The sequence below is a fragment of the Anomaloglossus baeobatrachus genome, chromosome 6 (genome assembly GCF_048569485.1).
Source record: "Anomaloglossus baeobatrachus isolate aAnoBae1 chromosome 6, aAnoBae1.hap1, whole genome shotgun sequence".
NCBI classification, from domain to species: Eukaryota; Metazoa; Chordata; class Amphibia; order Anura; family Aromobatidae; genus Anomaloglossus; species Anomaloglossus baeobatrachus.
The window spans coordinates 12,500,047-12,572,135 of NC_134358.1; the positions used below are offsets into that span (position 1 = coordinate 12,500,047).

The 72,089-nt window shown below is 49.4% G+C and overlaps 1 protein-coding gene across 2 annotated transcripts; it reads right to left on the reverse strand.

The window, feature by feature from the left end:
- Positions 1-3,723: 3,723 nt before the first annotated feature.
- EPPK1 (epiplakin 1) lies at positions 3,724-57,703 on the reverse strand. Of its 2 annotated transcripts, XM_075352762.1 has the most exons (3): positions 57,683-57,703; positions 39,255-39,334; positions 3,724-20,779 (listed from the first exon to the last, which is right to left on the reverse strand). In XM_075352762.1, the coding sequence occupies exon 3, from the start codon at positions 20,738-20,740 to the stop codon at positions 4,328-4,330; it is 16,413 nt and encodes a 5,470-aa protein (XP_075208877.1). In that variant the 5' UTR covers positions 20,741-20,779; positions 39,255-39,334; positions 57,683-57,703; the 3' UTR covers positions 3,724-4,327. The 2 variants fall into 2 exon arrangements, with proteins under 2 accessions (XP_075208877.1, XP_075208878.1); XM_075352763.1 differs by lacking the exon at positions 39,255-39,334 and having other exon boundaries at positions 57,683-57,702.
- Positions 57,704-72,089: the final 14,386 nt, after the last annotated feature.

Sequence of the window (72,089 nt, forward strand, 5' to 3'; positions counted from 1 at the left end):
GGAGCATCTCTGTGACCAGGCCGTGCACATATCGTCCAGTCCTGCTGGGAGCACCTCTGTGACCAGGCCGTGCACATATCCTCCAGTCCTGCTGGGAGTATCTCTGTGACCAGGCCGTGCACATATCCTCCAGTCCTGCTGGGAGTATCTCTGTGACCAGGCCGTGCACATATCCTCCAGTCCTGCTGGGAGCACCTCTGTGACCAGGCCGTGCACATATCGTCCAGTCCTGCTGGGAGTATCTCCGTGACCAGGCCGTGCACATATCGTCCAGTTCTGCTGGGAGCATCTCTGTGACCAGGCCGTGCACATATCCTCCAGTCCTGCTGGGAGCATCTCTGTGACCAGGCCATGCACATATCGTCCAGTCCTGCTGGGAGCATCTCTGTGACCAGGCCGTGCACATATCGTCCAGTCCTGCTGGGAGCATCTCTGTGACCAGGCCATGCACATATCGTCCAGTCCTGCTGGGAGCATCTCTGTGACCAGGCCGTGCACATATCCTCCAGTCCTGCTGGGAGCACCTGTGACCAGGCCGTGCACATATTGTCCAGTCCTGCTGGGAGCATCTCTGTGACCAGGCCGTGCACATATCGTCCAGTCCTGCTGGGAGCATCTCTGTGACCAGGCCGTGCACATATCCTCCAGTCCTGCTGGGAGCATCTCCGTGACCAGGCCGTGCACATATCGTCCAGTCCTGCTGGGAGCATCTCCGTGACCAGGACGTGCACATATCGTCCAGTCCTGCTGGGAGCATCTCTGTGACCAGGCCGTGCACATATCCTCCAGTCCTGCTGGGAGCATCTCTGTGACCAGGCCGTGCACATATCGTCCAGTCCTGCTGGGAGCATCTCCGTGACCAGGCCGTGCACATATCATCCAGTCCTGCTGGGAGCATCTCTGTGACCAGGCCGTGCACATATCATCCAGTCCTGCTGGGAGCATCTCCGTGACCAGGCCGTGCACATATCCTCCAGTCCTGCTGGGAGCATCTCTGTGACCAGGCCGTGCACATATCGTCCAGTCCTGCTGGGAGCACCTCTGTGACCATGCCGTGCACATATCGTCCAGTCCTGCTGGGAGCATCTCTGTGACCAGGCCGTGCACATATCATCCAGTCCTGCTGGGAGCATCTCCGTGACCAGGCCGTGCACATATCATCCAGTCCTGCTGGGAGCATCTCTGTGACCAGGCCGTGCACATATCGTCCAGTCCTGCTGGGAGCATCTCTGTGACCAGGCCGTGCACATATCGTCCAGTGCTGCTGGGAGCATCTCTGTGACCAGGCCGTGCACATATCGTCCAGTCCTGCTGGGAGCATCTCTGTGACCAGGCCGTGCACATATCGTCCAGTCCTGCTGGGAGCATCTCTGTGACCAGGCCGTGCACATATCCTCCAGTCCTGCTGGGAGTATCTCTGTGACCAGGCCGTGCACATATCCTCCAGTCCTGCTGGGAGCACCTCTGTGACCAGGCCGTGCACATATCATCCAGTCCTGCTGGGAGCATCTCCGTGACCAGGCCGTGCACATATCATCCAGTCCTGCTGGGAGCATCTCTGTGACCAGGCCGTGCACATATCGTCCAGTCCTGCTGGGAGCATCTCTGTGACCAGGCCGTGCACATATCGTCCAGTCCTGCTGGGAGCATCTCTGTGACCAGGCCGTGCACATATCGTCCAGTGCTGCTGGGAGCATCTCTGTGACCAGGCCGTGCACATATCGTCCAGTCCTGCTGGGAGCATCTCTGTGACCAGGCCGTGCACATATCGTCCAGTCCTGCTGGGAGCACCTCTGTGACCAGGCCGTGCACATATCGTCCAGTCCTGCTGGGAGCACCTCTGTGACCAGGCCGTGCACATATCGTCCAGTCCTGCTGGGAGCACCTCTGTGACCAGGCCGTGCACATATCGTCCAGTCCTGCTGGGAGCACCTCTGTGACCAGGCCGTGCACATATCGTCCGCGGGGCTGAATATTCTGTGGTTTCTCATGAATTGTGGGGATAGTTTTACAGTGAATAGTCTCATCATCAGCTATGACACCGCGCCATCTACTGGTGAAGATAGCATGCTACTGAATCCCCAGATTCCACATATTCCCTTCTAGATCGGATCTCCTTCCTTGTCTAGTTCTGCCCATGTGGACAACATAGAGCTGGCCTCGCAGCCGCCCATCCCGCCATTAATCCTCAGGAGCATACTCCTCCAAACAGAAAGATCAGGGAGCACAGCGAAACGCACCAGGTCTCATTCCAGTCTCTCGCCATTGATTGTAGAGGTGGAGTGGTGCTGACAATGGACAGAAAGCCCTGGGTCATGGTTACCGTGATGCCCTGGATCCTCACTGCTGCTCGTGGCACTTGCCGACTTTGCCCAATCGCTGTAGACCCTCATCCGGCTCAGCCGTTGCCCTCAGTTTCAGACTTGGTCTCAACCATCACTGAAGCCTTGGCTGTGACTACACGTGTAACTTTGCTCCAGTGACTATTTTTTTGACTCTCCATTTCTAGAGTATGGTGGTATTACTATTTCTTAATATATGGCATATACCAAAAAATGAATAGTAGATGAGGTTCCCACCAATGAGACAAGAAGTGGTCACAATTCCCACCACACATCCACCAACACATGAAAGCCCCTTTCTCGGGAAAGATGAAGGTTTCTTCGGTTGGATCCACATTTACCACAAATTCATGGCAAATCTTGTGAAAATGTCATAAGTGTTTGAGATGGGAATATTTCTATAAACCTTACTGGGACCAGTAATCACCAAGGTCACGAGATGAAGGGTCACCAGAACAACCTGCACACTGAGACAGAGTGACATAGAGACGGACGCTGCCCGAAGGCTTGACTGTAAAGAAGAAGTGATGAAGACTATGGATGCGAGGAGGAGTGGGACCAGAAGGGTTTGTGCACAGTTGTTTGGAGCAGGTCCGCTTACGAAAAAGCCTGAAAAATCTCAAGGAGCTTGACAAACCCTTCCTGTTCATTGCTATTGTAAAACCACATTTCTGTTCATACGCTCAGTGTTTTGTGCAGTTTCTCTGCCCCCTGCCCGCTCTCCGAAGGGGATCCTGATGTAAAGCGCTTTATCAATGGCTGTGAAAAGAAGAAACTCCAGGAAGAAACCTCCTCCAATAACTCCTTATCTGAGAGTTTGTCTTTTTGAAGCAATTTACACTAAAAATATGTTGTTTTTCAATGCTAAACCCCCACTGTGTGTATAGCCCTAAAAAGAGACTGCAGGAGTCCGTACGCCTGACTATCCTTTATATTTCTGTGGTCATTTCCAGCTGTAGATTTCGTTCCGCTCTGGAGTCCTCCACACACATCAGCCTCTAGTTTTCCAAAAACCTTCGGGGCTGTTCACATCATGATCTCAAAATCCAGAGTCATCCAAGGCGCTCGGCACAGCTGTAGGCCCCAGCGGTGTGCGCAGTTTAACCAGTTTTTATCGTGGAGGGATGCACTTTTTCCTCTCACTTTTAGAACTATAGAAATTTCAGCCGCCGCTCCTAAACACTGCCTAAAGATGGATGACACAAGCATAGCCGAACAGTGCAAGAAGCCCATGTGCTGAGCGAACGGCGAGATCTTGACGTGAACAGCCCCTTAACTATTCCATCCCCTATTCATGGACCTCGGCCTAAAAACAGAAAACATTAGAATATTAATCTGTAGAAAAATAAAAAAAATCGGAAATGTGAAAAAGGTGACAGGATAAAATGAAGTTACAAGTTTATTCAAAATTTCAGGAACAAGCAGTGTAAAGCATGGGGGACATGGCTCTTCGTTTCATCTTGCTTTCAATTCAAGAACATAATAAAGAGTAAAAGAAACGGATTCATCTTTGAATTGAAATCGTCCAATTCTTTGACACAAGAACCTGGAACCTCGTTTACAGGAATGTCCAGACCTAATCACTTAGGAGAAGACCGGTGGCTCGAATGTTGGGTCTTCAGAAGGAGCTCACATTGGCCAACACGGACTACGCTTTTCTTTTACTTTTTCGAGCCAAGTGTGTTACTTAAAAGGCAGATGAGTTAAGACGAGTGGACATCAAACATTCATTTCTTTAAGAAGCAAAATTGTTAGATTCTCGCATCAAGGTATAAAAGTAAATAATACTTAAGTTCTGATATAGCCATAAACCACAGCCAAAAAAAGCCCAAACACCAGTTTTACCCCTCAAAGAAAGTTCTAGATGTGACAGAAACACATGCAATGTAGAATGGTTTCTTTTGTTAGTAAAACCCTAAGTGACACAAGAAACTTTATGGCTGGAAATGTAAAACATTTTATAAGGAGAACTTGTGCAGGTGAAGTTATTTGTTGGCCACCTCTAACATGAGCAGTCCGGAGTCAGAGTCTTGGACGGCCCTCTGGAGCAGCTGCAGGTAGGTGAGATTCTCATGAGTGTTTGGGTCGAAGAAACCTTTGGTGTCATCAGAGGGATCAGAAAGAATCTGGTTCATCGCCTCATCAAAGTAACCTCGCTTATAGGCCACATCCACGGGGATACGATGACTCTGCACTGGGTCAATAATGCCACCGGTCGCAATCTGAGCTTCCAGCAGGCGAATACCGTGATCCTTGACGATGAGCTCTTTCTGCATTGCCTGGAACAAGGAGATTTTCTGGTTTGTAGTGGGGTCATTGTAGCCAGTCACGGCCCTCTCAGCAGACAGGAGTTTTGAGTGAAGCTCTTGGCCAAATACACGACCTGCCACAGCTTCATCTACGGTGAGTTTGGCATTTTTTATTGGGTCAATAATGAATCCAGTGGCTGCTTGGGCCTCGAGTAAAACCAGAGCGGTTCCTGGTCTTAATATACGCTTCAGCATAGCGTCATAGATGCTCATTTTCTCCTTAATGCTTGGGTCAGCTTTAGACGGGACAAGAACACCAGCAATGCTTTTGCTTCCCTCCAGATATCTCTTCACAGTATTCATCTGAGTCACTTCTTGTAAAGTTTTGGTTCCATGAGCCAACTGAAGGAGCGTGTCTTGGTCAATAATTTCAGATTTCAACAGTTCAGAGGCGGACACTTGCTTCCGTAAACCGGTAAACTTGATATTTCTGCTCCTCTCCTCGGTTTCTTTTATGACTGTAGTAATGTTTTTGAACATTTCTTCCCATCTTATAGATTTGGATTCGTATTTCTCGACAAGCTCTCTTCTTTTGTCTACTGTGAGATACTTTGAGTGAAGAAGATCCCAAAGAGAATGAGTTTTGCCTTCTAACTTGAATTCGCCAATGCTGACCTGTACTTTGACTGATTTCAGGAATGTCTCGGTGTCTGGTTTGATTATGAAGGTTTTCTTATGGACTGTGTTGACCAGTATGGTAACAATGGTTTTGACCGTGGTATAGTACTTTCTTAGCAGTTGACTGCGTATGCTTTGGGTAATGGCTCCAGAGTGTAGTAAATCCCACAGGGAAGTACTCTGTCCAGTATATTCAGCACTATAATTATCAAGAGAAAATGCTTGCAGTGACTTCTGGATCGCCTCTGGATACTCGAGATCGGTCTTCTCAGATGAGACTGTGACTGTTTGATGACTTGACACTTGTAAGGAGGATTCCTCAGCTTTCATAATGATTTCCATGATACATTTCATAAGCTCTGTAAGAGAAAGCCTGCCACTTTCATAGCCTTCAATGAGTTCATTCTTCTTCTCAGGTGTAATATATGAGGAATGTAGTACTTCCCATACAGAACTTTTGTGATCCTTTAGTTGACCTACGCTCATTGTGAGGTCCACAGTCTTAAGAAAGTCCTGTGTCGGAACCTTCTTTGCATCACCAGCTTCACTTCCATGAACTGATGAGCTGGTAGTGACAGTCTGACCTACGGAGACCAAGGACGTGGAGGACTGGAATGTTGTTTGCTGTTCTCCACCTATAGTGATAACTTCAGAAATTTTGAAAGAAGGGTCTTTAAGGATGCTGCTACAGGTGCTGATGACCTCTCTGACAGAAGATGTAAATGTTTGGAGAAGCTCACTCTTCTTCTCCTTTGGCAACTGTTCGCTGTTCAGAAGGTCCCAGGTTGAAACACTTTCCTGCTGCGATTGTTTTTCTGACAAGACACTGGGAATTAGCTGTAGAGCATTTTGGATTTGTTGCTCTGAAGGCCAATGGTCGACCTGGATGGGAGCAGATGTTACGCTCACCTGTTCCTTTACAATCACTTCAGTTTTTGAGGAATGCTGGGTTTTTTGAATCATAGATAAGACGATGGTGATGATTTCTTGAATGGTCAATGTTCCTGACTTGTACTTTTCGATCAATTCTTCCTTCTTGTCCTCTGGGATGTATTTAGAATGTAGAAGGTCCCAGAGGGACATGGATTCTTCTTGAAGATCTCCTGCAGAAATTTTTACAGTAACAGACTGAAAAGACTGTTTAATTGAGCTTCTTTCAGTGGAGGACACAGATATGTTATACGTTTCAGTGATAATGGTTATAAGGATGGTTATCAGCTCTTCAATGGTCAGTTTGCTGGTACGATACTTCTTCAGTAGTTCTTCTCGTTTTTCCACTGAAATATACTGAGAGTATAGAAGATCCCACACAGAAGTTTCTTTTCCTTTAAAAGCACCAACCTCGACTTGTACGCTTCTAGACTGTAGAACTGATTGTACTTTTTGTTCTTCCTGTGTAGCCAGCTTGCTGTCACTTACATCTAACAAATACAAACCGGTGTCTGGGTCCGTCACACACCTCTGGAGGAGCTGAAGGTAGGTGAGGTTCTCATGAGTGTTTGGATCAAAGAATCCCTTTGTATCATCACTGGGATCGGACAGAATCTGGTTCATCTCTTCATCAAAGTAACCTCGTTTGTAGGCAACCTCCACGGGGACTCTGTGACTGTGTATTGGGTCGATGATGCCTCCTGTGGCTATCTGGGCTTCTAGAAGGCGGATTCCGTGATCTTTCACAATAAGTTCTTTTTTCATGGCTTGGAATAATGAGATTTTCTCATCTGTGTAGGGATCTTTGTAGCCAGTGACTCCTCTTTCTGCTGACAAGAGTTTATCATAAATCTCCCGCCCAATCAGTCCTGCAGCTAACGCTTCATCTACAGAAAGCTTTTTGCTCTCAATAGGATCAATCACAAATCCAGTAGCTGCCTGAGCTTCAAGAAGGATCAAAGCCGTTCCAGGTCTTAGTATCCCATTCAACATGGCGTTATAGATGGTCAACTTTTCTTTTTGTGAGGGACCTTGTTTTGAGGTCACAAATACGCCAGCGATAGAGCTACTTCCTTCAAGATATCTCTTCACATTGTCCATCTTCGTGACCTCCTCGACAGTCTTACTGCCCTCAGTCAGCTCATTCAGGGTAGTCTGATCGATGATTTCAGATTGCAGCAGTTCGGTGGCGGTGACCTGTCTCCTGAAGCCCTTAAATTTCAAGCTGCGAATTCTTTCTGTCTCTTCAATAATTATTAGGATAGCTTTCAAAAGTTCCTCCAAGGTTAATGTCCCTGACCTGTACTTCTGAATGAATTCTTGCCTCTTTTCTTCTGTAATATACTTGGAATAGAGAAGGAACCATACAGAGACATTCTGTCCCTTAAATTCTCCAGTGCTTACTTCAGTGAATTTAAGCTCCAGTTCATTTTGGATTTTTTGGTCACTACGCAGTTCAGAATCATCTATAAATTGTAAAATGGTTTGCTTCACTTTCTGTACAATGGCCTGGTGTTTACTCAGCTGTTCCTTCCTCTTACCTTCTGAGAGATACTTGGAGTGGAGAACTTTCCAGAGGGATGGTCTTTGGTTTTCAAATTCACGAGTTGTGATGTTTACAGAGATCGCATTCAGAGCTTTGTGAAGTTCACGGTTAATATGTCTTATATTCTCATCAGAAACGGTATTCTCAATAGTAATTGTGATAATTCTTACAATCTCCTCCAAATTCCAGACCCCAGAAGAATAATTCTGTAAGATCTCATTCTTTTTACTTTCTGTGATGAATTCAGAGTGCAAAAGTTCCCACACAGAGACCTTTTGTCCATGGAGTACGCCTTTGGAGGCCTCCACCAATTCAGACTTTAGTAGGTCTTCCTGCTTTTGTTCTAGCACTACCTGTGTTGTGATGGATCCACTTCCGTCTGCACTTGGATTGCCTTCTGCTTCAAAGGTTGACTTGATATTTTGCTCAAACTCTTCAATAGACTGTGCAACTATCTGCATTATGTCTTCAACAGTTAACTTGTAGTTGCCTAGAAGTTCTTGCCTTTTAGTCTCCGATATGTATTTGGAGTGAATGAGATCCCACACAGACATCTGCTGTGCAGCGTACTGTCCTTTGGTGACTTCGATGTGGATGCTTTGTAGAGCCTTCTGGATTCCCTCCTCCTGTATGGTGGGATCAGCCTTTATTAGCTGCTCTGCTGCCACATCTTGCTGAGTAGTCAGAGTTTTCTGTACCTTAGTCTCAGTGATGACTGTATGTTCGGTAGATGAGATTACCTCAGTTTCTTGAATGATTTTTAAGATTACGGTGATGAGTTCCTCAATTTTTAAAGTCCCAGATTTGTACTTTCTTATCAGTTCTTCTCTTTTCTCTGCTGTAATGTGTTCAGAATTCAGAATTTCCCAGATGGACACATCTTTTCCTTTAAAGCGGCCTTGTGTGACTGTAATAGTTCTTGACTTCAATATATTTTCTTCACCTATCTGGGTGGACGAAAACTTGTTCCCAGAGATATCTAACAAGCTTAGGCCAGTGTCTGGGTCCGTCACACACCTCTGGAGGAGCTGAAGGTAGGTGAGATTTTCTTGAGTGTTCGGATCAAAGAATCCCTTTGTATCGTCACTGGGATCGGACAGAATCTGGTTCATCTCTTCATCAAAGTAACCTCGTTTGTAGGCGACCTCCACAGGGACTCTGTGACTGTGTATTGGGTCAATGATGCCTCCTGTGGCTATCTGGGCTTCCAGAAGGCGTATTCCATGATCTTTCACAATAAGGTCTTTTTTCATGGCTTGGAATAATGAGATTTTCTCATCTGTGTAGGGATCTTTGTAGCCAGTAACTCCTCTTTCTGCTGACAAGAGTTTTTCATAAATGTCATACCCAATCAGTCCTGCAGCTAAAGCTTCATCTACAGAAAGCTTCTTGTTCCCAATAGGATCAATCACAAATCCAGTAGCTGCCTGAGCTTCAAGAAGAATCAAAGCCGTTCCAGGTCTTAGTATCCCATTCAACATGGCGTTATAGATGGTCAACTTTTCTTTTTGTGAAGGATCTTGTTTTGAGGTCACAAATACGCCAGCGATGGAGCTACTTCCTTCAAGATATCTCTTAACATTGTCCATCTTCGTGACCTCATCGACGGTCTTACTGCCCTCAGTCAGCTCATTCAGGGTATTCTGATCGATGATTTCAGATTGCAGCAGTTCAGTGGCGGTGACCTGTCTCCTGAAGCCCTTAAATTTCAAATTACGACTTCTTTCTGTCTCTTCAATAATTATTGTAATAGTTTTCACAAGTTCCTCGAAGGTTATTGCCCTCGATCTGTACTTCTCTAGCAGTTCTTTTCTCTTCTCCTCATTGAAGTATTTTGACTGAAGTAGAAACCAGACAGAAACGTTTTGCTCTTTAAATTTTCCGACCGGGACCACGGTGAACCTACTTTCTAATTCCTGTTGTATATTTCTACCACATTTTGTTTCAGGACCTTCAACTAATTTTTTAATGGTTTGTTTCACTTTTTCTAAGGAGATCTGGTATTTGTTTAGCTGGGTATTTCTCTGTTCTTCGGAGATGTATTTGGAGTGAAGGATATCCCAAAGAGACACTCTTTTGTTGTGGAATTCTTCTTTTTGGATATGGACGGTAAATATATTTAACGTTTTATGGAGGTCTCCATTGATAGCGGTTTTTACTGCTTTTTCTGACACAGATGAGACACCAGTAGTTTTTTCAGAAGTAATCTTCTCTTCGGTCACCGAGACTCCTTGCTCCTGGACCTTCTGTATTTCAGACTTCACCACTGTATCTGGAAAAGACAAGAGAGCATCAACCTCTTCAGTAGTGAGTACCTTCTCTTCGGTCACAGAGACCTTTTGTTCCTGGATCTTTCCCTTTGTGACCTGCACTAGCTCAGACTTTAATTGACCTTCCCTCTTTTCTTGCTGCTCTGGATGTGTTGTGCTGGATCCATTCACAATCTGCCTGATTCTTTTCTGTTCTCCTTGCTCAATGGTCGTTACAACAGTTTTGGTAAGTTCTTCTACTGTTATAGTTTTCGATTTGTATTTTTTCAGGAGTTCTTGTTTTTTTTCTTCTGTAAAATGTTCAGACTGAAGGAGTTCCTGAATGGATGTAGTCTGGCCTATGAATTGGCCACTTTTAACTTCAACATTTTTTGTTGTTAGGGCAGCTTCCAAGGTCTTTTCACTTGCCAGGGTGGCTTTGTCTTTCATCTCCAGCATGTAGAGTCCAGTATCTGGATCTTGAATGCATCGACTAAGCAGTTGAAGATAGGTAAGGTTTTCATTAGTATTTGGGTCAAAGAAACCTTTAGTATCATCTGTAGGATCTGAGAGGATCTGATTCATCTCTTCATCGAAGTAGCCACGTTTAGAAGCCACTTCCACAGGAACACGATGACTATGCACTGGGTCAATGATACCTCCTGTGGCTATCTGGGCCTCAAGTAGGCGGATGCCATGGTCTTTTACAATCAGTTCTTTTTGCATGGCTTGGAAGAGGGAAATTTTATCTCCCGTGTAAGGGTCATTGTACCCAGTTACAGCTTTTTCTGCAGATAAGAGCTTTTTGTGAAGTTCTGGCCCAATTACACCAGTGGCAGCAGCTTCATCCACAGAAAGCTTCTTATTATTCACTGGGTCGATAACAAATCCAGTAGCTGCCTGAGCTTCTAGTAAAATAAGTGCGGTCCCTGGTCTAAGAATGTTCTTTATCATGGCATTATATATAGTCATCTTCTCTTTTGTGGAGGGATTTTTTAGCGATGGTACCAGCACTCCTGCAATACTGCTTGTTCCTTCCAGGTATCTCTTTACGCTGTCCATTTGGGTCACTTCTTCTAAAGTCTTTCTTCCTTGAGCCAGCTCTGTCAGGACAGCCTGATCAATGATTTCCGAGGTCACAAGTTCAGTTGCTGTGATTTGTCTTCTGAGGCCCTTAAACTTCAATTTTCTGGTACGTTCTTCTGTCTCAGAAATAACTGTGATGATTATTTTGATCAGTTTGTCTACAGTAATCGTGCCAGAATTAAATTGGCTGAGAATATCCCGCTTCTTCTCCTCAGAAAAGTACTTGCTCATCAACAGATCCCACAGAATATGGGTCTGGCCCTTAAACTCGCCTTCGATTACTTCAATCTTGACAGTCTGCAAAATCTTATAAACTTCCTCTTTCAAATTATATTGGAGCCTGAATGCTTCATCGGCCTCCTTAACTAACTGTACGACCATCTTCATGATGTCTTGGACGGTTGCCTTATAATCTTCTAAGAGTCCATGTTGTGTCTCATTGGGGATGTGTTTGGAGTGAAGAAGATCCCACACAGAAACCTCCTGTCCTGCGTACTGCCCTTTCTCAACGTGCATGCTTATGCTTTGAAGGGCTTTCTGAATTTCATTCTCTTGTCGAGATGTCTCCACTTCCTTCGATGCTTCTACAGTCACTGCTACACTTTCTTGCAGTGCATCAGTCTTGATCGTCTCGGCCTCAGTGATGACTTTAATGACGTATGTAATAATTTCCTGAATACTTAGTGTCCCATATTTCAGCCTCTGGAGGATTTCTATTCTTTTATGTTCTGTAAAGTAACGTGAATTTAGAAGTGTCCACAATGATATGCTCTGTCCTTGGAAGTCACCCACAGATACATCCACTACTTCTGCCTTGAGGTTCTCTTGAAGTTGGACTTCTTGATTAGCAGAGTCTGTTGTATCGGTGGCTTGGGACACATTCACCGTCAATTCTGTATTGATTTTGATGACGAACGTTATAATCTCTTGAATAGTCAATGTTCCAGATTCATATTTCTTCAGGAGCTCCTCTCTCTTCTCTTTCGTAATGTGTTCAGAGTTAAGGAACTCCCAAATGGAAATGCTCTTTCCTTTGAATTCACCGGTATTGACCTGAATCATCTTTGTGTTTAATGTCGTTTGGATTTGGGATATGGAGAATCTGTTGGGTTTTAATTCCAGCATGTATAATCCGGTATCTGGGTCTTGAGTGCATCTCTGGAGGAGCTGAAGGTAGGTTAGGTTCTCATGAGTGTTTGGATCAAAGAATCCCTTTGTGTCATCAGTAGGGTCAGATAGAATCTGGTTCATTTCTTCATTAAAGTATCCCCGTTTGTATGCGACCTCCACTGGGACGCGATGACTGTGAACCGGGTCAATAATGCCACCAGTAGCAATCTGGGCTTCCAGTAAGCGGATGCCATGTTCCTTTACAATTAAATCTTTCTGCATGGCTTGAAACAAGGAGATGTTGTCACCTGTGTAGGGGTCTGTGTAGCCAGTCACTCCCTTTTCTGCAGTCAGAAGCTTTTCATAGATCTCATGACCAATTATTCCAGCAGGTAAAGCTTCATCAACTGAAAGCTTCCGGTTTTGTACACAGTCAATTACAAAGCCAGTAGCTGCCTGCGCTTCCAGCAAGACCAGGGCAGTTCCAGGTCTAAGTAAGCGTCTCAGCATGGCATCATGGATGTTCAACTTATCATTTTTGGTGGGATCATGTTTTGATGGAATAAGTACACCAGAAATGCAGCTGGTCCCCTCGAGATATCTCTTAATTGAGTCTGTCTTTGCTACATCAACCACCGTCTTTGGCTCCTGCTGTAATCCATCAAGAGTCTCTTTGCTGATGATACCTGCATCAAACAGTTCTGCAGCGGTGACCTGTTTCCTCAATCCCTGGAACCAGATGTCATTCTGACCTTTTTCTTTCTCTTCGATAATAGAAAGAATGATTTTTCCTACCTCATTAATTGCAGTTGAGGTTTTCAACTTGTATTTTTTTATTAGGTCTTTTCGATTTTCTTCCGAAATGTAAGTTGAGCTTAAAAGATCCCACAGTGAAATATCCTGACCCTTGAACTTGCCTTCATTCATCTTCACCGCAGTGGATATGAGAATGTTTTTAGTTGGTTCATCAATGTAGAAGTAGTCATCACGTTTTTCTGCGACTTGTAAAAGGTACAATCCTGTATTTGCATCTTTGACAGATCGATCCAATAAGTCTTTGTATGTAATTCTTTCATGGGTGTTGGGGTCAACAAATCTTCCCTTTCCATTAACAGAATCGAAACTCATAATGTAAAAGTCTTCATCCAGATATCCCTTTCTGTAGGCCACGTGTAACGGAAGCCTGTAATTGTGAATGGGATCTACGATACCCCCAGTAGCCAGCTGGTATCCTAAAAGAAGGATTCCTTTTTCTTTTGGTAGGATTCCCTTCTTGATCGCTTGGAAGAGAGATATTTTTTGGCCAGATTCTGTATCAGTAAATCCAGAAAATGCTTTTTCAGCAATGTCAAGTTGTTGCTGATCTTCCTCACTAATGAAACCTGCAGTCAATGCATCTGAGATAGTGAGGCTCTGATTATTTGAGGGATCCACTAGAAATCCTGTTGCGATTTGAGCCTCCAGAAGTTTCAAGCCAATGTCTTTGGATATTATACCTCTCTTCATAGCCTCAAAAATGGTTATGGTTTCATTGTTGGGTAAGGTTAGAATACCAGCTATATAGCCAGTTCCTCTTAGGTACTTCTTAACATTTTCTTGTTGAGACACAGCTTCTAGGGTTTTTCGGCCTTCCTTCAGGTCATCTATGGTCTTTGCATCAATGATGTCAGCATTATACAGTTCCGTAGCACTCACTTCACCCTTGATTCCTTGGAATTTCAAGATGCTACTTTTGGCTTCATACTCTTCAATGATGGTGGTGAGGCTGGAGATCAGAAATTCTATGGTAAGCACACCCAATGTGTACAGTTTTACCAACTCTCTCCTTTTTAACTCTGTAAAATAATGGGAAGAGAGGATTTCCCAGACGGTCACTGTCCGATTGGCAAATTTTCCAACCTGTAGTCTGATGTGTCTCGATGTTAGATCTGATTTCATTCGATCAGTGATATAGAAGTAGTTTTCTCCCTTCTTTACAACCTGTAAGAGATACAATCCAGTTTCAGGGTCTGGGATGCATCGCTCTACTAGCTGAAGATAGGTAAGGTTCTCATGAGTGTTTGGGTCAAAGAAACCTTTAGTATCATCACTGGGATCTGATAGGATTCGATTCATCTCCTCATTGAAGTAGCCACGCTGATAGGCAACCTCTACAGGAACTCTGTGACTATGCACTGGATCAATGATACCTCCGGTGGCAATCTGAGCTTCCAGAAGACGGATTCCATGACATTCAACTATTAGTTGTTTTTGCATAGCTTGAAATAGGGAAATCTTCTCCTCTGTATATGGATCATTATAGCCGGTTACGGCTTGTTCAGCAGAGAGCAACTTAGCGTGCACATCAAGCCCTATTAACCCTTCAGTCAAAGCCTCGTCCACTGATAGCTTCCTATTTTTAACTGGGTCCACAATAAACCCAGTGGCTGCCTGAGCTTCTAGGAGGACCAGAGCAGTTCCAGGCCTGAGGATACGTTTCAGCATCGCCTCATAAATACTCATCTTGGTGTTGGTGGACTGTAGGAGAATACCTGCAATACAGTTTGTACCTTGTAGATAGCGCTTCACGTTGTCCATTTCGGTGACTTCGACGATCGATTTCTTTCCCAGATTTAGGTCATCCAGAGTCTGCTTGTCTATGACATTGGACTGGAAGAGGTCGCTTGCAGACACCTGTTTGCGAAAGCCTTTAAACTTGATTTTTGTGCTGCTTGCATCGGTTTCCTCAATGATGGTGGTGACGGTTTTTGTGATCTCTTGCAGAGCCTCAGAACTGCTGTTTTTGTATAGCAGAAGTAGTTCTTTCAGTTTATCGACACTCACATACTCCGAATTCAGAAGTTCCCACAGAGACACACTTTGGCCATTGAATCTTCCACCGCTGACATGAACTGTAACGGATTTTAGCACATCGACGACATGTTGTTCAGCATACGACGACGCACTCTCCGAAAGAGACAGAAGCAAGGAACCAGATTCCGGGTCATGGTAGGATCTTTCTTTCAGTTGCTGGTAACTCAGTTTTTCTTTTGTGTTGGGGTCAAAGTAAATTTTCAGAGAGTCTGTTTGTTTGGACAGTTCTTCATCCAGAAACCCCATCTTGTAGGCAACGTGCAATGGAACATAATGACAATGAAGCGGGTCTAATATTCCTCCGCTAGCTAGCTGAGCTTGTAGAAGTGGGAGGCCTTCCTTCTTTGGAATAAGCTTTTTGTTGATAGCTTCACCCAGCGATATCTTGTTCCCTGTATAAGGATCAATGTATCCAGTCACTGCACTTTCTGCAATCAGGAGTTTTTCATGAAGTTCAGGCCCAACGACGCCAGATTTCACAGCACTGTCCACTGTATGTTTCTCATTCTTTACTGGGTCAATGATGAACCCAGTGGCCGCCTGAGCTTCCAGGAGCATTATACCAAAGCCGGGCATAATCAGGTTCTTTTTCATAGCTTGATAAATGCTTATCTTCTCCTGTGTGGATGGTAGGAAAATTCCTGTGATGCTTCCGGTGCCTTGCAAATATCTCTTTACACCGCTCAGTTCTGAGACTTCCTCAATAGAGATGATCCCCTGAACCAGTTCATCGAATGTTTTCTGTGTGATAATTCCCAGGTCCAGGAGCCACACCAACGGCACGGTCCCTCTCAGCCCCTGAAAACTTAAATGGGTCGTCATCCTGATTTCATTGTTCTTGACGATCTGCAGTATTTCTATAATCAGCTCTTCCACGGACACTTTCTTTGACTTAAATTTTATCAGAATTTCAAATCTTTGCTCTTCAGTGAAGTATCCGGAGTAAATCAATTCCCAAATTGTCATATTTCTTTCTTCAACTCTGGTGGTTGTGAACAATTGGTGCACCTCCTCATCCGAATATATGTTCTGCACTGGAACTTCAGCAAAGTCTTGGGACAGTGTAAGTAAGTACATGCCAGTGGATTCATCCTTCTGTGATCGACTGAGGAGGTCTGAATAAGTAACGTTTTCTTTGGTATTTGGGTCGTAGAAGGACTTGGAGTCATCAGTAGGGTTAGACAAGCTTTCTTGAACTTCTTCACTAATATAGCCCAGTTTTCTGGCCACTGAATTTGGGATGTGGAAGTTGTGTATGGGGTCGATTATTCCACCAGTGGCTAGTTGTGCTTCCAAGAGCTGTTTGGCATGCTTTTCTTCTATGAGGCCTTTCTGCATGGCTTGGAAGAGAGAGATTTTCTTCCCTGAGATTGGATCTTTGTAGCCAGTGACGGCTTCTTCTGCAGATACAAGCCTGTTGTAAGTATGGGGGTCAATGACTTCAGCTTTGAGGGCTTCATCCACAGACAATCTTTGGTTGCTCACAGGATCGATAATATTTCCAGTGGCTGCCTGGGCTTCTAGTAGTGGTAGAACAGTACTAGGCTGAAGGATATTCTTTTTTGTTGCTTCATAGAAACTGATTCTTTGGTTAGAAGGTTGAATGAGGATTCCCCCAAGGACACCAGATCCACTTAAATACTTCTGGACGTTCCCCCTCTTAAAGACGTCATCTACAGTTATTTTACCCTCTAAAACTTGTTCAAACAGATCTTTGTCAATTATCTCATATTCCAACAAGTCATGAATATTCACCTGTCCCCTCAATGTGGGGACCCTGATCTCTGTCCATTTCTTGATCTCTTCCTCAATCCATATGACGACTTGTTCGATGGTCAACTTCTTCAGTCTAAACTGTTCCAGAATCTCCCTTCTTCTCCATTCACTGAAGTATTCAGAATTTATCAAAACCCAGGCCGAGACAGTTTGCCCTTTAAATCTTCCATATCTTACGAAAATCTCCAAGTTTCTGAAGGAATCTTTGATGTAGGAGTTGATATTGAGCTGTCGCTTTCTGCTCTGCAGTGGAAGAAGACAGAGGCTTGTGGAAGGGTCTGTGATGCATCTTTCCTTCAGCTGAAGATAAGTCAAGTTTTCATTGGTGTTTGGATCAAAAAAGCCTTTGGTGTCATCGCTGGGATCTGAGAGTATTACATTCATTTTCTTATCAAAATATCCTCGTTTATACGCAACTTCCACTGGAATCCGATGGCTGTTGATGGGGTCTATGATTCCTCCGGTGGCAATTTGAGCTTCAAGAAGTCGAATACCGTGATCTTTGACAATCAAGTCCTTGCTCATGGCCTGAAACAGAGAGATGACTTCTCCAGTATATGGATCTTTATAACCAGTGACTGATTTTTCTGCAGACAGAAGCTTTTCATAGAACTCTGGACCAATAATATTCTTCTTCAGAGCCTCATCTACAGAATATTTGTTGCTTTTTACAGGGTCAATTATAAAACCTGTTGCTGCTTGAGCTTCAAGAAGGATTAAGGAAGTTCCAGGCCTTAGTAAGCCCTTTCGCCTTGCTTGGTAGATGCTAATCTTTTCTTGAGTATCAGTTAAGATGAGTCCGCCGATGCTTCCCGTACCTTGCAGGTATTTTTTGACTGTATCAATATTCACCACATCCTTAGCAGAAGCTTCTCCTTGTTGCAACTTTTGGAACAAATCTTTGTCGATAATTTCGGACTCAAGCAGTTGCCCGGGAGTGACAGCTTCTCTCAGTCCTTCAAAGGTGACTTTAGCAGAGGACACCAAATTTTGAATGGCGCCATCGACTTTAATGGACAAGTCTTGTATAGTGAGACTCCCTGATTTATACTGTCTAAACAGAGATTCTCTGACCTCGATGGTGAAATATTCTGAAAACAGAAGCTGCCACATTGTAATCACTCGCCCTTTAAATTTCCCATATGTTCCCGTCAGTTTTATCTGCTCTAAGGTCTTTTTGACTTGGTAATCTATAAAGGAGTGTGGGGTCTTCAGAGCATCGTGGGTATTGTCAAACACTGGAATCAGGTAGAGTCCCGTATGACAGTCAATCAAGCATCTTTCCAGTAATTGTCTATAGGTTAGATTTTGTTTTGCGCTTGGATCAAAAAATCCTTTGATGTCATTTGTGGGCTCCAGAAGAGAATTATTAATTTCTTTGTCAAAAAAGCCACGTGTGTATGAAACCTCCTCTGGGACACGATGCTTTTTGGAAGGGTCTATAATTCCACCAGTAGCAAGCTGGGCTTCCAGAAGATGGATACTATGGTTCCGATCCACAAATCCTCTTTTCATGGCTTGAAATAGGGAAAGTTTTTCTCCGGAAGAAGGGTCCTTGTATCCAACGGCAGCTTTTTCAGCAGATAGAAGTTTTTCATAGACCTCGGTCCCGATCAGTCCATTTTTAACAGCATCTTCCACGGAGAATTTCAGGTTCTTTACAGGGTCAACCAGATACCCGGTAGCGGCCTGAGCTTCTAACAAGGCTATAGAGGTCCCTGGCATAAGGAGGTGTTCTTTCATTGCTTGGTAAATGGTTTTCCTTTCATTAGTAGATACTACAGCCACTCCTGAGATACACCCAGTCCCCTGAAGGTACCGTCTTACGTTCTCCTGCGCAGCAACATCTTGGGCGGAGATCTTGCCCTGCTGAAGATCTTCATAAGTGGTCTTATCAATGATCAGAGAGTCCAACAGTTCATCACTTGTAACTTTTCCTCTTAAGCCACTGAGTGCGATCTTCACAGTAAAGATGAATGTATTTGAGTCAGGGTCCATCGTGCAGAGCTTCTGTAATTCCTGGTAAGTTAGTAAGTCATCAGTGTTGGGATCAAGGAAGCCACGAGTGTCATTTTGGGGGGCAAATATTACTTTAGCCAAATCTTTATCGAATAAGCCACGCTGGTAGGCAACTTCTAATGGGACATGGAAGCTGTGGAGTGGGTCAATGATGCCTCCGGTTGCAATTTGCACTTGGAGCAAGTTAAAGCCCAACTTTTTGTCAATTAGTTCTTTCTCTATAGCTTGAAATAGGGAAATCTTGTTACCCGTGTAAGGGTCATCGAATCCAGTTGCTGCTCTTTCAGCCGTCAACAGTTTTTCTTTGAGTTCAAGTCCAATTATCTCTTCTTGAATGGCTTCAATGACGGTGAATCGTCTATTCTTTACTGGATCAATAATGAAGCCGGAAGCAGCCTGGGCTTCCAAAAGAGCAACTGCAATGTCCGATGGAAGGAAGTTTTTCTTCATGGCTTGATACACACTCATTTTTTCTTTTATGCTTTCTATGTAGACTCCTCCAATGCTTGCTTGACCGTGCAAATATTGCTGCACCTCTTGTAGTCCTCCCAGGCTTTGTACGGTCAGCTTGCCTTGAATGATTTCATCATACTGAACTTGGTTAATGATCCTGGCATTGAAGAGCTGCTCATATGTTACGGACCTCCTCAGACCTTGCAGGGTTTCTTGTAGTGGAAGAAGGAGCAGCCCGGTGGCAGCATCTGTTGAGGATTTGGACAGGAGCTCCTGGTATGTGGAGTATTCTTGTGTGTTGGGGTTAAGGTACAACTTGGCCAACAGAGAACTTTCGGTAACCGTTTTCAGCAGCTGTTCATCTATGTAGTTAAGCTTCAGAGCCTCGGATACAGATACACGGTTACCATTCACATAATCAATGATTCCACCAGTGGCTACTTGTGCTTCCAAGAAACGCAAAGCATCGTTTTTACTAACCAAGCCTTTCTTGAATGCTTGATACAGAGACACGGTTTCTTCTTTGTCTTTATAGCCAAGTGCTGCACTGTTTGCGGTAATCAATTTTTCTTGGTACTCGGGTCCGACAACGCCTTGTTGTACAGCTGCTTCTAGAGTTAGTTTCTGGTTATCTGACAGCTGGATAATACCACCGGTAGCAGCTTGGGCTTCCAGAAGTGCCACAGCGACCCCCTCAGACACAAGGTTTCTTAGAATAGCCTGGTAGAGGCTCACTTTCTCCTTTGTTTGAGCTACTATGAAACCACCAATGCTGGGAGATAATTTGATAGGTTCAGGTGTTTCTAGCGCCTCCTGAAGGCTCAAGGATTCATTCCCATCAATTTGGTCAGCTTTGAGAGCCTCAAGATTTTGGTGGGCTTCATGACCATGATGAGATTCGTGAGTAAGATGACCTCCGTGAGCATGATGAGAATGGTGAGTTCCGTGAGCATGATGAGATTCATGAACATGGACACCTCCTTGAGCATGGTGAGCTCCATGAGCATGATGAGATTCAAAAACTTGGATACCTCCTTGAGCATGGTGAGCTCCATGAGCATGATGAGTTTGAAGAACTTGGACACCTCCTTGAGCATGGTGAGCTCCATGAGCAAGATGAGTATGAAGAACTTGGACACCTCCTTGAGCATGGTGAGCTCCATGAGCATGATGAGTTTCAAGAACTTGGACACCTCCTTGAGCATGGTGAGCTCCGTGAGCCTCAAGAGTATGGTGAGCTCCGTGGACATGGTGAGCTCCGTGAGTTTCAAGACCATGGTGACCTCCATGACCTTCAATAGAATGCTGCTTGCTGGATTCACCATGCCTGGACTCCGAATGGAAACTCATAGAATGAGATGAATGATGAGACTCCGCCTTGCTGGACGTCTGTTTCATGGAGTGACTTGACATGCTTTGCTTCATTGAGTGACTGATTTTTCGCTCCATTGTTGTTGGTGTTTTTTGTGTCTTGATTGAAGTAGTTTTCTGAAAGAGATAAAACGAGAACATCTTGGTGTGAGATCATTGTGGCAATGAGGACTATGATGGTAAATACGACTAGAGCTGATCCCAATAATGCTAGGTTCACATTTCCGTTGTTTAGGATCAGTCACAATCCGCCGCTCTGATAAACAACCAAATCCGTTTGGCGGATTCCGTTGTTTCCCATAGACTTGTATGAGCGGCGGCTTGTGACTGATGCTCTTGCATTGCATCCTCCGCCGGACTGATCAGTCGTGGAACGACTGACCGTCGGGCGGCAGGAACGCAGAGTGTAATGTTTTTTGAGCAGCGGAATCCTTATGATTTTGCTGCGCATGCTCTCTCTCGGCGGCCGAACGATCAGCTGATCACCCGGCGGCCGCCTTCTGTGAGCGATCAGCTGATCACCCGGCGGCCGGCTTCTGTGAGTGATCAGCTGATCTCCCGGCGGCCGGCTAATGAGAATGATCAGCTGATCTCCTGGCGGCCGGCTAATGAGAATGATCAGCTGATCTCCTGGCGGATGGCTAATGAGAGCGATCAGCTGATCACCCGGCAGCCGCCTTCTGTGAGCGATCAGCTGATCTCCAGGCTAATGAGATCGATCAGCTGATCACCCGGCAGTTGGCTTCTGTGAGCGATCAGCTGATCTCCCGGTGGCTGGCTAATGAGAGCGATCAGCTGATCGTTCACAATAGCCGGCCGCCGGAGGATCATCTGATCGCTGTCAAAAGCCGGAGGCCGGAAGATCAGCTGATCGCTCACAGAAGCCAACTGCCGGGTGATCAGCTGATCGCTCTCAAAAGCCAACTGCCGGGTGAACAGCTGATCGCTCACAGAAGCCAACTGCCGGGTGATCAGCTGATCGCTCTCAAAAGCCAACTGCCGGGTGATCAGCTGATCGTTCTCTCGCTATCTCGTTTTACAACGGAATCCGCTTTCTAATTCCAATTCTTGTCATCCGTTGTACAACGCATCAGTCACAAGCGTCAAGCAACGCATGTGACTGATGAAAACAACGGAAATGTGAACCTAGCCTAACACATCACCTTTATCTAAGGAGACTAAAATCAAACTCACGCTCTCCACTGAGGACTTTACAAGGTAATCTAAAGCATGGTGGTCGCAGCTTCTACGGAGATGCTTGGATGCTAAACATGGGTTATCTACACTTAACAGATACTTGTGACTTATAGCAGGTAGTGATGAGCAAGCACAAAAATGCTCAGGTTCTCATTACTGGAATCCAGTAGGTCAGATGCTTAGATGGGCTCGAATTGAGTATCATGGAAGCCAATGGGAAACGCGAGCATTTTTCCGGAAGACCCCTCCCCCAAGAAGGCAGGAGAAGATAGGAAAATCACTGCAATGGATGGAAACTGCGCTCAGATGGAATGGGAGCAGCTTGGGGAGGACGCCTGGACGTATCTCTGACTCCCAGGACGCTGCGGGGAACAATGGTGTCAGAGTATTACGCCACTTTTATGGACTGACAATAAAACACACAAAACAGACGATAACAGTTTTTCCAGTAAAATCCATTTTAGGAAACATTCTAACACTTATCTGCAGTCACTGCTCCATGATTAAGTGGATGCCGCGGGGGTTAAGTGCTGCCGAGGGCATAATAACTAATAGGGAAATGAAAATGCTGGATGTTCTCAACATGGACAAGGCCTGGACTGGCCCTGACTTCTCAACTCCAGCGGATGACAGCAGCCGAACATAAAGCCAAATCAAATCTTCTTTTTTTCCCTGGTGTAATCCCATGCACCCCTTCACACCCAAAAAAAAGGCTATATGGGTCAAAGTTTCTTATTTTTCTTGTCCTCCTCCACCATCATATCAACAGGGTCACCCTGTATGTTTCCATAACATCACTTGTGCCCTGACAGTTAGGTTGCAGCAGCAGTATACTTATAGAAGGATTGTAAAGCAATAAACTCTGCCTATATGCCTCTAATCCAAAACGATCCCTCCTCCAGCAGCTATCCCCACACTGAATGCAGCTAACAGCGGTATTAATAGAGAATAGATGTAACCCTGATAAGGACTTTTGGTTTTAGGTTTTAGCAGCAAGAACTGCAAGTCTAGAATCGATGCCTACATGGCTCTAATACACTGTTTCTTCTGCAGCAGTTCACCCTACATTAAATGCAGCTAGGAGCAGTATTATTAGAGAAGGGAATAGATGTAACTCTTATAAGGACTCTTTCTTTTAGATTGCAGCAGTATGCCTATAGAGGGACTGTAAAACTAGAATCCCTGCCTATATGCCTCTTATACACTATCCCTACTCCAGAAGCTCACCCTACACTAAATACAGATAAGAGCAGTATTATTAGAGAAGAGAACAGATTATTTTATGCTGCAGCAGCACGCGGTGTAAGACTAGAATCCCTGCCTATACGCCTCTAATACACTATCCCTACTCCAGAAGCTTACCCTACGCTAAATGCAGATAAAAGCGGTATTATTAGAGAAGAGAACAGATTATTTTATGCTGCAGCAGCACGCGGTGTAAGGCTAGAATCCCTGCTTATACGTCTCTAATACACTATCCCTACTCCAGAAGTTTACCCTACACTAAATGCAGATAAGAGCGGTATTATTAGAGAAGAGAACAGATTATTTTATGCTGCAGCAGCACGCTGTGTAAGGCTAGAATCCCTGCCTATATGCCTCTAATACACTATCCCTACCCCAGAAGCTCACCCTACACTAAATGCAGATAAGAGCGGTATTATTAGAGAAGAGAATAGATTATTTTATGCTGCTGCAGCACACTGTGTAAAGGCCCCGTCACACTAAGCAACATCGCTAGCAACATCGCTGGTAACGAACAACTTTTGTGACGTTGCTAGCGATGTTGCTGTGTGTGACATCCAGCAACAACCTGGCCCCTGCTGTGAGGTCGTTGGTTGTTGCTGAATGTCCTGGGCCATTTTTTAGTTGTTGCTGTCCTGCTGTGAAGCACAGATCGCTGTGTGTGACAGCGAGACAGCAACAACTAAATGTGCAGGCAGCAGGAGCCGGCTTCTGTAGAGGCTGGTAACCAATGTAAACATCGGGTAACCAAGAAGCCCTGTCCTTGGTTACCCGATATTTACCTTTGATACCAGCCTCCGCCGCTCTCACTGTCAGTGCCGGCTCCTGCTCTGTGCACATGTAGCTGCAGCACACATCAGGTAATTAACCCGATGTGTGCTGTAACTAGGAGAGCAAGGAGCCAGCACTAAGCAGTGTGCGCTGCTCCCTGCTCTGTGCACATTTAGCTGCAGCACACATCAGGCAATTAACCCGATGTGTGCTGTAACTAGGAGAGCAAGGAGCCAGCGCTAAGCATTGTGCGCTGCTCCCTGCTCTGTGCACATTTAGCTGCAGCACACATCGGGTTAATTAACCTGATGTGTGCTGTTACTAGGAGACTGGGGGCTGGTCACTGGTTGCTGGTGAGCTCACCAGCAACTCGTGTAGCCACGCTCCAGCGATCCCTGCCAGGTCAGGTTGCTGGTGGGATCGCTGGAGCGTCGCAGTGTGACAGCTCACCAGCAACCTCCTAGCAACTTACCAGCGATCCCTATCGTTGTTGGGATCGCTGGTAAGTTGCTTAGTGTGACTGGACCTTAAGGCTAGAATCCCTGCCTATACGCCTCTAATACACTATCCCTACTCCAGAAGCTCACCCTACACTAAATGCAGATAAGAGCCGTATTATTAGAGAAGAGAACAGATTATGTTATGCTGCTGCAGCACACTGTGTAAGGCTAGAATCCCTGCCTATATGCCTCTTATACACTATCCCCACTCCAGAAGCTCACCCTACACTAAATGCAGATAAGAGTGGTATTATTAGAGAAGAGAACAGATTATGTTATGCTGCAGCAGCACACTGTGTAAGGCTAGAATCCCTGCCTATATGTCTCTAATACACTATCCCTACTCCAGAGGCTTGCCTTACATTAAAGCAAAATAAGAGCGGTATTATTAATAGAATAGCTTTCAATTATTCCAGAAGGGGACTGGTAGTTACTATTGCACCAGCAGATACTGTCACGCTAGAACACACGGTCCCATTCTCCAGCAGAACTCTCCCTCATCCCTACACTGTCTGGGTACAGTGCGGCAAACATGGCATCCCTGGGTCTTATATAGACCCGATGACGCTATGCGGACGAACAATCACAGTAGTGCTAGCAACCAAGATGGCTACGGCATAACCATGACTGGCAGGCAATCTCTGCATGTTCACTGGCTGATAAAAGGAGGGCCGGGGACTCAAGCATGGCGTCCGAGCAACAGAGTACTCGATCGAGAACTGAGCAGTGCCGAACACGCTGCCCATCAGTAAGGGGAAGTAATAGGAAGAGATCGTAGACCTCAGAAAACAAGGCTAATGCTGCAGTTCAGATTATGGCCACTAGAGGTTGCTGCAGGCCTAGCGATAATAAGATTAGGGCTGTAGCGCTTTTAGTTGTCAATGATTTATTATGCTAATGTTTTTAGTAAACATTACAAGCAATATGATCCAATGATGGGTGAAGGTGGCATGATGGGAGTGCACAGGTAAGGGCGGCATGATGGGGGTGCACAAGTAAGTGCGGAATGATGGGGGTGCACATGTTAGGGCAGCATTATGGGGGCACACAGGTAAGGGCGGCATTATGGGGGTGCACAAGTAAGGGCGTCATGATGGGGGCGCACAGGTAAGGGCGGCATGATGGGGGCGCACAGGTAAGGGCGGCATGATGGGGGCGCACAGGTAAGGGCGGCATGATGGGGGCGCATAATCTGGAGGAGGGCAGGCATAAATTATAGGATGGTTGACAATTATTCCTTTCACTTGACTTTTAGCTAAACTATCAAAAAGGTGAATCAGGTTTGGGAAAAAAAATACAAAAAAATGAAGAAATGGAATGGCAAGAAAATGAATCTGTGGCGGTAAGTTTGTGCCCCCTGCAGACTCCTGTGCGTACAATGCTTACAGAGGATTCGGCACAGATGCACCAGTTCCCATACCCGCTCTGCCCCATTCATCTGCAGATCTAATTACTTATAAACTTAATTATTAACAGTCAAATTAACGAGTAGGAGATTCGTAGGAACCAGATCTAGGTCATATCATAATGATTTTTCCTTGGAAGATCTCTTGTCTGTGAGAAGACAGATACAATCAGATCCTTTAATTAAGATGTTGCACTGTAATAGGCAAATGTGTGAGTTCCTAGGAATGCCGGCGGCGTGGAGAACCGCGCCAGGGCCAAACATCGCCAGGTTTGTTTGTCTGACGGCTATTTTACCAATTAAAAAACAAACGCCACATATGTAACTCAGTGTTTTAATTTCAATTGAAAAAGAGGATTAAGCCATTTCCAGTCCTCTCTATCCTCCTCTGTTCCCCGCCGCCTCCTCCTCCAGGCCCCTCCATTTCCTGACGCCTCCTCCTTCAGGCCCCTCTGTTTCCTGCCACCTCCTCTCCTTCAGGCCCCTCTGTTTCCCGCTGCCTCCTCCTTCAGGCCCCTGTGTTTCCTGCTGCCTCCTCCAGGTCCCTCCCTTTCCCGCTGCTTCCTCCTCCTTCAGGCCCCTCCCTTTTCCGCTGCTTCCTCCTCCTTCAGGCCCCTCCCTTTTCCACCGACTCCTTCTCTTTCAGGCCTCTCTGTTCTCCGCCGCCTCCCTCTCCTTCAGGCCGCTTTGTTCCCCGCCACCTCTTTCTCTTTCAGGCCCCTCTATTCCCCGCAGCCTCCTTCAGGCCCCTCTGTTCCCTGCCATCTCCTCCTTTAGGCCCCTCTGTTCTCCGCCGCTTCCTTCTCCTTTAGGCCCCTCTGTTCCCCGCCACCTCCTTCAGGCCCCTCTGTTCTCCGCCGCTTCCTTCTCCTTCAGGCCCCTCTGTTTCCTGCCGCCTCCTTCTCCTTCAGACCCCGCTGTTCCCTGCCACCATCTTTTTCCTTCAGGCCCCGCTGTTCCCTGCAACCATCTCCTTCAGGCCCCGCTGTTCCCTGCCACCATCTCCTTCAGGCCCCGCTGTTCCCTGCCACCATCTCCTTCAGGCCCCGCTGTTCCCTGCCACCATCTCCTTCAGGCCTTGCTGTTCCCTGCAACCATCTCCTTCAGGCCCTGCTGTTCCCTGCCACCATCTCCTTCTCCTTCAGGCCCTGCTGTTCCCTGCCACCATCTCCTTCTCCTTCAGGCCCCGCTGTTCCCTGCCACCATCTCCTTCAGGCCTTGCTGTTCCCTGCAACCATCTCCTTCAGGCCCCGCTGTTCCCTGCCACCATCTCCTTTTCCTCCAGGCCCCGCTGTTCCCTGCCACCATCTCCTTTTCCTCTAGGCCCCGCTGTTCCCTACCACCATCTCCTTTTCCTCCAGGCCCCGCTGTTCCCTGCCACCATCTCCTTTTCCTCCAGGCCCCGCTGTTCCCTGCCACCATCTCCTTTTCCTCCAGGCCATGCTGTTCCCTGCCACCATCTCCTTTTCCTCCAGGCCCCGCTGTTCCCTGCCACCATCTCCTTTTCCTCCAGTCCCTGCTGTTCCCTGCCACCATCTCCTTTTCCTCCAGGCCCCGCTGGTCCCTGCCACCATCTCCTTTTCCTCCAGGCCCCGCTGGTCCCTGCCACTATCTCCTTTTCCTCCAGGCCCCGCTGGTCCCTGCCACCATCTCATTTTCCTCCAGGCCCCGCTGTTCCCTGCCACCATCTCCTTTTCCTCCAGGCCCCGCTGTTCCCTGCCACCATCTCCTTTTCCTCCAGGCCCTGCTGTTCCCTGCCACCATCTCCTTTTCCTCCAGGTCCCACTGTTCCCTGCCACCATCTCCTTTTCCTCCAGGCCCTGCTGTTCCCTGCCACCATCTCCTTTTCCTCCAGGCTCCACTGTTCCCTGCCACCATCTCCTTTTCCTACAGGCCCCACTGTTCCCTGCCACCATCTCCTTTTCCTCCAGGCCCTGCTGTTCCCTGCCACCATCTCCTTTTCCTCCAGGCTCCACTGTTCCCTGCCACCATCTCCTTTTCCTCCACGCTCTGCTGTTCCCTGCCACCATCTCCTTTTCCTCCACGCTCTGCTGTTCCCTGCCACCATCTCCTTTTCCTCCAGGCCCCACTGTTCCCTGCCACCATCTCCTTTTCCTCCAGGCCCCACTGTTCCCTGCCACCATCTCCTTTTCCTCCACGCTCTGCTGTTCCCTGCCACCATCTCCTTTTCCTCCCGGCCCTGCTGTTCCCTGCCACCATCTCCTTTTCCTCCAGGCCTCACTGTTCCCTGCCACCATCTCCTTTTCCTCCAGGCCCCGCTGTTCCCTGCCACCATCTCCTTTTCCTCCAGGCCCCGCTGGTCCCTGCCACCATCTCCTTTTCCTCCAGGCCCCGCTGTTCCCTGCCACCATCTCCTTTTCCTCCAGGCCCCGCTGTTCCCTGCCACCATCTCCTTTTCCTCCAGGCCCCGCTGTTCCCTGCCACCATCTCCTTTTCCTTCAAGCCCCTCTGTTCTCTGCCTCCTCATCCTTCAGGCCCCTTTATCCACTGCAGAACTGATAAATTAACAATGGTTAATTGATGCCGAAATGCATCCAGAAATTGTACAGTAGGAATGTGGTCGCAGAGTTCCTAATAAGGGAACTATTCTACAATGAGGTAAACATGCCAAAAGACATAAAAAAAAAAAAAACACCCACCCCAGGTCACCATGTATAAAAGGTACAGCAGTGAAAGGGTTACTGGTATATAATAAAATACCACTGGGAATTCTGATATTGTCTAAACCTGTCCACATTCCTGCTCCAAACTCAGAAGTGGAGGAAGACCAGCTGATATTATAGACAGGAAAAATGGCCAATTTTTAAAAGGGGCTCTCCATCGATAACCATTCAGAAGCATTAGACTATGGATTGTAGTAAGACATCTGGACATATCTGTACTTTTATATTGTTATTTCTGTTTCCATAGATTCAATAAGACAGGTGCAGCCTGAGCCAATGGCATGGAAAATAAATCTCAGCATGGAGAAGTCCTCACAGGACGAAGCAGATTATGATTCCCTGTGACAGGTAAATTCCTTCTGTTGATCAGTGGAGCCATCACCAACCAGAGCAGAAGTCCTCTACCTCCAATATACATGTATTACCTCCAGTGTTATACGGCATTCGTGCGGACCCCATGGCGGTACCTGTGGGCCCCACCTTACATTGTATGCTTAAGCATAATAAATGCAGAACTTTACAGGTCAGTGCATGAACACGTAGCTTAGCACTGGGTTCTAAATATACACACATTCATATACGGGCAACGTCTGCATGTTACTTTAGGGCATGACGCCTGGCTGGGTGTATGAGCAGAAAACTCCCTTCTCTGGCTCTCGATTTATTAATATGGAAAGTGAACGTAGAATTGTGAAATGCATTGTGGGTAAGAGCACAAATATAATAACAATAAAAGCCACGCTATCATGTAATGTAAATAACCCTTAACCTTTTCTAGATATCAGCTCCTTCATCTTGTCCCGTCTGCCTCAGCCTGGTAATTAATCGTTAGTGAACTCCACCTAATGATAAGTGATGATTCACAAAGTGCTGAGGAATAATAATTACACACCATAACACTCTCACTAGAGATTTTACATGTCATGGATAGAATTTTGCCAGTACCGTAATGGGGTCCACATGAAGCCCTTAAGTAACTTTAATCCCACATAAACCTTAGGTCATACAAGGTTCTGTATTAATGCACTAAAGAATGCAATATCTCAGACTACAACGAGCAGGAAAAAAATTAAAGGGGCTACTGCACATTTCTGGGACATGCTGGCAACCAATGGTTTACGATATTTGACTATGATTGGAATAGGAAGAGTTAATGAAATTGGCAAAGAAGGAGTAACTATTGCCTGCAATGTGTGTTTTCCACTGGCACTTGGCATAGAGTGGCCCTGTTGATTCTGGGCTCTGTGATGGGAGGTAACTGACAGCACTAATCGGGGCACATTCCTGGGGCTCAAGGGAAACACCCAACTGACACAGGATGACGGCTCATGTTTCGGGAGGAAGAAGGACCCTATAGGGATGCATTGGCAGGGGTTATCTGGGTTTATGAAGTCTGTGGGACAGTTATAGGTAGGTGTGGAAAATTGCTGCCCAGTAAAAATACCAAAATAGACGTGTTCATAGTATACGTCTCAATTAGGAAAAAGGAACATAAATAAAAGAAATGTCAATGGCATCAATATTCGGTGACTGCCTCATCACGTTTAGGTGCGTTTGTCACTTGTCCTCATTCAGGGAGTTTGTAGGATTATAATTATCATTTTTATATGTCATTAACCAGTACAGAAACAGCTGTGTACGAGGCCTAGAACTGGGTGAGGAACAGCCAAACTAACATAAAGGTGAGGATGTGGAAGACAATTTCATGTCACGGGTCATACACTAGGACGAGACCGAGTGCAGCAACAGGGCACAGGGTAGTTATAGTGCATCGGCGAGGAGACACTCAGGAAAGACTGAAAGCAGCAACAAGACACAGGGTAGTTATAGTGCATCAGCGAGGAGTCTCCAGAAAAAGACTGAAAGCAGCAACAAGACACAGGGTAGTTATAGTGCATCAGCAAGGAGTCTCCAGAAAAAGACTGAACGCAGTAACAAGACACAGGGTAGTTATAGTGCATCAGCGAGGAGTCTCCAGGAAAAGACTGAACGCAGCAACAAGACACAGGGTAGTTATAGTGCATCAGCGAGGAGTCTCCAGGAAAAGACTGAAAGCAGCAAAAAAGACACAGGGTAGTTATAGTGCATCAGTGAGGAGTCTCCAGGAAAAGACTGAGAGCAGCAACAAGACACAGGGTAGTTATAGTGCATCAGTGAGGAGTCTCCAGGAAAAGACTGAGAGCAGCAACAAGACACAGGGTAGTTATAGTGCATCAGTGAGGAATCTCAGGAAAAGACTGAACGCAGCAACAAGACACAGGGTAGTTATAGTGCATCAGTGAGGAGTCTCAGGAAAAGACTGAAAGCAGCAACAAAACACAGGGTAGTTATAGTGCATCAGCGAGGAGTCACTCAGGAAAAGACTGAACGCAGCAGCAAGACACAGGGTAGTTATAGTGCATCAGTGAGGAGTCTCAGGAAAAGACTGAAAGCAGCAACAAGACACAGGGTAGTTATAGTGCATCAGTGAGGAGTCTCAGGAAAAGACTGAACGCAGCAACAGGACACAGGGTAGTTATAGTGCATCAGTGAGGAGTCTCCAGGAAAAGACTGAAAGCAACAACAAGACACAGGGTAGTTATAGTGCATCAGTGAGGAGTCTCAGGAAAAGACTGAACGCAGCAACAAGACACAGGGTAGTTATAGTGCATCAGCGAGGAGTCTCCAGGAAAAGACTGAAAGCAGCAACAAGACACAGGGTAGTTATAGTGCATCAGCGAGGAGTCTCCAGAAAAAGACTGAACGCAGCAACAAGACACAGGGTAGTTATAGTGCATCAGCGAGGAGTCACTCAGGAAAAGACTGAAAGCAGCAACAAGACACAGGGTAGTTATAGTGCATCAGTGAGGTGTCTCCAGGAAAAGACTGAAAGCAGCAGCAAGACACAGGGTAGTTATAGTGCATCAGTGAGGGGTCTCCAGGAAAAGACTGAAAGCAGCAACAAGACACAGGGTAGTTATAGTGCATCAGTGAGGAGTCTCCAGGAAAAGACTGAACGCAGCAGCAAGACACAGGGTAGTTATAGTGCATCAGTGAGGAGTCTCCAGAAAAAGACTGAGCGCAGCAACAAGACACAGGGTAGTTATAGTGCATCAGCGAGGAGTCTCCAGGAAAAGACTGAACGCAGCAGCAAGACACAGGGTAGTTATAGTGCATCAGTGAGGAGTCTCCAGAAAAAGACTGAGCGCAGCAACAAGACACAGGGTAGTTATAGTGCATCAGCGAGGAGTCTCCAGAAAAAGACTGAACGCAGCAACAAGACACAGGGTAGTTATAGTGCATCAGCGAGGAGTCTCCAGAAAAAGACTGAAAGCAGCAACAAGACACAGGGTAGTTATAGTGCATCTGCGAGGAGTCTCCAGGAAAAGACTGAACACAGCAACAAGACACAGGGTAGTTATAGTGCATCAGTGAGGAGTCTCCGGGAAAAGACTGAGCGCAGCAACAAGACACAGGGTAGTTATAGTGCATCAGCGAGGAGTCTCCAGGAAAAGACTGAAAGCAGCAACAAGACACAAGGTAGTTATAGTGCATCAGCGAGGAGTCTCCAGGAAAAGACTGAAAGCAGCAACAAGACACAGGGTAGTTATAGTGCATCAGCGAGGAGTCTCCAGAAAAAGACTGAGCACAGCAACAAGACACAGGGTAGTTATAGTGCATCAGCGAGGAGTCTCCAGGAAAAGACTGAAAGCAGCAACAAGACACAGGGTAGTTATAGTGCATCAGCGAGGAGTCTCCAGGAAAAGACTGAAAGCAGCAGCAAGACACAGGGTAGTTATAGTGCATCAGTGAGGTGTCTCCAGGAAAAGACTGAAAGCAGCAACAAGACACAGGGTAGTTATAGTGCATCAGTGAGGAGTCTCCGGGAAAAGACTGAACACAGCAACAAGACACAGGGTAGTTATAGTGCATCAGCGAGGAGTCTCCAGGAAAAGACTGAACGCAGCAACAAGACACAGGGTAGTTATAGTGCATCAGCGAGGAGTCTCCAGGAAAAGACTGAAAGCAGCAACAAGACACAGGGTAGTTATAGTGCATCAGCGAGGAGTCTCTCAGAAAAGATTTCACAGATACCAGAGTCTCAAAATGTGCTGTCCAAGCCTTCTGAACAAGGACCAAAAATTGGCAGACACAGTGATGGAGGCGACAGGCAGTCAGCGGATAACAAGGATGCAGGAGACTGGGCGGCCGGTGGATATCAAGGATGGATGCGACAGCCAGCTGGCGGATACCAATGACGGAGGAGACGTGCGGTCACCGAGGACAGAGGCGACAGGCGGTCACTGAACACGAGGACAAAGGTGACAGATGGTCCCTGAATACTGAGGACGGAGGAGACGGGCGGTCACTGAATACTGAGACGGAGGAGACGGGCAATCACTGAATACTGAGGACGGAGGAGACGGGCGATCACTGAATACTGAGGACGGAGGAGACGAGCGATCACTGAATACTGAGGACGGAGGAGACGGGCAGTCACTGAATACTGAAGACGGAGGAGACGGGCGGTCACTGAATACTGAGGACGGAGGAGATGGGCAGTCACTGAATACTGAGGATGGAGGAGACGAGCGATCACTGAATACTTAGGATGGAGGTGACAGGCGGTCACTGAATACTGAGAACGGAGGAGACAGGCAGTCACAGAATACGGAGGATGGAGGTGACGGGCAGTCACAGAATACTGAGGATGGAGGAGACGGGCGGTTACTGAATACTGAGGACGGAGGAGACGGGCAATCACTGAATACTGAGGACGGAGGAGACGGGCGGTCACTGAATACTGAGGACGGAGGAGACGGGCAATCACTGAATACTGAGGACGGAGGAGACGGGCGGTCACTGAATACTGAGGACGGAGGAGACGGGCGGTCACTGAATACTGAGGACGGAGGAGACGGGCGGTCACTGAATACTTAGGATGGAGGTGACAGGCAGTCACAGAATACTGAGGACGGAGGAGACGAGCGATCACTGAATACTGAGGACGGAGGAGACGAGCGATCACTGAATACTGAGGACGGAGGAGACGAGCGATCACTGAATACTTAGGATGGAGGTGACAGGCAGTCACAGAATACTGAGGATGGAGGAGACGAGCGACCACTGAATACTGAGGATGGAGGAGACGGGCGATCACTGAATACTGAGGATGGAGGAGACGAGCGACCACTGAATACTGAGGACGGAGGAGACGGGCGACCACTGAATACTGAGGATGGAGGAGACGGGCGGTCACTGAATACTGAGGACGGAGGAGACGAGCGGTCACTGAATACTGAGGACGGAGGAGACGAGCGGTCACTGAATACTGAGGACGGAGGAGACGAGCGATCACTGGACACTGAGGACGGAGGAGACGGGCGGTCGGCTGATACTGAGGGGATTTCCATTTCTCTTTCCTGCGGACGCTTTGTTCGCAGTATTAACCCTTCGGTGTGTGAAGCGTCTGAGTGCAGTGTTTTTTCCACACCTGTGTGACACGTCTGTATCTGGGGCCGCGGTGACAGTGGAGACAGTCAGCAATATTCGGTTATTATAAGCAGAGAACAGTGCGAGGCGGTGACTCTCACTGACAGGCCTCACCCCGCTCAGCTATGCCAGCACCGGCTCACAGGCCGAGACCTGCAGGACGAGCTGGGGAGACACAGCGTGCGACATATGGGGGGACCCCAACACGAGCCCCCCATAACATGCAGGACCAGCTCGGGAACACAGCCCTGCATGCGACATACGGGGGGACCCCAACACGAGCCCCCCATAACATGCAGGACCAGCTCGGGAACACAGCCCCACGTGCGACATACGGGGGACCCCAGCACGAGCCCCCCATAACACGCAGGACCAGCTCGGGAACACAGCCCTGCGTGCGACATACAGTGACGGGCGGAGAAGCGTCCAGCACACGGAGACACCGGGATAAGATATCCTCTACATATTACTGCCATACAGTGAGGAAAATAATACTAACAGCCATAGTATCACTAATACTATACAATAAAGTCCTTCTAATACCGCCATACTGTGACCAAATAATCATAGTTCTATAATGACATAATATCGCCATATGGTCCTCAAATAACACAGCTATATAAAAGCTAATACAGCCATACAGTCTCCAGAGACCACAGCTACTGTCTATAATGAATACTAATAATACCGCCATACAGATGTCACCCGTAGTCTGCAGTGGATTCCTCGGCTGCTCCTCCCGGTCGCTCCCTGCATTCTCGGCACATTCCTCTCATTGTCAGACCATCTACCACACATATCCAGTTAGTCAGTGAACCCCCCCCCCCCCAGGACCACCCCCCCACACAGACACCCCCTCCCCCGCAGACACCCCTCCACCCCCGCAAACCCCCCCCCTGCAGACACCCCCTTCCCCGCAGACACCCCCCTCCCTCCGCACTGGGGACCGGGCCAGGATTTTGTAGCCTTCACCTTTGCTCAGAATGAGGTCACCCGTCAGTGCGGAATTTGGAGGGAGAAGGTGAAATGGGCAGAACATTCCAGAACTTCCCTTCTGAGATCCGGTGACTCCAAACACCGCAACAGCGACATCCAATGTAGAAGCTCTCGGACAGCGAAACGCCGCACACGGAGGACACAGAAGGCACAGCGCCATCCTACAGGAGCCCCCGACACACAGCGCCATCCTACAGGAGCCCCCGACACACAGCGCCATCCTACAGGAGCCCCCGACACACAGCGCCATCCTACAGGAGCCCCCGACACACAGCGCCATCCTACAGGAGCCCCCGACACACAGCGCCATCCTACAGGAGCCCCCGACACACAGCGCCATCCTACAGGTGCCCCCGACACACAGCGCCATCCTACAGGAGCCCCGACCACAGCGCATCTACAGGAGCCCCGACACACAGCGCCATCCTACAGGAGCCCCGACACACAGCGCCATCCTACAGGAGCCCCCGACACACAGCGCCATCTACAGGAGCCCCGACACACAGCGCCATCCTACAGGAGCCCCCGAAACACAGCGCCATCCTACAGGAGCCCCGACACACAGCGCCATCCTACAGGAGCCCCCGACACACAGCGCCATCCTACAGGAGCCCCGACACACAGCGCCATCCTACAGGAGCCCCCGACACACAGCGCCATCCTACAGGAGCCCCGAAACACAGCGCCATCCTACAGGAGCCCCCGACACACAGCGCCATCCTACAGGAGCCCCCGACACACAGCGCCATCCTACAGGAGCCCCCGACACACAGCGCCATCCTACAGGAGCCCCCGACACACAGCGCCATCCTACAGGAGCCCCGACACACAGCGCCATCCTACAGGAGCCCCCGACACACAGCGCCATCCTACAGGAGCCCCCGACACACAGCGCCATCCTACAGGAGCCCCCGACACACAGCGCCATCCTACAGGAGCCCCCGACACACAGCGCCATCCTACAGGAGCCCCCGACACACAGCGCCATCCTACAGGAGCCCCCGACACACAGCGCCATCCTACAGGAGCCCCCGACCACACAGCGCCATCCTACAGGAGCCCCCGACACACAGCGCCATCCTACAGGAGCCCCCGAAACACAGCGCCATCCTACAGGAGCCCCCGACACACAGCGCCATCCTACAGAGCCCCCGACACACAGCGCCATCCTACAGGAGCCCCCGACACACAGCGCCATCCTACAGGAGCCCCCGACACACAGCGCCATCCTACAGGAGCCCCCGACACACAGCGCCATCCTACAGGAGCCCCCGACACACAGCGCCATCCTACAGGAGCCCCCGACACACAGCGCCATCCTACAGGAGCCCCCGACACACAGCGCCATCCTACAGGAGCCCCCGACACACAGCGCCATCCTACAGGAGCCCCCGACACACAGCGCCATCCTACAGGAGCCCCCGACACACAGCGCCATCCTACAGGAGCCCCGACACACAGCGCCATCCTACAGGAGCCCCCGACACACAGCGCCATCCTACAGGAGCCCCGACACACAGCGCCATCCTACAGGAGCCCCCGACACACAGCGCCATCCTACAGGAGCCCCCGACACACAGCGCCATCCTACAGGAGCCCCCGACACACAGCGCCATCCTACAGGAGCCCCCGACACACAGCGCCATCCTACAGGGGCCCCCGCCACACAGCGCCATCCTACAGGAGCCCCCGCCACACAGCGCCATCCTACAGGAGCCCCCGCACACAGCGCCATCCTACAGGAGCCCCCAACACACAGCGCCATCCTACAGGAGCCCCCAACACACAGCGCCATCCTACAGGAGCCCCGACACACAGCGCCATCCTACAGGAGCCCCCGACACACAGCGCCATCCTACAGGAGCCCCGACACACAGCGCCATCCTACAGGAGCCCCCGACACACAGCGCCATCCTACAGTATCCCCGACACACAGCGCCATCCTACAGGTGCCCCCGCCACACAGCGCCATCCTACAGGTGCCCCCGCCACACAGCGCCATCCTACAGGAGCCCCCGACACACAGCGCCATCCTACAGTATCCCCGACACACAGCGCCATCCTACAGGAGCCCCCGCCACACAGCGCCATCCTACAGGAGCCCCCGCCACACAGCGCCATCCTACAGGAGCCCCCGACACACAGCGCCATCCTACAGGAGCCCCCGACACACAGCGCCATCCTACAGGAGCCCCCGACACACAGCGCCATCCTACAGGAGCCCCCCGACACACAGCGCCATCCTACAGGTGCCCCCGCCACACAGCGCCATCCTACAGGAGCCCCCGACACACAGCGCCATCCTACAGGGGCCCCCCGATACACAGCGCCATCCTACAGGAGCCCCCGACACGCAGCGCCATCCTACAAGAACCCCCGACACACAGCGCCATCCTACAGGTGCCCCCGCCACACAGTGCCATCCTACAGGGGCCCCCGACACACAGCGCCATCCTACAGGAGCCCCCGACACACAGCGCCATCCTACAGGTGCCCCCGCCACACAGCGCCATCCTACAGGAGCCCCCGACACACAGCGCCATCCTACAGGAGCCCCCGACACACAGCGCCATCCTACAGGAGCCCGACACACAGCGCCATCCTACAGGAGCCCCCGACACACAGCGCCATCCTACAGGAGCCCCGACACACAGCACCATCCTACAGGAGCCCCCGACACACAGCGCCATCCTACAGGAGCCCCCGACACACAGCGCCATCCTACAGGAGCCCCCGACACACAGCGCCATCCTACAGGAGCCCCCGCCACACAGCGCCATCCTACAGGAGCCCCCGACACACAGCGCCATCCTACAGGAGCCCCCGACACACAGCGCCATCCTACAGGTGCCCCCGCCACACAGCGCCATCCTACAGGAGCCCCGACACACAGCGCCATCCTACAGGAGCCCCGACACACAGCGCCATCCTACAGGAGCCCCCGACACACAGCGCCATCCTACAGGAGCCCCCGACACACAGCACCATCCTACAGGAGCCCCCGACACACAGCGCCATCCTACAGGAGCCCCCCGACACACAGCGCCATCCTACAGGAGCCCCCGACACACAGCGCCATCCTACAGGAGCCCCCGACACATCCCTCTATCTACTCGCGCTCATCTTTCTCTGCTTCACACTTCACATTTACACGAGGACGAGTCTCTGTGAAATTCTGCCTCTTTCTTCAGGTAGAACTGGTTCAGACACATTGGTGACATTTTTTGGGTTGTTTGCACAAAAATGGACCATAAACCCTGGTGCTAAACACTGGGGAGCCGCACATAGGATGGAGCCAGGCGAGGGGGACCCAGAGCAGCACTCACTATTCTGCTGGTGCAGTCACTGTGTACATACATTACTGATCCTGAGTTACCTCCTGTATTATCCTCCAGAGCTGCACTCACTATTCTGCTGGTGCTAGTCACTGTGTACATACATTACTGATCCTGAGTTACCTCCTGTATTATCCTCCAGAGCTGCACTCACTATTCTGCTGGTGCAGTCACTGTGTACATACATTACATTACTGATCCTGAGTTGCCTCCTGTATTATATTCCAGAGCTGCACTCGCTATTCTGCTGCTGCAGTCACTGTGTACATACATTACTGATCCTGAGTTACCTCCTGTATTATCCTCCAGAGCTGCACTCACTATTCTGCTGCTGCAGTCACTGTGTACATACATTACATTACTGATCCTGAGTTACCTCCTGTATTATAACTCCAGAGCGGCACTCACTATTCTGCTGGTGCAGTCACTGTGTACATACATTACATTACTGATCCTGAGTTACCTCCTGTATTATACTCCAGAGCGGCACTCACTATTCTGCTGGTGCAGTCACTGTGTACATACATTACATTACTGATCCTGAGTTACCTCCTGTATTATCCTCCAGAGCTGCACTCACTATTCTGCTGCTGCAGTCACTGTGTACATACATTACATTACTGATCCTGAGTTACCTCCTGTATTATACTCCAGAGCGGCACTCACTATTCTGCTGGTGCAGTCACTGTGTACATACATTACATTACTGATCCTGAGTTACCTCCTGTATTATACTCCAGAGCGGCACTCACTATTCTGCTGGTGCAGTCACTGTGAGGATGTGGGGGGGTGTTGCAGGAGGGGTTAAGGGAGCTGGGGGGGGTTACACTTCTCGGACACTTGTCTCCACTGGTCTCCGCTGTCAGTGAGGCAGCACAGATCCTGCTCAGCTGCAGGATAAAACAGATCTCCAGGATAGCAGGTCTCATCTACACTGACACATTGTAACAAAGCCTCAGCTGTGGGCACCAATCATCCGCACGTTACCTGTATCAGGTGGATCCTGGGCCTCAGTTCACGGTGACCGTGTGCTGCGGAGACACAGACTGCAAAGACCTGGGAGGAACCTGCAAGAGAATAACGGGTCAGAACCGAGGGTCCGCAAGAGTCAGCCGAGCCCTGCACATTGCGGCGAGCAGAGTCCCCAGTGTGGGGTGCAGGGTCCCCAGTGTGGGGTGCAGGATCCCCAGTGTGGGGTGCAGGATCCCCAGTGTGGGGTGCAGGGTCCCCAGTGTGGGGTGCAGGATCCCCAGTGTGGGGTGCAGGGTCCCCAGTGTGAGGTGCAGGATCCCCAGTGTGGGGTGCAGGATCCCCAGTGTGGGGTGCAGGATCCCCAGTGTGAGGTGCAGGATCCCCAGTGTGAGGTGCAGGATCCCCAGTGTGAGGTGCAGGATCCCCAGTGTGAGGTGCAGGGTCCCCAGTGTGGGGTGCAGGGTCCCCAGTGTGAGGTGCAGGGTCCCCAGTGTGGGGTGCAGGGTCCCCAGTGTGAGGTGCAGGGTCCCCAGTGTGAGGTGCAGGGTCCCCAGTGTGAGGTGCAGGGTCCCCAGTGTGAGGTGCAGGATCCCCAGTGTGAGGTGCAGGGTCCCCAGTGTGAGGTGCAGGGTCCCCAGTGTGGGGTGCAGGATCCCCAGTGTGGGGTGCAGGATCCCCAGTGTGGGGTGCAGGATCCCCAGTGTGAGGTGCAGGATCCCCAGTGTGGGGTGCAGGATCCCCAGTGTGGGGTGCAGGATCCCCAGTGTGAGGTGCAGGATCCCCAGTGTGAGGTGCAGGATCCCCAGTGTGGGGTGCAGGATCCCCAGTGTGGGGTGCAGGATCCCCAGTGTGAGGTGCAGGATCCCCAGTGTGAGGTGCAGGGTCCCCAGTGTGAGGTGCAGGATCCCCAGTGTGGGGTGCAGGGTCCCCAGTGTGGGGTGCAGGGTCCCCAGTGTGAGGTGCAGGATCCCCAGTGTGGGGTGCAGGATCCCCAGTGTGAGGTGCAGGATCCCCAGTGTGAGGTGCAGGATCCCCAGTGTGGGGTGCAGGGTCCCCAGTGTGAGGTGCAGGATCCCCAGTGTGAGGTGCAGGATCCCCAGTGTGGGGTGCAGGGTCCCCAGTGTGAGGTGCAGGATCCCCAGTGTGGGGTGCAGGATCCCCAGTGTGGGGTGCAGGATCCCCAGTGTGGGGTGCAGGATCCCCAGTGTGAGGTGCAGGATCCCCAGTGTGGGGTGCAGGGTCCCCAGTGTGGGGTGCAGGGTCCCCAGTGTGGGGTGCAGGGTCCCCAGTGTGGGGTGCAGGATCCCAGTGTGAGGTGCAGGATCCCCAGTGTGGGGTGCAGGATCCCCAGTGTGGGGTGCAGGATCCCCAGTGTGAGGTGCAGGATCCCCAGTGTGGGGTGCAGGGTCCCCAGTGTGGGGTGCAGGGTCCCCAGTGTGGGGTGCAGGATCCCAGTGTGAGGTGCAGGATCCCCAGTGTGAGGTGCAGGGTCCCCAGTGTGGGGTGCAGGGTCCCCAGTGTGGGGTGCAGGGTCCCCAGTGTGGGGTGCAGGATCCCAGTGTGAGGTGCAGGATCCCCAGTGTGAGGTGCAGGATCCCCAGTGTGGGGTGCAGGATCCCCAGTGTGAGGTGCAGGATCCCCAGTGTGAGGTGCAGGATCCCCAGTGTGGGGTGCAGGATCCCCAGTGTGGGGTGCAGGGTCCCCAGTGTGGGGTGCAGGGTCCCCAGTGTGAGGTGCAGGATCCCCAGTGTGAGGTGCAGGGGTGCACAGGGGGGGGGGTTTGGCAGACGCAGGGTCCCCAGTACACATTATTCTAACATTACATCACTCAGCTGATGACATCATGACTAGTCTTGGGCAGGCGAAGATGTCACCATCAGATCAGGGGAGTCAGGAGGGGTAGGTGGGGCATGGAGCAGCGGTCATGAGGGGTAGGTGGAGCAGCGGTCATGAGGGGTAGGTGGAGCAGCGGTCATGAGGGGTAGGTGGAGCAGCGGTCAGGAGGGGTAGGTGGAGCAGCGGTCAGGAGGGGTAGGTGGGGCGAGGAGCAGCGGTCAGGAGGAGTAGGTGGGGCGGGGAGCAGCGGTCAGGAGGGGTAGGTGGAGCAGCGGTCAGGAGGGGTAGGTGGGGCGGGGAGCAGCGGTCAGGAGGGGTAGGTGGGGCGGGGAGCAGCGGTCAGGAGGGGTAGGTGGGGCGGGGAGCAGCGGTCAGGAGGGGTAGGTGGGGCGGGGAGCAGCGGTCAGGAGGGGTAGGTGGGGCGGGGAGCAGCGGTCAGGAGGGGTAGGTGGGGCGGGGGAGCAGTGGTCAGGAGGAGTAGGTGGGGCGGGGAGCAGCGGTCAGGAGGGGTACGTGGGGCGGGGAGCAGTGGTCAGGAGGGGTAGGTGGGGCAGCGGTCAGGAGGGGTAGGTGGGGCAGCGGTCAGGAGGGGTACGTGGGGCGGGGAGCAGTGGTCAGGAGGGGTAGGTGGGGCAGCGGTCAGGAGGGGTAGGTGGGGCAGCGGTCAGGAGGGGTACGTGGGGCGGGGAGCAGTGGTCAGGAGGGGTAGGTGGGGCAGCGGTCAGGAGGGGTACGTGGGGCGGGGAGCAGTGGTCAGGAGGGGTAGGTGGGGCGGGGAGCAGCGGTCAGGAGGGGTACGTGGGGCGGGGAGCAGTGGTCAGGAGGGGTAGGTGGGGCAGCGGTCAGGAGGGGTAGGTGGGGCAGCGGTCAGGAGGGGTACGTGGGGCGGGGAGCAGTGGTCAGGAGGGGTACGTGGGGCGGGGAGCAGTGGTCAGGAGGGGTAGGTGGGGCAGCGGTCAGGAGGGGTAGGTGGGGCAGCGGTCAGGAGGGGTAGGTGGGGCAGCGGTCAGGAGGGGTACGTGGGGCGGGGAGCAGTGGTCAGGAGGGGTACGTGGGGCGGGGAGCAGTGGTCAGGAGGGGTAGGTGGGGCAGCGGTCAGGAGGGGTAGGTGGGGCAGCGGTCAGGAGGGGTAGGTGGGGCGGGGAGCAGTGGTCAGGAGGGGTAGGTGGGGCGGGGAGCAGCGGTCAGGAGGGGTAGGTGGGGCGGGGAGCAGTGGTCAGGAGGGGTAGGTGGGGCAGCGGTCAGGAGGGGTACGTGGGGCGGGGAGCAGTGGTCAGGAGGGGTAGGTGGGGCAGCGGTCAGGAGGGGTAGGTGGGGCAGCGGTCAGGAGGGGTACGTGGGGCGGGGAGCAGTGGTCAGGAGGGGTAGGTGGGGCAGCGGTCAGGAGGGGTACGTGGGGCGGGGAGCAGTGGTCAGGAGGGGTAGGTGGGGCGGGGAGCAGCGGTCAGGAGGGGTACGTGGGGCGGGGAGCAGTGGTCAGGAGGGGTAGGTGGGGCAGCGGTCAGGAGGGGTAGGTGGGGCAGCGGTCAGGAGGGGTACGTGGGGCGGGGAGCAGTGGTCAGGAGGGGTACGTGGGGCGGGGAGCAGTGGTCAGGAGGGGTAGGTGGGGCAGCGGTCAGGAGGGGTAGGTGGGGCAGCGGTCAGGAGGGGTACGTGGGGCGGGGAGCAGTGGTCAGGAGGGGTACGTGGGGCGGGGAGCAGTGGTCAGGAGGGGTAGGTGGGGCAGCGGTCAGGAGGGGTAGGTGGGGCAGCGGTCAGGAGGGGTAGGTGGGGCGGGGAGCAGTGGTCAGGAGGGGTACGTGGGGCGGGGAGCAGTGGTCAGGAGGGGTACGTGGGGCGGGGAGCAGTGGTCAGGAGGGGTAGGTGGGGCAGCGGTCAGGAGGGGTAGGTGGGGCAGCGGTCAGGAGGGGTAGGTGGAGCAGTGGCCATCAGCTCATACACATCCCCCCATGCTTACTGGCGGAGCAGGGAGCTGGGTTGCTATGGGTTACGGCAGCCATGACACCTCTGTGGTGTTGGTGTTGGCAGCAGATGGGCTGTAATTTGTTCTTGCGGTGCACGGGTAAACACCTGGAACAAAGGCGGTGACTCAGGAGAGGCCGGGCGCGGTCAGGAGGGCGAGAGAGCGGCGCTGTCACCCGCTCTGCCCCAACTATTGTGTCTGCTCCACACCACAACACTGCTCCATTCACCACCAGAGCTGCAGCTCACCTCAAACTGTGCAAGAGAGGCAGAATAGTGACTGCAGCTCTGGAATAACACACAATGTAACAGCAGAATAGTGACTGCAGCTCTGGAGGATAAGACATGATGTAACAGCAGAATAGTGACTGCAGCTCTGGAGGATAAGACATGATGTAACAGTAGAATAGTGAGCGCAGCTCTGGAATAAGACACAATATAACAGCAGAATAGTGACTGCAGCTCTGGAGGATAAGACATGATGTAACAGCAGAATAGTGACTGCAGCTCTGGAGGATAAGACCTGATGTAACAGCAGAACAGTGAGCGCAGCTCTGGAGGATAAGACATGATGTAACAGCAGAATAGTGACTGCAGCTCTGGAGGATAAGACATGATGTAACAGCAGAATAGTGAGTGCAGCTCTGGAGGATAAGACATGATGTAACAGCAGAATAGTGAGTGCAGCTCTGGAGGTGACTGGAGGATAAGACATGATGTAACAGCAGAATAGTGAGCGCAGCTTTGGAAGAGAAGACATGATGTAACAGTAGAATAGTGAGCGCAGCTCTGGAATAAGACACAATATAACAGCAGAATAGTGACTGCAGCTCTGGAGGATAAGACACGATGTAACAGCAGAATAGTGACTGCAGCTCTGGAGGATAAGACATGATGTAACAGCAGAATAGTGAGCGCAGCTTTGGAAGATAAGACATGATGTAACAGTAGAATAGTGACTGCAGCTCTGGAATAAGACACAATATAACAGCAGAATAGTGACTGCAGCTCTGGAGGATAAGACACGATGTAACAGCAGAATAGTGAGTGCAGCTCTGGAGGATAAGACCTGATGTAACAGCAGAACAGTGAGCGCAGCTCTGGAGGATAAGACATGATGTAACAGCAGAATAGTGACTGCAGCTCTGGAGGATAAGACATGATGTAACAGCAGAATAGTGAGCGCAGCTCTGGATAAGACGTGATGATCATCAGGATTAGTATAAGCGGAGCAGTGTATACAAGGTGTCTGCCCCCCCCCCTCCCCGCTCCTCGCGGTGCTCGGCCGCCCCCTCCCATTGCACCGTGTTACATTAGCTGCAGGGAGAAGTTGATTCCATAGCAATGACATCAGGCCGGGGATTCAGGTGCGATCATATTGAGCACGAGCCGCCGAGAAGACGCTTCACCTACTGACATCACCGGCTCACAATGTGCCCAGAACAAGGCGGACCCCTGCAGCACGCGCTGCCACTCACTTACATCACCTCTTATCCTCCAGTCACCTTCAGAGCTGCACTCACTATTCTGCTGTTACATTGTGTCTTATCCTCCAGTCACCTCCAGAGCTGCACTCACTATTCTGCTGCTACATCATGTCTTATCCTCCAGTCACCTCCAGAGCAGCACTCACTATTCTGCTGTTACATTGTGTCTTATCCTCCAGTCACCTCCAGAGCTGCACTCGTTGTACCGAGCATGTCTGTGCAGTGTCTGGGGGCGGTGAGGTCACTGATCCTGCGGGTTACATAGATCTGGGATCGGAGTCTCCTCTTCGCTGTTGTAGGTTCTAGTATTGTGACATTATTAATCATTTTCATACATAACACAGAGCGCCGCACCCAGTATACAGGAGAAGTGGTACTGTGCAGTGTATATACAGGAGGAGCGGCACTGTGCAGTGTATATATACAGGAGAAGTGGTACTGTGCAGTGTATATACAGGAGAAGTGGTACTGTGCAGTGTATATACAGGAGAAGTGGTACTGTGCAGTGTATATACAGGAGAAGTGGTACTGTGCAGTGTATACATACAGGAGAAGTGGTACTGTGCAGTGTATATATACAGGAGAAGTGGTACTGTGCAGTGTATATATACAGGAGAAGTGGTACTGTGCAGTGTATATATACAGGAGAAGTGGTACTGTGCAGTGTATACATACAGGAGAAGTGGTACTGTGCAGTGTATATACAGAAGTGGTACTGTGCAGTGTATATATACAGAAGTGGTACTGTGCAGTGTATATATACAGGAGAAGTGGTACTGTGCAGTGTATATACAGGAGAAGTGGTACTGTGCAGTGTATATACAGGAGAAGCGGTACTGTGCAGTGTATATACAGGAGAAGCGGTACTGTGCAGTGTATATACAGGAGGAGCGGTACTGTGCAGTGTATATACAGGAGGAGCGGTACTGTGCAGTGTATATACAGGAGAAGTGGTACTGTGCAGTGTATATACAGGAGAAGTGGTACTGTGCAGTGTATATACAGGAGAAGTGGTACTGTGCAGTGTATATACAGGAGAAGTGGTACTGTGCAGTGTATATACAGGAGAAGTGGTACTGTGCAGTGTATATACAGGAGAAGTGGTACTGTGCAGTGTATATACAGGAGAAGTGGTACTGTGCAGTGTATATACAGGAGAAGTGGTACTGTGCAGTGTATATATACAGGAGAAGCGGGTACTGTGCAGTGTATATACAGGAGGAGCGGTACTGTGCAGTGTATATACAGGAGAAGTGGTACTGTGCAGTGTATATACAGGAGAAGTGGTACTGTGCAGTGTATATACAGGAGAAGTGGTACTGTGCAGTGTATATACAGGAGAAGTGGTACTGTGCAGTGTATATACAGGAGAAGTGGTACTGTGCAGTGTATATATACAGGAGAAGTGGTACTGTGCAGTGTATATATACAGGAGAAGTGGTACTGTGCAGTGTATATATACAGGAGAAGTGGTACTGTGCAGTGTATATACAGGAGAAGTGGTACTGTGCAGTGTATATACAGGAGAAGTGGTACTGTGCAGTGTATACATACAGGAGAACTGGTACTGTGCAGTGTATATATACAGGAGAAGTGGTACTGTGCAGTGTATATATACAGGAGAAGTGGTACTGTGCAGTGTATATACAGGAGAAGTGGTACTGTGCAGTGTATATACAGGAGAAGTGGTACTGTGCAGTGTATACATACAGGAGAAGTGGTACTGTGCAGTGTATACATACAGGAGAAGTGGTACTGTGCAGTGTATATACAGGAGAAGTGGTACTGTGCAGTGTATACATACAGGAGAAGTGGTACTGTGCAGTGTATATACAGAAGTGGTACTGTGCAGTGTATATATACAGGAGAAGTGGTACTGTGCAGTGTATATATACAGGAGAAGTGGTACTGTGCAGTGTATATATACAGGAGAAGTGGTACTGTGCAGTGTATATATACAGGAGAAGTGGTACTGTGCAGTGTATACATACAGGAGAAGTGGTACTGTGCAGTGTATATACAGAAGTGGTACTGTGCAGTGTATATATACAGGAGAAGTGGTACTGTGCAGTGTATATACAGAAGAGAAGTGGTACTGTGCAGTGTATGCATACAGGAGAAGTGGTACTGTGCCGTGTATACATACAGGAGAAGTGGTACTGTGCAGTGTATATACAGGAGAAGTGGTACTGTGCAGTGTATATACAGGAGAAGTGGTACTGTGCAGTGTATACATACAGGAGAAGTGGTACTGTGCAGTGCATATATACAGAATAATACAGATACTGAGGATTACACCCAGTATACAGGACAGGAGAAGTGGTACTGTGCAGTGTATATATACAGAATAATACAGACACTGAGGATTACACCCAGTATACAGGACAGAAGTGGTACTGTGCAGTGTATTTATACAGAATAATACAGATACTGAGGATTACACCCAGTATACAGGACAGGAGAAGTGGTACTGTGCAGTGTATATATACAGAATAATACAGACACTGAGGATTACACCCAGTATGCAGGACAGGAGAAGTGGTACTGTGCAGTGTATATACAGGAGAAGTGGTACTGTGCAGTGCATATATACAGGAGAAGTGGTACTGTGCAGTGTATACATACAGGAGAAGTGGTACTGTGCAGTGCATATATACAGAATAATACAGGTACTGAGGATTACAGCCAGTATACAGGACAGGAGAAGTGGTACTGTGCAGTGTATATATACAGAATAATACAGGTACTGAGGATTACACCCAGTATACAGGACAAGAGAAGTGGTACTGTGCAGTGTATATATACAGAATAATACAGGTACTGAGGATTACACCCAGTATACAGGACAGGAGAAGTGGTACTGTGCAGTGTATATATACAGAATAATACAGATACTGAGGATTACACCCAGTATACAGGACAGGAGAAGTGGTACTGTGCAGTGTATATATACAGAATAATACAGGCACTGAGGATTACACCCAGTATACAGGACAGGAGGAGTGGTACTGTGCAGTGTGTATATACAGAATAATACAGACACTGAGGATTTCACCCAGTATACAGGACAGGAGGAGTGGTACTGTGCAGTGTATATACAGGAGAAGTGGTACTGTGCAGTGTATATATACAGAATAATACAGGCACTGAGGATTACACCTAGTATACAGGACAGGAGGAGTGGTACTGTGCAGTGTGTATATACAGAATAATACAGACACTGAGGATTACACCCAGTATACAGGACAGGAGAAGTGGTACTGTGCAGTGTATATATACACAGAATAATACAGATACTGAGGATTACACCCAGTATACAGGACAGGAGGAGTGGTACTGTGCAGTGTATATATACAGAATAATACAGGTACTGAGGATTACACCCAGTATACAGGACAGGAGAAGTGGTACTGTGCAGTGTGTATATACAGAATAATACAGATACTGAGGATTACACCTAGTATACAGGACAGGAGAAGTGGTACTGTGCAGTGTATATATACAGAATAATACAGGTACTGAGGATTACACCCAGTATACAGGACAGGAGGAGTGGTACTGTGCAGTGTATATATACAGAATAATACAGGTACTGAGGATTACACCCAGTATACAGGACAGGAGAAGTGGTACTGTGCAGTGTATATATACAGAATAATACAGATACTGAGGATTACACCCAGTATACAGGACAGGAGAAGTGGTTCTGTGCAGTGTATATATACAGAATAATACAGATACTGAGGATTACACCCAGTATACAGGACAGGAGAAGTGGTACTGTGCAGTGTATATATACAGAATAATACAGACACTGAGGATTACACCCAGTATACAGGACAGGAGAAGTGGTACTGTGCAGTGCATATATACAGAATAATACAGGTACTGAGGATTACACCTAGTATACAGGACAGGAGAAGTGGTACTGTGCAGTGTATATATACAGAATAATACACATACTGAGGATTACACCCAGTATACAGGACAGGAGAAGTGGTACTGTGCAGTGTATATACAGGAGAAGTGGTACTGTGCAGTGTATACATACAGAATAATACAGGTACTGAGGATTACACCCAGTATACAGGACAGGAGAAGTGATACTGTGCAGTGTATACATACAGGAGAAGTGGTACTGTGCAGTGTATATATACAGAATAATACAGGTACTGAGGATTACACCCAGTATACAGGACAGGAGAAGTGGTACTGTGCAGTGTATATATACAGAATAATACAGATACTGAGGATTACACCCAGTATACAGGACAGGAGAAGTGGTACTGTGCAGTGTATATATACAGAATAATACAGATACTGAGGATTACACCCAGTATACAGGACAGGAGAAGTGGTACTGTGCAGTGTATTTATACAGAATAATACAGATACTGAGGATTACACCCAGTATACAGGACAGGAGAAGTGGTACTGTGCAGTGTATATATACAGAATAATACAGATACTGAGGATTACACCCAGTATACAGGACAGGAGAAGTGGTACTGTGCAGTGTATTTATACAGAATAATACAGATACTGAGGATTACACCCAGTATACAGGACAGGAGAAGTGGTACTGTGCAGTGTATATATACAGAATAATACAGGTACTGAGGATTACACCCAGTACACAGGACAGGAGAAGTGGTACTGTGCAGTGCATATATACAGAATAATACAGGTACTGAGGATTACACCCAGTATACAGGACAGGAGAAGTGCTACTGTGCAGTGCATATATACAGAATAATACAGGTACTGAGGATTACACCCAGTATACAGGACAGGAGAAGTGGTACTGTGCAGTGTATATATACAGAATAATACAGATACTGAGGATTACACCCAGTATACAGGACAGGAGAAGTGGTACTGTGCAGTGTATATATACACAGAATAATACAGATACTGAGGATTACACCCAGTATACAGGACAGGAGAAGTGGTACTGTGCAGTGTATATATACAGAATAATACAGATACTGAGGATTACACCCAGTATACAGGACAGGAGCAGTGGTACTGTGCAGTGTATATATACAGAATAATACAGATACTGAGGATTACACCCAGTATACAGGACAGGAGCAGTGGTACTGTGCAGTGTATATATACAGAATAATACAGATACTGAGGATTACACCCAGTATACAGGACAGGAGAAGTGGTACTGTGCAGTGCATATATACAGAATAATACATATACTGAGGATTACACCCAGTATACAGGACAGGAGAAGTGGTACTGTGCAGTGTTTATATACAGGACAGGAGGAGTGGTACTGTGCAGTGTATATATACAGAATAATACAGATACTGAGGATTACACCCAGTATACAGGACAGGAGAAGTGGTACTGTGCAGTGTATATATACAGAATAATACAGATACTGAGGATTACACCCAGTATACAGGACAGGAGAAGTGGTACTGTGCAGTGCATATATACAGAATAATACAGATACTGAGGATTACACCCAGTATACAGGACAGGAGAAGTGGTACTGTGCAGTGTATATATACAGAATAATACAGATACTGAGGATTACACCCAGTATACAGGACAGGAGAAGTGGTACTGTGCAGTGCATATATACAGAATAATACAGATACTGAGGATTACACCCAGTATACAGGACAGGAGAAGTGGTACTGTGCAGTGTATATATACAGAATAATACAGATACTGAGGATTACACCCAGTATACAGGACAGGAGAAGTGGCACTGTGCAGTGTGTATATATACAGAATAATACAGATACTGAGGATTACACCCAGTATACAGGACAGGAGAAGTAGTACTGTGCAGTGTATATATACAGAATAATACACATACTGAGGATTACACCCAGTATACAGGACAGGAGAAGTGGTACTGTGCAGTGTATATATACAGAATAATACACATACTGAGGATTACACCCAGTATACAGGACAGGAGCAGTGGTACTGTGCAGTATATATACAGAATAATACAGATACTGAGGATTACACCCAGTATACAGGACAGGAGAAGTGGTACTGTGCAGTGCATATATACAGAATAATACAGATACTGAGGATTACACCCAGTATACAGGACAGGAGAAGTGGTACTGTGCAGTGTATATATACAGAATAATACAGATACTGAGGATTACACCCAGTATACAGGACAGGAGGAGTGGTACTGTGCAGTGCATATATACAGAATAATACAGATACTGAGGATTACACCCAGTATACAGGACAGGAGAAGTGGTACTGTGCAGTGTATATATACAGAATAATACAGGTACTGAGGATTACACCCAGTATACAGGACAGGAGAAGTGGTACTGTGCAGTGTATATATACAGAATAATACAGATACTGAGGATTACACCCAGTATACAGGACAGGAGAAGTAGTACTGTGCAGTGTATATATACAGAATAATACACATACTGAGGATTACACCCAGTATACAGGACAGGAGGAGTGGTACTGTGCAGTGCATATATACAGAATAATACAGATACTGAGGATTACACCCAGTATACAGGACAGGAGAAGTGGTACTGTGCAGTGTATATATACAGAATAATACAGGTACTGAGGATTACACCCAGTATACAGGACAGGAGAAGTGGTACTGTGCAGTGTATATATACAGAATAATACAGATACTGAGGATTACACCCAGTATACAGGACAGGAGAAGTAGTACTGTGCAGTGTATATATACAGAATAATACACATACTGAGGATTACACCCAGTATACAGGACAGGAGCAGTGGTACTGTGCCGTGTATATATACAGAATAATACACATACTGAGGATTACACCCAGTATACAGGACAGGAGAAGTGGTACTGTGCAGTGTATATATACAGAATAATACAGACACTGAGGATTACACCCAGTATACAGGACAGGAGAAGTGGTACTGTGCAGTGTATATATACAGAATAATACACATACTGAGGATTACACCCAGTATACAGGACAGGAGCAGTGGTACTGTGCCGTGTATATATACAGAATAATACACATACTGAGGATTACACCCAGTATACAGGACAGGAGGAGTGGTACTGTGCAGTGTATATATACAGAATAATACAGATACTGAGGATTACACCCAGTATACAGGACAGGAGAAGTGATACTGTGCAGTATATATACAGAATAATACAGATACTGTATTGCCCTCTGTTCTGTGCTTTGGAGACGCTCCTGGTTTTGGTACAAATAATGATGTGTGAATGAGACTTGATACTTAACATACCGGTTACAAGGAGCACAGAATGGAGCCATGCCTGATTCTGAAGGGGCTGATAACAGAGAGCACACCCTTACACCTGGATGTGGAATGTGTAATCAGTGGTGGAGGAGCCGCAGCCTGGGATTGTACAGGACAGTGCTGCTCGCCCTGAGGACTTCTCCTGAGGTTCCCGGAGGCTGTAGGACCGGTTTTCCGTCCGGAGTGGCCGCAGGAAGCTTTATCTGATGAATTCCTGAAAATGCCAGCTGTGCGGCCACCGGTCACTCTGGTTAGAGGTCACCCCTGAGGACAGGCGATAATAGAGGGGGCATACAATGCCAAATCCCGCTAATGAGCTTCTCATCTCCATTCCTTTGTCATGTGACCCCAGTGACATCACCACTCTCCAGATATCACCTATGACATCACTACTAGTGGCGGATGTCAGATATTTGCTGTGTGGTGTAATGAGTCCAGACTGGCAGGTGGGGCCGGGAGCGCAGCGCACAGGCAGGTCCACATCCCATAGTTACTAAGACCCCGAATTTTCTTGTTAGGAACAGTCCCGAGCCTCCAACCAAACCCGAATGATGGGGCCGGTGTTTACAGAATGCAGGCGAAGATGGCTGCAGGCATGAGCAGAGGGCGAGGGGTCCACACCAGAGCGGGGGGGAGACAACGAGCGAGACAGAGCGAGGGGGAGACAACGAGCGAGACAGAGCTGGCGGGGGGACGACACCGGGCGACACAGAGAGTGAGGGGGACAACGAGCAAGACAGAGCGAGGGGGACAAAGAGCAAGACAGAGCTGGCGGGGGGACGACACCGGGCGACACAGAGTGAGGGGGACAACGAGCAAGACAGAGCGAGGGGGACAACGAGCGAGACAGAGCTGGCGGGGGGACGACAACGGGCGACACAGAGAGTGAGGGGGACAACGAGCAAGACAGAGCGAGGGGGACAACGAGCGAGACAGAGCTGGCGGGGGGACGACAACGGGCGACACAGAGAGTGAGGGGGACAACGAGCAAGACAGAGCGAGGGGGACAACGAGCGAGACAGAGCTGGCGGGGGGACGACAACGGGCGACACAGACAGTGAGGGGGACAACGAGCGAGACAGAGCTGGCGGGGGGACGACAACGGGCAACACAGAGAGTGAGGGGGACAACGAGCAAGACAGAGCGAGGGGAACAAAGAGCAAGACAGAGCTGGCGGGGGGACGACACCGGGCGACACAGAGTGAGGGGGACAACGAGCAAGACAGAGCGAGGGGGACAACGAGCGAGACAGAGCTGGCGGGGGGACGACAACGGGCGACACAGAGAGTGAGGGGGACAACGAGCAAGACAGAGCGAGGGGGACAACGAGCGAGACAGAGCTGGCGGGGGGACGACAACGGGCGACACAGAGAGTGAGGGGGACAACGAGCAAGACAGAGCGAGGGGGACAACGAGCGAGACAGAGCTGGCGGGGGGACGACAACGGGCGACACAGAGAGTGAGGGGGACAACGAGCGAGACAGAGCTGGCGGGGGGACGACAACGGGCAACACAGAGAGTGAGGGGGACAACGAGCAAGACAGAGCGAGGGGGACAACGAGCGAGACAGAGCTGGCGGGGGGACAACAACGGGCAACACAGAGTGAGGGGGACAACGAGCAAGACAGAGCGAGGGGGAGACAACATGTGACACAGAAAGCGAGGGGGAGACAACAAGCGAGACAGAGTGGGGGGAAGACAACGAGCAAGACAGAGCGAGGGGGAGACAACGATGGGCGACACAAGAGAGCGAAGGGGAGACAGCATGCGAGATAGAGCGGGGGGGAGAAGACAACGAGCGACACAGAGCGGGGGGAGGACAACGAGCGACTCAGAGAGCAAGGAAGAGACAACATGTGACACAGACAGCGGGGGGGGCAACAAGCGAGACAGAGCGGGGGGAGACAACGGGCGACACAGGGCGAAGGGGAGACAACGAGCGACACAGAGGGAGGGGGAGACAACGAGCGACACAGAGGGAGGGGGAGACAACGAGCGACACAGAGGGAGGGGGAGACAACGAGCGAGATAGAGGGGGGACAGTGGCACAAAGAGCAGGGTGGGGGGGACCACGACAGAGCGCAGGTTGGAGGAAGGGGGGGGAACTAACAAAAAGGTAACAAAAAGACTAAAGGGAACTAATATTGAAAGAGCGGGTGACAAGACAGGACAACAGCAAGACCAAAGTGAACCAAAAAGAGACAACAGCATGACCAACGGGAATAATATTGAAAAAGCATGTGACAAGACAGATAGCGGTGGACAACAGCAAAACCAAAGTGAATCAATGAGAGACGACAACAGCAAGGCCAAAGGGAACCAACCAGAGACAACAATAGCAAGGCCAAAGGGAACCAACCAGAGACAACAATAGCAAGACCAAGGGGAACTGACGAGAGGCAAGAGCAAGACCAAGGGGAACTGACGAGAGGCAAGAGCAAGACCAAGGGGAACTGACGAGAGGCAAGAGCAAGACCAAGGGGAACTGACGAGAGGCAAGAGCAAGACCAAGGGGAACTGACGAGAGGCAAGAGCAAGACCAAGGGGAACTGACGAGAGGCAAGAGCAAGACCAACGGGAACTGACGAGAGGCAAGAGCAAGACCAAGGGGAACTGACGAGAGGCAAGAGCAAGACCAAGGGGAACTGACGAGAGGCAAGAGCAAGACCAACGGGAACTGACGAGAGGCAAGAGCAAGACCAACGGGAACTGACGAGAGGCAAGAGCAAGACCAACGGGAACTGACGAGAGGCAAGAGCAAGACCAACGGGAACTGACGAGAGGCAAGAGCAAGACCAACGGGAACTGACGAGAGGCAAGAGCAAGACCAAGGGGAACTGACGAGAGGCAAGAGCAAGACCAAGGGGAACTGACGAGAGGCAAGAGCAAGACCAAGGGGAACTGACGAGAGGCAAGAGCAAGACCAAGGGGGACTGACGAGAGGCAAGAGCAAGACCAAGGGGAACTGACGAGAGGCAAGAGCAAGACCAAGGGGAACTGACGAGAGGCAAGAGCAAGACCAAGGGGAACTGACGAGAGACAAGAGCAAGACCAAGGGGAACTGACGAGAGACAAGAGCAAGACCAAGGGGAACTGACGAGAGACAAGAGCAAGACCAAGGGGAACTGACGAGAGGCAAGAGCAAGACCAAGGGGAACTGACGAGAGGCAAGAGCAAGACCAAGGGGAACTGACGAGAGGCAAGAGCAAGACTAAGGGGAACTGACGAGAGGCAAGAGCAAGACCAAGGGGGACTGACGAGAGGCAAGAGCAAGACCAAGGGGGACTGACGAGAGGCAAGAGCAAGACCAAGGGGAACTGACGAGAGGCAAGAGCAAGACCAACGGGAACTGACGAGAGGCAAGAGCAAGACCAAGGGGAACTGACGAGAGGCAAGAGCAAGACCAAGGGGAACTGACGAGAGGCAAGAGCAAGACCAAGGGGAACTGACGAGAGACAAGAGCAAGACCAAGGGGAACTGACGAGAGGCAAGAGCAAGACCAAGGGGAACTGACGAGAGGCAAGAGCAAGACCAAGGGGAACTGACGAGAGGCAAGAGCAAGACCAAGGGGAACTGACGAGAGGCAAGAGCAAGACCAAGGGGAACTGACGAGAGGCAAGAGCAAGACCAAGGGGAACTGACGAGAGGCAAGAGCAAGACCAACGGGAACTGACGAGAGACAAGAGCAAGACCAAGGGGAACTGACGAGAGGCAAGAGCAAGACCAAGGGGAACTGACGAGAGGCAAGAGCAAGACCAAGGGGAACTGACGAGAGGCAAGAGCAAGACCAACGGGAACTGACGAGAGGCAAGAGCAAGACCAAGGGGAACTGACGAGAGGCAAGAGCAAGACCAAGGGGAACTGACGAGAGGCAAGAGCAAGACCAACGGGAACTGACGAGAGGCAAGAGCAAGACCAACGGGAACTGACGAGAGGCAAGAGCAAGACCAACGGGAACTGACGAGAGGCAAGAGCAAGACCAACGGGAACTGACGAGAGGCAAGAGCAAGACCAAGGGGAACTGACGAGAGGCAAGAGCAAGACCAACGGGAACTGACGAGAGGCAAGAGCAAGACCAAGGGGAACTGACGAGAGGCAAGAGCAAGACCAAGGGGAACTGACGAGAGGCAAGAGCAAGACCAAGGGGAACTGACGAGAGGCAAGAGCAAGACCAAGGGGAACTGACGAGAGGCAAGAGCAAGACCAAGGGGAACTGACTAGTGACAACAGTGAACCCACCAGAGAGGCCCAGCAGCAGCGAGTGCAGTCAATGGTGTATCTCAATCAAAAAGACTGCTGGAACACCATTGTAAATGTGAACAGGGTGCTAGCCAAAATATACACAATCTATATGAAGTGAAAGCTGCACACCAAATTCAGAGAAATATGGATGAGTATAACTGCTTTATAATACATAAGGAATGGAAAATACAACTAGCCACAAGAAAAATGGAAATGTGACATTGCATGACTGCTGAGGATTATTGGAAAAAAGAGATATTTAGCTGATGTATTGATCAATTCATTACTGCCCGATAACCACGTCACGGTAATCTCTTATTTATGGGCTCCCTAACAAAACGTTACCTCTCTGTGCAGCTGAAACCTGCGGTGTATGGGAACCAGGGACCTGGCGATATAGGAAGAATCCTCAGCAGTTCTGCAATGTCACATTTCCATACGGCTAATTGTATTTTCCATTCCTTATGTATAAAGCAGTTATACTCATTCATATTTCTCTGGATTTGGTGTGCAGCTTTCACTTTATATAGTGGTGTATCTCAGCCCCTGAGCTGCAGTCAGTGTATCTCAGCCCCTGAGCTGCTCTGCAGTCAGTGTATCTCAGCCCCTGAGCTGCAGTCAGTATATCTCAGCCCCTGAGCTGCAGTCAGTGTATCTCAGCCCCTGAGCTGCAGTCAGTGTATCTCAGCCCCTGAGCTGCTCTGCAGTGTATCTCAGCCCCTGAGCTGCAGTCAGTGTATCTCAGCCCCTGAGCTGCAGTCAGTGTATCTCAGCCCCTGAGCTGCAGTCAGTGTATCTCAGCCCCTCAGCTGCAGTCAGTGTATCTCAGCCCCTGAGCTGCAGACAGTATATCTCAGCCCCTGAGCTGCAGACAGTATATCTCAGCCCCTCAGCTGCAGTCAGTATATCTCAGCCCCTGAGCTGCAGTCAGTGTATCTCAGCCCCTCAGCAGTCAGTATATCTCAGCCCCTGAGCTGCAGTCAGTGTATCTCAGCCCCTGAGCTGCAGTCAGTGTATCTCAGCCCCTGAGCTGCAGTCAGTGTATCTCAGCCCCTGAGCTGCTCTGCAGTGTATCTCAGCCCCTGAGCTGCTCTGCAGTGTATCTCAGCCCCTGAGCTGCTCTGCAGTGTATCTCAGCCCCTGAGCTGCTCTGCAGTGTATCTCAGCCCCTGAGCTGCTCTGCAGTGTATCTCAGCCCCTCAGCTGCAGTCAGTGTATCTCAGCCCCTGAGCTGCAGTCAGTGTATCTCAGCCCCTGAGCTGCAGTCAGTGTATCTCAGCCCCTGAGCTGCAGTCAGTGTATCTCACCCCCTCAGCTGCAGTCAGTGTATCTCAGCCCCTGAGCTGCAGACAGTATATCTCAGCCCCTCAGCTGCAGTCAGTGTATCTCAGCCCCTCAGCTGCAGTCAGTGTATCTCAGCCCCTCAGCAGTCAGTATATCTCAGCTCCTCAGCTGCAGCAGTGAATCTCAGCCCCTCAGCTGCAGACAGTGTATCTCAGCCCCTCAGCTGCAGTCAGTGTATCTCAGCCCCTCAGCTGCAGACAGTGTATCTCAGCCCCTGAGCTGCAGCAGTGTATCTCAGCCCCTCAGCTGCAGCAGTGTATCTCAGCCCCTCAGCAGTCAGTGTATCTCAGCCCCGCTCACCTGTCCGCCGGTCCCGTCTCCTCTGCGCTGAGTCCTTCGTCTCCGCGGGCCCCGCACCTTATATACCCGGCTCCGCAGGCCCCGCCCCCAGGTGAGACACGCCCCGGAGTCGCTGCGGCGGCGGGCGGCAGGGGGCGCTGCTCTGCGCGGACTCCTCATAGACTGTCAGCTCCGGGGACGAGCGGCCACACTCCGCACACAGGAGGGCGGGCAGGAAGGGGTTAACCCCGATCACCAGGAGAGGGACAAGCCAAGAAATAAGGTGACTCTGCCCCCTCCCCCCCCCCGCACTGCCCGGAGAGGAGCTGCTGCTGCCGGGGACACAAAGGGTTAACACTCCGGGACACTGGAGAGGAAGGGGTTAATGTGTGTGACCTGCGCCAAGAGCTTACACAACGAGAATCTGCCCCTGCATCCCCCAATATACACCCCCAATATACAACCCCCGATATACACCCCCCAATATACACCCCCCAATATACACCCCCAATATACAACCCCCAATATACACCCCCCGATATACACCCCCCAATATACACCCCCCGATATACACCCCCAATATACAACCCCCAATATACACCCCCAATATACAACCCCCAATATACACCCCCCGATATACACCCCCCAATATACACCCCCCGATATACACCCCCCAATATACACCCCCCGATATACACCCCCAATATACAACCCCCAATATACACCCCCCAATATACAACCCCCAATATACATCCCCCGATATACACCCCCAATATACACCCCCCAATATACACCCCCCAATATACACCCCCAATATACACCCCCCCAATATACACCCCCCAATATACATCCCCCGATATACACCCCCAAAATACACCCCCCGATATACACCCCCAATATACACCCCCCCAATATACACCCCCCGATATACACCCCCAATATACACCCCCCCAATATACACCCCCCGATATACACCCCCAATATACAACCCCCAATATACACCCCCCGATATACACCCCCAATATACAACCCCCAATATACACCCCCCGATATACACTCCCAATCTACACCCCCCCAATATACACCCCAATATATAACCCCCAATATACACCCCCCCAATATACACCCCCCAATATACACCCCCAATATACACCCCCCGATATACACCCCCAATATATAACCCCCAATATACACCCCCCGATATACACCTCCAATATACAACCCCCAATATACACCCCCCGATATACACCCCCAATATACACCCCCAATATACACCCCCCGATATACACCCCCAATATACAACCCCCAATATACACCCCCCGATATACACCCCCCAATATACACCCCCCAATATACACCCCCCCAATATACACCCCCCAATATACAACCCCCAATATACATCCCCCGATATACACCCCCCAATATACACCCCCCAATATACACCCCCCAATATACACCCCCCCAATATACACCCCCCAATATACACCCCCCAATATACACCCCCAATATATAACCCCCGATATCACCCCCCAATATACACCCCCCGATATACATCCCCCGATATACACCCCCAATATACACCCCCCGATATACACCCCCCAATATACACCCCCCAATATACACCCCCCCAATATACACCCCCCAATATACAACCCCCAATATACATCCCCCGATATACACCCCCAATATACACCCCCCAATATACATCCCCCGATATACACCCCCCAATATACACCCCCCAATATACATCCCCCAATATACACCCCCCAATATACACCCCCCGATATACATCCCCCGATATACACCCCCCAATATACACCCCCCAATATACACCCCCCCAATATACACCCCCCAATATACAACCCCCAATATACATCCCCCGATATACACCCCCAATATACACCCCCCAATATACATCCCCCGATATACACCCCCCAATATACACCCCCCAATATACATCCCCCAATATACACCCCCCAATATACACCCCCAATATACATCCCCCCAATATACACCCCCCAATATACACCCCCCAATATACAACCCCCAATATACATCCCCCGATATACACCCCCCAATATAAACCCCCCAATATACACCCCCAATATACATCCCCCGATATACATCCCTCAATATACACCCCCCAATATATACCCCCCAATATACATCCCCCCAATATACACCCCCCAATATATACCCCCCAATATACATCCCCCCAATATACACCCCCCAATATACACCCCCAATATATAACCCCCGATATACACCCCCCAATATACACCCCCCAATATACAACCCCCAATATATACCCCCCAATATACATCCCCCCAATATACACCCCCCAATATACACCCCCCAATATATACCCCCCAATATACATCCCCCCAATATACACCCCCCAATATACACCCCCAATATATAACCCCCGATATACAACCCCCAATATACACCCCCCAATATACATCCCCCCAATATACATCCCCCCAATATACACCCCCAATATATAACCCCCAATATACACCCCCCAATATACAACCCCCAATATACATCCCCCGATATACATCCCCCGATATACAACCCTCAATATACACCCCCCATATACATCCCCCGATATACAACCCCCAATATACATCCCCCAATATACACCCCCCAATATATACCCGCCAATATACATCCCCCAATATACACCCCCCAATATATACCCCCCAATATACATCCCCCCAATATACACCCCCCAATATACACCCCCAATATACATCCCCCGATATACAACCCCCAATATACACCCCCCAATATACACCCCCAATATACACCCCCCGATATACACCCCCCAATATACATCCCCCCAATATACAACCCCCAATATACAACCCCCCAATATACAACCCCCAATATACAACCCCCAATATACATCCCCCGATATACACCCCCAATATACAACCCCCAATATACATCCCCCAATATACACCCCCAATATACAACCCCCAATATACACCCCCCGATATACACCCCCCAATATACACCCCCCGATATACAACCCCCAATATACACCCCCAATATACAACCCCCAATATACACCCCCCGATATACACCCCCCAATATACACCCCCCGATATACACCCCCAATATACAACCCCCAATATACACCCCCCAATATACAACCCCCAATATACATCCCCCGATATACACCCCCAATATACACCCCCCAATATACACCCCCAATATACACCCCCAATATACACCCCCCCAATATACACCCCCAATATACATCCCCCGATATACACCCCCAAAATACACCCCCCGATATACACCCCCAATATACACCCCCCCAATATACACCCCCCGATATACACCCCCAATATACACCCCCCCAATATACACCCCCCGATATACACCCCCAATATACAACCCCCAATATACACCCCCCGATATACACCCCCAATATACAACCCCCAATATACACCCCCCGATATACACCCCCAATCTACACCCCCCCAATATACACCCCAATATATAACCCCCAATATACACCCCCCCAATATACACCCCCCAATATACACCCCCAATATACACCCCCCGATATACACCCCCAATATATAACCCCCAATATACACCCCCCGATATACACCTCCAATATACAACCCCCAATATACACCCCCCGATATACACCCCCAATATACACCCCCAATATACACCCCCCGATATACACCCCCAATATACAACCCCCAATATACACCCCCCGATATACACCCCCCAATATACACCCCCCAATATACACCCCCCCAATATACACCCCCCAATATACAACCCCCAATATACATCCCCCGATATACACCCCCAATATACACCCCCCAATATACACCCCCCAATATACACCCCCCCAATATACAACCCCCAATATACACCCCCCAATATACATCCCCCAATATACACCCCCAATATATAACCCCCGATATCACCCCCCAATATACACCCCCCGATATACATCCCCCGATATACACCCCCAATATACACCCCCCGATATACACCCCCCAATATACACCCCCCAATATACACCCCCCCAATATACACCCCCCAATATACAACCCCCAATATACATCCCCCGATATACACCCCCAATATACACCCCCCAATATACATCCCCCGATATACACCCCCCAATATACATCCCCCGATATACACCCCCCAATATACACCCCCCAATATACATCCCCCAATATACACCCCCCAATATACACCCCCCGATATACATCCCCCGATATACACCCCCAATATACACCCCCCAATATACACCCCCCAATATACACCCCCCCAATATACACCCCCCAATATACAACCCCCAATATACATCCCCCGATATACACCCCCAATATACACCCCCCAATATACATCCCCCGATATACACCCCCCAATATACACCCCCCAATATACATCCCCCAATATACACCCCCCAATATACACCCCCAATATACATCCCCCCAATATACACCCCCCAATATACACCCCCCAATATACAACCCCCAATATACATCCCCCGATATACACCCCCCAATATAAACCCCCCAATATACACCCCCAATATACATCCCCCGATATACATCCCTCAATATACACCCCCCAATATATACCCCCCAATATACATCCCCCCAATATACACCCCCCAATATATACCCCCCAATATACATCCCCCCAATATACACCCCCCAATATACACCCCCAATATATAACCCCCGATATACACCCCCCAATATACACCCCCCAATATACAACCCCCAATATATACCCCCCAATATACATCCCCCCAATATACACCCCCCAATATACACCCCCCAATATATACCCCCCAATATACATCCCCCCAATATACACCCCCCAATATACACCCCCAATATATAACCCCCGATATACAACCCCCAATATACACCCCCCAATATACATCCCCCCAATATACATCCCCCCAATATACACCCCCCAATATACACCCCCAATATATAACCCCCAATATACACCCCCCAATATACAACCCCCAATATACATCCCCCGATATACATCCCCCGATATACAACCCTCAATATACACCCCCCATATACATCCCCCGATATACAACCCCCAATATACATCCCCCAATATACACCCCCCAATATATACCCGCCAATATACATCCCCCAATATACACCCCCCAATATATACCCCCCAATATACATCCCCCCAATATACACCCCCCAATATACACCCCCAATATACATCCCCCGATATACAACCCCCAATATACACCCCCCAATATACACCCCCAATATACACCCCCCGATATACACCCCCCAATATACATCCCCCCAATATACAACCCCCAATATACAACCCCCCAATATACAACCCCCAATATACAACCCCCAATATACATCCCCCGATATACACCCCCAATATACAACCCCCAATATACATCCCCCAATATACACCCCCAATATACAACCCCCAATATACACCCCCCGATATACACCCCCCAATATACACCCCCCGATATACACCCCCAATATACAACCCCCAATATACACCCCCAATATACAACCCCCAATATACACCCCCCGATATACACCCCCCAATATACACCCCCCGATATACACCCCCAATATACAACCCCCAATATACACCCCCCAATATACAACCCCCAATATACATCCCCCGATATACACCCCCAATATACACCCCCCAATATACACCCCCAATATACACCCCCAATATACACCCCCCCAATATACACCCCCCAATATACATCCCCCGATATACACCCCCAAAATACACCCCCCGATATACACCCCCAATATACACCCCCCCAATATACACCCCCCGATATACACCCCCAATATACAACCCCCAATATACACCCCCCGATATACACCCCCAATATACAACCCCCAATATACACCCCCCGATATACACCCCCAATCTACACCCCCCCAATATACACCCCAATATATATCCCCCAATATACACCCCCCCAATATACACCCCCCAATATACACCCCCAATATACACCCCCCGATATACACCCCCAATATATAACCCCAATATACACCCCCCGATATACACCTCCAATATACAACCCCCAATATACACCCCCCGATATACACCCCCAATATACACCCCCAATATACACCCCCCGATATACACCCCCAATATACAACCCCCAATATACACCCCCCGATATACACCCCCCAATATACACCCCCCAATATACACCCCCCCAATATACACCCCCCAATATACACCCCCCAATATACATCCCCCGATATACACCCCCAATATACACCCCCCAATATACACCCCCAATATACACCCCCCCAATATACAACCCCCAATATACACCCCCCAATATACACCCCCCAATATACACCCCCAATATATAACCCCCGATATCACCCCCCAATATACACCCCCCGATATACACCCCCCGATATACACCCCCAATATACACCCCCCGATATACACCCCCCAATATACACCCCCCAATATACACCCCCCCAATATACACCCCCCAATATACAACCCCCAATATACATCCCCCGATATACACCCCCAATATACACCCCCCAATATACACCCCCCGATATACACCCCCCAATATACACCCCCCAATATACATCCCCCAATATACACCCCCCAATATACACCCCCCGATATACATCCCCCGATATACACCCCCAATATACATCCCCCCAATATACACCCCCCAATATACATCCCCCGATATACACCCCCCAATATAAACCCCCCAATATAAACCCCCCAATATAAACCCCCCAATATACACCCCCAATATACATCCCCCGATATACATCCCTCAATATACACCCCCCAATATATACCCCCCAATATACATCCCCCAATATACACCCCCCAATATATACCCCCCAATATACATCCCCCCAATATACACCCCCCAATATACACCCCCAATATATAACCCCCGATATACACCCCCCAATATACACCCCCCAATATACAACCCCCAATATTACCCCCCAATATACATCCCCCCAATATACACCCCCCAATATACACCCCCCAATATATACCCCCCAATATACATCCCCCCAATATACACCCCCCAATATACACCCCCAATATATAACCCCCGATATACAACCCCCAATATACACCCCCCAATATACACCCCCCAATATACATCCCCCCAATATACACCCCCCAATATACACCCCCAATATATAACCCCCAATATACACCCCCCAATATACAACCCCCAATATACATCCCCCGATATACATCCCCCGATATACAACCCTCAATATACACCCCCCATATACATCCCCCGATATACAACCCCCAATATACATCCCCCAATATACACCCCCCAATATATACCCGCCAATATACATCCCCCAATATACACCCCCCAATATATACCCCCCAATATACATCCCCCCAATATACACCCCCCAATATACACCCCCAATATACATCCCCCGATATACAACCCCCAATATACACCCCCCAATATACACCCCCAATATACACCCCCCGATATACAACCCCCAATATACACCCCCCAATATACATCCCCCAATATACACCCCCCGATATACAACCCCCAATATACAAGCCCCAATATACACCCCCCGATATACAACCCCCCAATATACATCCCCCAATATACAACCCCCAATATACACCCCCCAATATACACCCCCCAATATACAACCCCCCAATATACATCCCCCGATATACACCCCCCCAATATACATCCCCCGATATCACCCCCCAATATACACACCCCGATATACACCCCCCAATATACATCCCCCAATATACACCCCCTGATATACAACCCCCCAATATACATCCCCCGATATCACCCCCCAATATACATCCCCCGATATACACCCCCCAATATACACCCCCCAATATATACCCCCCAATATACATCCCCCCAATATACACCCCCCAATATACACCCCCAATATACATCCCCCGATATACAACCCCCAATATACACCCCCCAATATACACCCCCAATATACACCCCCCGATATACACCCCCCAATATACATCCCCCCAATATACAACCCCCAATATACAACCCCCCAATATACAACCCCCAATATACAACCCCCAATATACATCCCCCGATATACACCCCCAATATACAACCCCCAATATACATCCCCCAATATACACCCCCAATATACAACCCCCAATATACACCCCCCGATATACACCCCCCAATATACACCCCCCGATATACACCCCCAATATACAACCCCCAATATACACCCCCAATATACAACCCCCAATATACACCCCCCGATATACACCCCCCAATATACACCCCCCGATATACACCCCCAATATACAACCCCCAATATACACCCCCCAATATACAACCCCCAATATACATCCCCCGATATACACCCCCAATATACACCCCCCAATATACACCCCCAATATACACCCCCAATATACACCCCCCCAATATACACCCCCAATATACATCCCCCGATATACACCCCCAAAATACACCCCCCGATATACACCCCCAATATACACCCCCCAATATACACCCCCCGATATACACCCCCAATATACACCCCCCCAATATACACCCCCCGATATACACCCCCAATATACAACCCCCAATATACACCCCCCGATATACACCCCCAATATACAACCCCCAATATACACCCCCCGATATACACCCCCAATCTACACCCCCCCAATATACACCCCAATATATAACCCCCAATATACACCCCCCCAATATACACCCCCCAATATACACCCCCAATATACACCCCCCGATATACACCCCCAATATATAACCCCCAATATACACCCCCCGATATACACCTCCAATATACAACCCCCAATATACACCCCCCGATATACACCCCCAATATACACCCCCAATATACACCCCCCGATATACACCCCCAATATACAACCCCCAATATACACCCCCCGATATACACCCCCCAATATACACCCCCCAATATACACCCCCCCAATATACACCCCCCAATATACAACCCCCAATATACATCCCCCGATATACACCCCCAATATACACCCCCCAATATACACCCCCCAATATACACCCCCCCAATATACAACCCCCAATATACACCCCCCAATATACATCCCCCAATATACACCCCCAATATATAACCCCCGATATCACCCCCCAATATACACCCCCCGATATACATCCCCCGATATACACCCCCAATATACACCCCCCGATATACACCCCCCAATATACACCCCCCAATATACACCCCCCCAATATACACCCCCCAATATACAACCCCCAATATACATCCCCCGATATACACCCCCAATATACACCCCCCAATATACATCCCCCGATATACACCCCCCAATATACACCCCCCCAATATACATCCCCCAATATACACCCCCCAATATACACCCCCCGATATACATCCCCCGATATACACCCCCAATATACACCCCCCGATATACACCCCCCAATATACACCCCCCAATATACACCCCCCCAATATACACCCCCCAATATACAACCCCCAATATACATCCCCCGATATACACCCCCAATATACACCCCCCAATATACATCCCCCGATATACACCCCCCAATATACACCCCGCAATATACATCCCCCAATATACACCCCCCAATATACACCCCCAATATACATCCCCCCAATATACACCCCCCAATATACACCCCCCAATATACAACCCCCAATATACATCCCCCGATATACACCCCCCAATATAAACCCCCCAATATACACCCCCAATATACATCCCCCGATATACATCCCTCAATATACACCCCCCAATATACACCCCCCGATATACACCCCCCAATATATACCCCCCAATATACATCCCCCCAATATACACCCCCCAATATACACCCCCAATATATAACCCCCGATATACACCCCCCAATATACACCCCCCAATATACAACCCCCAATATATACCCCCCAATATACATCCCCCCAATATACACCCCCCAATATACACCCCCCAATATATACCCCCCAATATACATCCCCCCAATATACACCCCCCAATATACACCCCCAATATATAACCCCCGATATACAACCCCCAATATACACCCCCCAATATACATCCCCCCAATATACATCCCCCCAATATACACCCCCCAATATACACCCCCAATATATAACCCCCAATATACACCCCCCAATATACAACCCCCAATATACATCCCCCGATATACATCCCCCGATATACAACCCTCAATATACACCCCCCATATACATCCCCCGATATACAACCCCCAATATACATCCCCCAATATACACCCCCCAATATATACCCGCCAATATACATCCCCCAATATACACCCCCCAATATATACCCCCCAATATACATCCCCCCAATATACACCCCCCAATATACACCCCCAATATACATCCCCCGATATACAACCCCCAATATACACCCCCCAATATACACCCCCAATATACACCCCCCGATATACACCCCCCAATATACATCCCCCCAATATACAACCCCCAATATACAACCCCCCAATATACAACCCCCAATATACAACCCCCAATATACATCCCCCGATATACACCCCCAATATACAACCCCCAATATACATCCCCCAATATACACCCCCAATATACAACCCCCAATATACACCCCCCGATATACACCCCCCAATATACACCCCCCGATATACACCCCCAATATACAACCCCCAATATACACCCCCAATATACAACCCCCAATATACACCCCCCGATATACACCCCCCAATATACACCCCCCGATATACACCCCCAATATACAACCCCCAATATACACCCCCCAATATACAACCCCCAATATACATCCCCCGATATACACCCCCAATATACACCCCCCAATATACACCCCCAATATACACCCCCCCAATATACACCCCCCAATATACATCCCCCGATATACACCCCCAAAATACACCCCCCGATATACACCCCCAATATACACCCCCCCAATATACACCCCCCGATATACACCCCCAATATACAACCCCCAATATACACCCCCCGATATACACCCCCAATATACAACCCCCAATATACACCCCCCGATATACACCCCCAATCTACACCCCCCCAATATACACCCCAATATATATCCCCCAATATACACCCCCCCAATATACACCCCCCAATATACACCCCCAATATATAACCCCAATATACACCCCCCGATATACACCTCCAATATACAACCCCCAATATACACCCCCCGATATACACCCCCAATATACACCCCCAATATACACCCCCCGATATACACCCCCAATATACAACCCCCAATATACACCCCCCGATATACACCCCCAATATACACCCCCAATATACACCCCCCGATATACACCCCCAATATACAACCCCCAATATACACCCCCCGATATACACCCCCCAATATACACCCCCCAATATACACCCCCCCAATATACACCCCCCAATATACACCCCCCAATATACACCCCCCAATATACACCCCCCGATATACACCCCCCGATATACACCCCCCAATATACACCCCCCAATATACACCCCCCCAATATACAACCCCCAATATACACCCCCCAATATACACCCCCCAATATACACCCCCAATATATAACCCCCGATATCACCCCCCAATATACACCCCCCGATATACACCCCCCGATATACACCCCCAATATACACCCCCCGATATACACCCCCCAATATACACCCCCCAATATACACCCCCCCAATATACACCCCCCAATATACAACCCCCAATATACATCCCCCGATATACACCCCCAATATACACCCCCCAATATACACCCCCCGATATACACCCCCCAATATACACCCCCCAATATACATCCCCCAATATACACCCCCCAATATACACCCCCCGATATACATCCCCCGATATACACCCCCAATATACATCCCCCCAATATACACCCCCCAATATACAACCCCCAATATACATCCCCCGATATACACCCCCCAATATAAACCCCCCAATATAAACCCCCCAATATAAACCCCCCAATATACACCCCCAATATACATCCCCCGATATACATCCCTCAATATACACCCCCCAATATATACCCCCCAATATACATCCCCCCAATATACACCCCCCAATATATACCCCCCAATATACATCCCCCCAATATACACCCCCCAATATACACCCCCAATATATAACCCCCGATATACACCCCCCAATATACACCCCCCAATATACAACCCCCAATATTACCCCCCAATATACATCCCCCCAATATACACCCCCCAATATACACCCCCCAATATATACCCCCCAATATACATCCCCCCAATATACACCCCCCAATATACACCCCCAATATATAACCCCCGATATACAACCCCCAATATACACCCCCCAATATACACCCCCCAATATACATCCCCCCAATATACACCCCCCAATATACACCCCCAATATATAACCCCCAATATACACCCCCCAATATACAACCCCCAATATACATCCCCCGATATACATCCCCCGATATACAACCCTCAATATACACCCCCCATATACATCCCCCGATATACAACCCCCAATATACATCCCCCAATATACACCCCCCAATATATACCCGCCAATATACATCCCCCAATATACACCCCCCAATATATACCCCCCAATATACATCCCCCCAATATACACCCCCCAATATACACCCCCAATATACATCCCCCGATATACAACCCCCAATATACACCCCCCAATATACACCCCCAATATACACCCCCCGATATACAACCCCCAATATACACCCCCCAATATACATCCCCCAATATACACCCCCCGATATACAACCCCCAATATACAAGCCCCAATATACACCCCCCGATATACAACCCCCCAATATACATCCCCCAATATACAACCCCCAATATACACCCCCCAATATACACCCCCCAATATACAACCCCCCAATATACATCCCCCGATATACACCCCCCCAATATACATCCCCCGATATCACCCCCCAATATACACACCCCGATATACACCCCCCAATATACATCCCCCAATATACACCCCCTGATATACAACCCCCCAATATACATCCCCCGATATCACCCCCCAATATACATCCCCCGATATACACCCCCCAATATACACCCCCCAATATACATCCCCCAATATACAACCCCGATATACACCCCCCCAATATACACCCCCCGATATACACCCCCCCAATATACATCCCCCAATATACACCCCCCGATATACATCCCCCGATATACACCCCCCCAATATACACCCCCCAATATACATCCCCCAATATACACCCCCAATATACAACCCCCCAATATACATCCCCCGATATACACCCCCCAATATACATCCCCCGATATCACCCCCCAATATACATCCCCCGATATACACCCCCCAATATACACCCCCGATATACACCCCGCCAATATACATCCCCCGATATCACCCCCCAATATACACCCCCCGATATACACCCCCCCTAATATACATCCCCCGATATCACCCCCCAATATACACCCCCGATATACACCCCCCCAATATACATCCCCCGATATCACCCCCCAATATACACCCCCGATATACACCCCCCAATATACATCCCCTGATATACACCCCCAATATACACCCCCGATATACACCCCCCAATATACATCCCCCAATATCACCCCCAATATACACCCCCGATATACACCCCCCCAATATACACCCCCCGATATACACCCCCCAATATACATCCCCCGATATCACCCCCAATATACACCCCCGATATACACCCCCCCAATATACACCCCCCGATATACAACTCGCGATATACACCCCCAATATACATCCCCCGATATACACCCCCCGATATACACCCCCCCAATATACACCCCCCAATATACACCCCCCGATATATAACCCCCAATATACACCCCCCAATATATAACCCCCAATATACATCCCCCGATATCACCCCCCAATATACACCCCCCGATATACACCACCCAATATACACCCCCCGATATACAATCCCCCCGATAAATAACCCCCAATACACCCCCCCGATATACACCCCCCGATATACACCCCCCCAATATACACCCCCAGATATACACCCCCCCAATATACACCCCCCGATATACACCCCCCGATATACACCCCCCCAATATACATCCCCTGATATCACCCCCCAATATACACCCCCCCATGTACACCCCCCAATATACATCCCCCTATATCACCCCCCAATATACACCCCCCGATATACACCCCCCAATATACACCCCTCAATATATAACCCTCAATATACACCCCCCAATATACATCCCCCAATATCCAACCACCAATATACAACCCCCGATATACATCCCCCGAT

Coding starts and splice junctions, on each gene's coding strand:
- EPPK1 (XM_075352762.1), bottom strand. CDS start 20,740: ATGGAGCGAAAAATCAGTCACTCAATGAAGCAAAGCATGTCAAGTCAC.